Here is a 72,089-nt window from a genome sequence, read left to right as displayed (position 1 = left end):
TTAATCTTCCTATACAGCCAAAAGCCTCATTAAGTGTTTTTTTAAGAAGCGGGAGTATTCAGACACATTCAGATTAAACATTCTTATATTTTCTGTGCTTATGGTGGCATAATATTAAGATTCATTAGTAGATAATCTCAAATTTTGCATTCTATATGGTTGAAAATACATCTCCATTAGAGAAATAGGAAAATGAATCTTGAAATGATTAAGATATAAGGCAGTGAATTTGATATTAGTTTTGCTTAAAACTGGAAATTATTTTTACTGAAAGAAAAATTACCTTCACTACAACAGAAAAGGAACTATAAAAACCTTTAAGCTTATTTTATTTTTTTAAAATGTCCCTGTATTGGGTAAGAACAAATAAGAAATATATCCCTCTGAATAATATAAAAATGCTCATACAGGAAAAATACTAATGACTGATGGTGATTATGGAACAAGCAATGAGGTTTCCTAGTAGTTGTGGCTTGGTGTGAACTACAGACCTTCATCAGCCCAGATGGAGAATAGGGTGTATTCCAGAGGAGGGACACATTGCTTTCTCTTGGACCAGAAGAAAGGGCCTTTCTAAAGCAAACAGCTCCTTCTCCATCAGAGAACAGGCCCCACAGAGATGTTTCCATAGATATGATCTGGAAAACAATAGTGCTTCAGGAGATATCAGGGACAGAAGCAAGGATACCCTGCTATAACAGCTCTTAAGATGTCTTCTTGGCCACGTGCAAGATTATTATGTGGCAAAAGAGACATCCTGTTGTAAAGAGGGTTTTGGCCTTGCCCAGACCCACAGGAGTTCTTCCTCCTCAGAGAAACTAGTCCTTTAGGAAACTGTCAAATGTCCTTTAAGTAAGAATAGACTGAACTTGGTCGGTTACTGTGTGTGTGCATGTAACTTTCACAAAGTGGAGGAGTTGCAAACATAAACCTTTGTCTTGCTCGTCAACTGCTCACCCTTAAAAATAGAATTAACTGCACTGGCCTAAAAGACAGCTGTTTCTTGTTGTAATTTAGCTGCCAAGATAGGTTCTGAAGCTCTCTGTTTCTTACCTCTTATTCAGAATGTGTCTTAGAGGTCCCAAACACAGACTTCTTCAGAATGTATTTTATTAGCTAAATTTTAGTAAGAAGAAACTGTTTTTCTGTAATCTACTGTACCTAATTGTGTTTTCAGGCTGAATGGCTATAAATTAGAGGCAATGATATCTCTGAATTGTCTGTCTCTCCTCTTTGTACTGCTTCAAAGAATCAGAAGACACAGCCTCCATTAAGTAGTAGAATTAAATTTAGGACAACACACTATTTTTTTTTTCAAAATTATCTAAATATGTATTTAATTTTATTAGCAAGAAGATTGGCGAGGCTTGATAGGAAGGTCTTTCCATATAACGAAGAACTTTCAGTTTATACAGAATATGCTTATCATAAAGACCCAAGCTTCAGTGATCTTTTCCCCAAATCTTTGGGGCAATCGCTTAGTGTAAATGTTGTCCATAAACCTGGAACTTATTTAACGCTGCTTATTGAGCCTGTCACTCACAGTCTTCAAGTTAGAGAATCTCTCACATGGAGTAGAATCCATTTATTGATTCTATTCATTGAGTAAGACTTGCACTCAATTGCAGTGATGGTGTCGAGCCACCTAGTGTAGCACAGGTAGAGTATGTTGCTTCAGTGTCTTTAAGGTTCATAAAACATCTACGCTGGTTATCAAGTGATATATTATTTGGCAGTAGTTTTGGTTGGGCTTAACTTCTTACTTTAAATGTAGATGAGATTGATGCTATAATACAGCCACGTACTTTCACATTCTGGGAAACATGAGATTACTTTTAACCAAAAGGTCAAAGAAAGTTGCATGTTGAGTTTTACAAAATCAGCTGACATTATGAGGTGGAGACAGGTGAACACATGGAGTGTGGTAGTTTCAATGAGAAAGGTCCCCATACACTCATATAGTTTAATCCTTGATCCACCAGCTAGTAGACCTGTTTGGGATGGTTCGGATGGTATTGCCTTGTTGGAGGAGCTGTGTCACTGGGGCGAGCTTGCAGGTTTCAAAAGTCTATGCCATGTCTAGTGTCTCTCTCTTCCTCACGTTTCTGGATCAAGATGTAAGCTCTCTAATACTGTTTCAGCAGCAAGCCTGCCTGTCTGTGGCCGTGCTCTCCACCACAATGGCTATGGACACACCTTATGAAATTGTAAGCTCCACTAAACACTTTCTTCTATAAAATGCCTTGGTCATGGTGTCTTACCATAGCAATAAAGTAACTAAGATAAGGAATTATTTTTGTTCTATTTTTAAAAGCCTCTTCTGCTCATCCTTTCAAACAGTAAGTTGAACCCACTGTATTTGTACTACGGATTCTCTTTTGTCCTGTTTTCTAACATAATAGCTGCCTCAAAATCAGCACAGATTCATTTGTATACAAAATAACACATAATAAGGCACAATTTTTATCCTATCAATATTCGTTGTTAATTAATACAAATTTATGATTAATAAAAATTGTGTTCAATTTTTTTTTGCCAGTGCAAATATTGGATACTACTTGGATTAATTTTCTTGTATTGCAGGTTAAAAATTATCCAACTTCTTTGTCACTTACAAATGTGTTATTTTTTTAAAAATTTTAAAAAATTAATTTATTTATTTTACATCCAAATAGTTACCCCATCCCTTGTATCCTCCCATTCCTTCCTCCCTCCCACTTTACCTCTACTCCCCTCCCCTATGACTCTGACTGAGGGGGGCCTCCTCCCTCTGTATATGCTCATAGAGTATCAAGTCTCTTCTTGGTAGCCTGCTATCCTTCCTCTGAGTGCCACCAGGCCTCCCCATCCAGGGGACATGGTCAAATATGGGGCACCACAGTTTGTGTGAAAGTCAGTCTCCACTCTCCGCTCAACTGTGGAGAATGTCCTGTCCATTGGCTTGATCTGGGTCAGGGTTCGATGTTTACCACACGTATATTCCTTGGCTGGTGTCATAGTTTGAGCAGGAACCCTGGGCCCGGATTCGCCAGTCATAATGTTCTTCTTGTAGGTTTCTAGGACCCTCTGGATCCTTCTATTTCCCCATTCTTCCATACTTCTCTGGCCTAAGGCCTCAACAGGATGTTCTCCCCTCTGTCCTACTTTCCTGGTAAGTGAAGACTTTCATGGGACATGCCCCTTGGGCTAGTTTCCAGATATAAGTGAGTATATACCATTTGAGCCTTTCTGCTTTCTGGGTTAACTCACTCATTATGATCATTTGTAGTTCAATCCATTTGTCCAGAAATTCTTTGTTTTTAATAGCTGAGTAGTATTCCATAGTGTAAATGTACCACAATTTCTTTATCCACTCTTCTACTGAGGGACAGTTATGCTGTTTCAATGTTCTGGCTATTGTGAATAAGGCTGCTATGATTATGGTAGAGCATATGTCCCTGTTGTATGCTGGAGCTTCTTCTGAGTATAATCCAAGGAGTGGAATAGCTGGATCACCACCAAACCAAATAACCCAATTGAGAAATGGGGCTCAGTACTAAACAGAGACTTCACAACAGAGGAATATCAAATGGCTGAGAGAAACTTAAAGAAATGTTCAACGTCATTAATCATCAGAGAAATGCAAATCAAAACAACTCTGAGATTCCATCTTACACCCATCAGAATGGCTAAGATCAAAAACTCAAGTGACACCACATGCTGGCGAGGATGTGGAGAAACACTCCTTCATTGCTAATGGGAAGGCAAACTAGTACAGCCACTTTGGAAATCTATCTGGTGCTATCTAAGAGAAATGGGAATAGGGCTTCCTCAAGACAAATCATATCATTGTTAGTGTAAATACTGTAGCCACAGACGTTCCTACCTACAGATATAAAACTTTGTGTAACGAATGTCTACACAGGAGAATTGCATAGACTGCCATAGGGCAAGTTTATTCTAATACTGATAGACATAGTCAAATAGTATATTGTAACTATTGATTTTTATTTGCATAGAGAATGTTTAATAATGTTTTTCATTTACATATCTTAGATAAAGTAAATATTCCTTAGATTATGATGGGTCTCTGTCCTGATAAAGATAAACATTTCATAGATTGAAAGTATTATCTTGCACACTTTCTTCTTGGAGTCATTTCCCAGTTTAGTATGTAAACATAGTAGAAAACATAGGCTTCTCTAAATTAAGGAGAAAGAGATCAAAGTATGAAGAGATAGAGTTCATGGGGATGATATGGCCTTAAAATTTATGCTTCTCTCAAAACTAAAGAGAAGAAGAATAAATATAAGGATTAGATTTGATTTTTTTAATTAAATCTGAGTGTACCAGGAGAAAATAAAGCAAAGGAAAATATTTGAAAGATAAAAAGTAGAGGGGGGGCAGTCCATAGATCTAGAATTTAATACTTCAATAAAATATCTTTTAGAAAGGAATGTAAGATAAAAACTGAGGGAATGTATCAATGGTGGACTGGCATAAAAATCTAAGAAAAAAATCTATGTGCAACTACAAAGTATGATTACGCCCACAAAATAGAAGAGGAGAAATAGATTAATTGTATTATTTTAAGATTCAGATTCTTATCATGGCCCAAGTTCAAGGCATCTCTAGTATGTTTCTTATGCATTTTGTACATCTTAGTGCGACCACTACACAAATGAAGGTAGTAAACTACTTTTGAGTATAAAAGAAGTAGTAGAGTGGCAAAGAAGTATTCAGATTAAATGAAGCCTAGAGAAGAGGGCCAATGGTAATACTAGGAATCCAGAAAGACAGAGTAGCATATTTTATCTCAATCAAGGAGATGAGATGGAATTGAGAAGTATGAATAAAAATTGTGACAAAATAGGGAACCAGTTGTAATTCTTTCTGATAGCATTGAACATTTTAATGCCACCCAGACAAATAGCACAGAATGTAAAATCCTTGGCATAATCGTGACAAATTATGTCCTGGGACACTGGCAGATATTTAAAAACTGCTTGGGAATTAATAAAAACGAAGAGCTATGCCATGTTTGTGGATTTAAAATGCAACTTTGTAATGCTATCAACTTTTAAAATTAATTTGCAAATCCGAAGCAATGCCATCAAACCCATAAGATTCCTTTATTTCATTAAGAAGTAGACTATTTTTGAAACTTATATGGAAACGTACATTACACTCTTTGAATTGATCAGTGTTGAAGAACTAACATCACCTGATGTCACATTTCTTAGTTTGTAACCAAAACAGTGATATATAAGTGAAAAGGAAAAAATTTTGAACCAATTGAATTTGTAGTGCACCATATAAATCCCACCTCCAACGATGTATTAAAGTGACAACAGAAACACAACCTGGAGAGAAGACTCACTCAGGAAACTGTGAAACAAATAGGAAGGTTGGAGATTGATCCCCAGAACTAAAATTCATACACACACACACACACACACACAGAGAGAGAGAGAGAGAGAGAGAGAGAGAGAGAGAGAGAGAGAGAGAGAGAGAGAGCGAGGAGGGGAGGAGAGGAGAGAGAGAGAGAGAGAGAGAGAGAGAGCGCCGGGGATGGTGTAATGCCCTTACAATCTCAGCAGGATATAGTCTGAGACAGGTGGATTGCTGGGGCTCACTGACCAGCCAGGCTACAGTCCAGATCAATAAAAGATGCTTTCTCAATAACAAGGAGGATGATATCTGAGGAATGAAATATGAAATTAGTTGAACTTTGGCTTTCATACATATCTGCATGCATATTTATCTGCAGCATGACTTCCACATGCACCTACACACACACACACACACACACACACACACACACACACACACACACACACACACACCAAATAAACCAATGTTTTTCAGTAATGTGGAACTTGAATCAAGATTATTCACCAGTGGCTACAATTCTCAACATATTTAAAGATAATATTACACCTGATCTCTTCCTGACAAAAAGGAAGTTATAAATAAATAGCAATAATATGTTAAGAAAGTTCTTGAACATTTGAAAAAAATCTCCTAGCTAACTCATGCCATAAAAAAATCAATCACAAAGGCAATTGAAGAATATTTTGGGATATTTGACCATAGCAACATTATATTGTTGAAAGTAGATAGAAATATGTAGCTTTAGAGGCTATAGTAAAAGAGAAAGCTCAAAAATCAATTATCCAAGCATTCACATTAAGAATCTTTGCACATCCATAGGTATTTATCTGAGAAATTAAAATCACATAACATTTTGGGTGCAGACACTCATAGTAGGTTTGTTAATAATAAATATAATAATTGAAATTCAGAAGTATCCCAATTATTGTTTAACTGATGACATAAGAAATTCTTTATATTCATAAATGAACCTAGAATGGTAGAATAAATAGCATATGCTCAATAGCATCAATACTGAAAAACACATGAACAGTGAAAGACTGACTTAATTTATATAACACCGTAAACAGGAAAGCCTTATTTTGCAGGATACTAGAAGAATAATTGTGTCCTATATTTTGAAATAGGGAGGAAATGACTGAAAACAGAAACACACTTTCCTTTATAATGAAAATAATTTTGGAGGTATTTGCCCAGAAGAGGTATAGCTGAATCTGGAGGTAGAATTATTCCCAATTTTCTCAGAAAGCACCAGATTGATTTGCAAAGTGGTTGTACAAGTTTGCCTTCGGGCCAGCAATGGAGGAGTGTTCCCCTTTCTCCACGTCCTTGCCAGCAGGTGCTGTCACTTGAGTTTTTTATCTTAGCCATTCTGCATGGAACTGAGTCCTTTTATTTATTTTTGTAATTAATTTATTCAAATTACATCTAAATTGTTTTCCCTCACTTGTATCTTCCTGTTCCTCCTCCCTCCTGCTTTCACCCTACTCCCCTCCCCTAAGTCTGTGACCTAAGGGAATCTCCTTCCATACCATATGGTCACAGACTATCGAGTTTCATCTTGGTAGCTTGCTCATCCTTTCTCTGAGTGTCACCAGGCGTCCCCACCAAGGGAAAGTGGTCAAATATGGGGCACCAGAGTTCATGCTAGAGTCAGTCCCCATTATCCACACAACTGTGGAGAATGACCTGACCATTGGCTAGATCTGAATATGGGTTCAATGTTTACTGCTTGTATTGTCCTTGGTTGATGTAGAAGTTTGAGCAGATCCTCCTAAGTCCAGACCTACTCCTTATGAGGCTAGGACCTTCTGGATCCTTCTATTTCCACATTCTCTCATTTTTCTCTCACCTAGAGTCCCAAAAGGAAGTCCTCACATCTATCTCAATATCCTGGTATGTGAAGATTTTCATGGGACATCCTTTTTGGGCTAGTGTCCAATTATAAGTGAGTATATACCATGTGAATCTTTCTGAATCTGGGTTAACTCACTCAGTATTATCATATCTCGTTCTATCCATTTGTCCACACATTTTGGGATTTCCTTGTTTTTAATAGTTGAGTAGTATTCCATAGTGTAAATGTACCACAGTTTCTTTATTCATTCTTCCACTGAGGGACATTTAGGTTGTATCCAGGTTCTGGCTATTACAAATAAGGCTGCTATGAACATGGTTGAGCATATGTCCTTGTTGTGTGGAGGAACATCTTCTAGGTATATTCCAAGGAGTGGAATAGCTGGGTCTTGAGGTAGCCCTATTCCCAGTTTTCTGAGAAAGTGCCAGATAGATTTCCAAAGTGGTTGTACAAGTTTGCATTCACACCAGTAATGAAGGAGTGTTCCCCTTTCTCCACATCCTCACCCGCATGTGCTGTCACTTGAGCTTATGATCTTAGCCATTCTGATGAGTGTAAGATGGAATCTCACTGTTGTTTTGATTTGCATTTCAATGATGACTAAGGATGTTGAGCATTTCTTTAAGTGTTTCTCAGGCATTTGGTATTCTTCTGTTGAGAATTCTCTGTTTAGTTCTGAGCCCCATTTCTCAACTGGGTTATTTGGTTTGGTGACATTACATTTCTTGAGTTCTTTATATATTTTGGATATTAGACATTTGTCAGTGTAGGGCTGGTGAAGATCTTTTCCCAGTCTGTAGGCTGTTGCTTTGTTCTCTTGACAGTGTCTCCTGTCTTACAGAAGCTTCTCAGCCTCATGAGGTCCCATTTATTAATTGTTGACCTTAAAGCCTGGGCCGTTGAAGTTCTGTTCAGGAAGTTGTCTCCTGTGCCAATGTGTTCCAGGTCTTCCCCACTTTTTCTTCTAACATATTTAAGGTTTTATGTTGAGGTCTTTAACCCACTTGGACTTGAGTTTTGTGCATGGTGACAAATACGGGTCTAATTGCATTTTTCTACATGTAGACATCCAGTTAGACCAGCACCATTTGTTGAAGATGCTATCCTTTTCCCATTGAATAGAGTTTGCTTCTGTCAAAAATCAAGTGTTCATATGTGTGTGGATTCATTTCTGGGTATTTGATTTGATTCCACTGATCAACCAGCCTATTGCTGTGCCAGTACCATGCTGTTTTAATTACTGTTGCTCAGAGTCATTATAATTTGCATTTATCTGATGACTAATGATGTTGAGCATTTCTTTAGGTGTTTCTCAGTGATTTGAGATTCTTTTGTTGAGATTATCTGTTTAGCTCTTTACCCCATTTTAATTGAATTATTTGGTTTGTTGGTGTTTAATTTCTCGAGTTCTTTATATATTTTGGATATTAGCCCTCTGTCAGATGTAGTGTTGGTGAAGATCTTTTTCCATTTTGTAGGCTGCCATTTTGTCCTTGGACAGTGTCCTTTGCCTTATAGACACTTTTAAGTTTCATGAGGTCCCATTTATTAATTCTTTATCATAGTGCCTAAGCTATTGGTGTTCTATTCAGGAAGTTGTTTCCTGTGCCAATGAGTTTAAGGCTCTTATCCACTTTCTCTTTTATTATATTTAGTGTTTCTGGTTTATGTTGAGGTCCTTGATCCACTTGGACTATAATTTTTTTTCAGGGTGATAAATATGGATCTATTAATGTCTTTTATGTGCAGACATCTAGTGAGACCAGCATCATTTGTTGAAGCCAACTAACCTAGGCTCAGGGAGGCTTACAGAGACTAATTCACCATCCAAGGACCATATACAGACTTGAGCTAGGGCCCCTACACATATGGTAACAATGGACAGCTCTGTCCTTATGTGGGTCCCATAGAAAAGGGAGACGGGGCTGCCTGTCTCTGACATGGATTCTGCTGCCTGTTTTTTGATCACGACCCCCTGGCAGGGGCTGCCTTGCCAGGCCACAGGGGAAGAAGATGCACTCAGTCTTGATGTGACTTGAAGTGATAGCGTGGGTTGGTGAGGGAGGGCTCCCCTTATTTAAGGGGTGGGAGAAGGGAATATGTGGAAAAGGGAGTAAGGGTCTGACCAGGAGGAGAGGAGGGATGGTGCTATGATTGGGATGTAAAGTAAATGAATAATCATAATAAAAATTTTAAAAAGACACATGCCTTTACCGGGATGTTGATTACTTGGGTGTCTACATTTGTTGGCACTGTATGTTTAAGTGTATACTTTTCACTATATATATATATATATATATATATATATATATATATATATATATATGCTCAAAAATAATTTCAAGATGAAAATGTTATATTGAAGTTTATTACAAAAATGAGATGATAATCAGTGACTAATATATCCATACCTGATAAATATAAAATTCACAAATTTACCAGGTGATACAGATGAATGAACCCAACTCTGTGTACAATACTATACTCACTAAAAAGACTCTGCTTTCCCAGTAAAGGGAGCATCAAGACAAGAATACCCTCTACAAGTGAGTTTTTAAATACAAAATTGAAGAGTCTGGCCAACTTTGTAATTAGGAGAAAAGTTTGATAATTAAAATGGATGATACAAACTGTCATTATTTACAGGTCATGTGTCCATATAATAAAAATCCTCTAAAGTTAATCAGCAACCCAATTATTCCTACTAATTAGGGAATTCAACAAATTTGCTGCACACAATGGCTTAAACAAGTTAGCTGTGTTCCTCTATAGCAGGGTTCAGCCAGCTAATGCCTGCTAGCCAAACCCAGCTGTCAAACGCTTTCCTAAATAAACTTTTATTGGAACATAGCCATGCCCAACTGTTGATTTATTGTCTCGGGGCTTTTTTTTCATCACCATGACAGAATTGAATGGTTATGATACACTGACTAGCCCACAAAGCCTAAATTATTCACTATCTGAAAAAAAGAATCAAATGGAAAAATATGAGAAATATTATACAATTTTAAGAGGTTTAGAAAAATCTTATATTTTTTTATGTCATAAACCTATAAATTATCCTAAACCAAAACAAACCCTTCATTCATTGTGATATTTTTGATAAAGTTTGTAAAAGGGAGACCTATATTGATAGATTAGTCAAGTTAGCATGTTATATCCAAATCTAAATTACATTTATTAATAAACTCAGTAAAATACAGTTAAATATTTGAGAAACTTGGCAAATTATTCCTAAAATGTATAAAAAAGCATATCAACCCATTATACAAAGGTAGAAATTGCAACCTTCCTAATCGAAGCTATTTAATAAGTGTAATCTAGGAGTTGATGTGTAGCAAATAGATTCAAAGAACAAGACTCAGAGATGCAATTACAGATGGAAAAACGATTGACAAATGGAGTCTATGAGTGTATACTTGGATTATGAAGTGAGAGTGAAAATACTTACTACCTGTAAAAAGAGTCATGGGTTTCTAATTACCAATACATACAAAAATGGAATTTGGTTAATCATTGCAATGTGAATAAGGGACTTAGCAGAGCAGGAAAAATTACATTGCCCTCTGGGACATGAATAGAGATAATCTTCAGATTTTCCTAAATAAATATCAAAGAAAAATATGGACAGATCTGGCTACTTGAAATTAATTGTGATGTATAGAGCACTTAGTATATAGCGCACACATGCAATTTCTAAAACAAAAGAACACAAGATCAGTTCAAAGCAGCAGCTATGTGTATATAATGTACAGACTGGAAAATCTAAATGAAACATGTATAATTTTACAGAAACTCAAACTCAGTAATTGGGTGATTAAAATAAAGGTAATTTGCAGCCTCAATATAAGCAAAACTGTAAAAATTAAACTAAATTTGTAGAGACCATGGGGAGACAGGAACACTAAATCTCTTCTGCTAAGATCATGGCTCTTCTACACACTTAGCTGCAGATCTTGTGAAATCACATCCCTCTGGCCTGTCAATATTTCTGTACTGAATCTATGTATACACTTTCTCTAAGTGCAGGCATCATGACTGTAGAGGATGTATTTGTCACCACCCACATTCAGCACGACCTTGAAGAACTTAATGAACTTACTGCATTTGTTTTCATTTTTCTGGGCCTGTTAACCCTGGGTTTCTGGTATGTTTACATACATAATTGTGTATTATCTATATTGTCACATTTCTTTCTTGCTTAGTTTGTTTACATAATTTCTGGGTGTGACTCAGGAACCTCTTTCTTGTAATTATCTCTATACAAATATGTTTCATGGGTTCATAAAAGAACTTAGATGTTGGCATTCATTGGACATTATAGCTAGGTATTGGAGTCACTGTAATTTAGGAATAAAACTGTATTGCAGAATGCATGTTTTAGTAATAATTCTGTAATTAGAAGCCAGTACCTAACAATATTTATTCAAATGCATGTATATAAAAATTCTACTCGGAGGGAGGGATAAAACAAAAGACAGAGTATAGGTATTTGTATAAAATTTTAAAAGTCATATAAAACACTTTATTTTTTTAAAAAAATACATATATTTAAAGATATTTTCAACATAGAGTAATAGGTAATTAGCCAGATGTAGAACATGAATAAAAAAATAAAGATTGTGAGTCAAGATAAATGAAGGTTTTAGGAGTGGGTCTGGTATTACCTTGATGGGTGTGTTAAATAAGCAAGTCCATTGCATAAATAGAAAAATGAAGCATTCCATTAGATTTATGACTTGTAACTAATGATAGAGAATAGGATAAGTTTCACACTTTGTTGAAGGAGGAATAGAAAACAAAGAAGAACGAGAGAGAATATCAAAGTACACTTAAAGCTTAGGCATTGCCAACTAACACACACTAAGCACGGCTGACTGTGTACTTCAATGTTTTCTGAAGTTATTTTAGTATCTCTTTAGTAAAAGTTATATGAAATAATTCCATCCATTCTGACTAGTTTTGTTGCTTGCATTCAGTTCAGATGGATCATCATCATAATTTCTAATATGATCTAAGAATATATACTTTTTTTCAAATTGCAGTAAATATACTTTGCTAAGTAATTCTTCCTAGATGGAATTATATTACTTACCTTGGTAATGGAGAGTTTCTGGAAGGGTGTAAATGAGTTGTTAACATGGCACTTCATTGCCACAATAATTTAGAGCCACTAGCTAGCTTGATGTGTCTGCAATAAATGTTTTATTATTTAGGAAAAATTCACTATACAAGTTGCCATGTGCCATGCTCATTCGTGCTGTAAATCAACAAAGATCAGCAGCCTGAATAGAAAAATGAAAAGCTTATTTAGAAAGTGACACAAGCTTTCAGATGAGCAGGGATGGTTGAAGTTAACTGGGTTCATTTTTCTTTGTTTGTCAGGCTTGCCACTTGATTTTCAGTGCTAAAGATAGGAGATAGCTTGCTTTATGAAATTATGTCCAGGGAAGCCATGCTTACATTTACATAGATAGAGTCATAATAAAGTGGAGTATAAAAAAGCCATGCTGCAGCAGCAGTGGCCCCAAATATATGAAGTGTGGGATGGAGTTCACTAGCTTCCTGTCTACAGATTTGATTGCTAGCCCACTGTGGAGAAGAAAGGCTCATGTTGGAGACAATAGTGTTCAGAAATTTCCAGAAATTATTCAAAATTTCCAGACAATACTATAAAGCACAATATACGTCAGCATTTATAAAATGCCTAGGAATGCAAAACCGAATGCAAGGAGATAAAAGCCCCATTTATCTGTTTTGTGGATCACAGGAAAACTTTCACACCGTCCTTACAGCATGCTGAGGCCAGGGAAGAGGTTAGCACACTGCAATGGTCATCCTCACTGTGAGAACTGCCCCAGACTTGCCATGGCACTTAGAATGCCGGTGTTTAGTACAGATGAGGTGCTTGTATTGCAGCAGTGAGGGTGAATGGTCTCCCAGCTGTTGTCTCCCTCTTGTCATTGAAGACAGCATTGTGGGATGCCAATGCCAGCTTTTTCTGTGCAAAAGGGAGCAATAAGAGAGATACTCATCTGTCTCAGCTTTACCTTCATAATAATATTATAAATGTTATAATATGTAATAATTATAGTGTGATATATAACATATAATAACATTATATAATACACAGTAAGTGTTATCTATAATATAATGAATATCGATTAGTCACCATTACACCCTTAATTCTCATGTTAAGTAATTTTAATTCTGTACCATGTAATAAGCAATGGCCCCCCTATTTTCCCCCATATAATAATTAATTATTCTTTTATATTTAAAGTTTGTCTGTGAATTAGAAAAATTCTAACCACCATTTGAGGCCAACACTTCATTAGCGTAGCCTTATCCTGATTTAAGGTCCTGTAACCCGGTTGAAAAGAAAGTTATTTTCTTATTTATTTATTAATAATTGTTAAAATAGGAAATCACAGAAAGAGATCCTTTGTGCCAAAAGTCAATTATAGCTGAATGTAGCTAGCTGAAGAAGATGCTTCTGAGAAAAGACCAAATAAGAGGTGAGGTCACAGGATTTTCAGCCCAGGGAATAACCTAAGAGGTTCTGGTGAGGTGTGTGAGGTCCCCGTGAGGGGTGGGAGCTTCTCAAGAAAACACCAATGAAAATTCAGAAAGCAGAAGTAGGCCTGATTTTGTGTCTTTTGGTGACAGGTGGAGAAAGCAGAGTTTAACAAAAGTTAACAAATAAATACATCCATGTACGTAGTTATTGTTCTTGAGAGGAACAGAACTGATATAATGAATCTATCATCTATCTATCTATCTATCTACCTATCTATCTATCTTCATGTTTGTGTGTAAGTGTGTGTATGTGTGTGTGTGTGTGTGTGTGTGTAGGGGTTTCTGAGATTTATTACAATGACTTTCAGGCTATGGTTCAGCTGGTCAGACAATTGCTCTCTACCAATGAAATCAAGAATCCAGCAGCTATTCTGTCTATGAGGTTGGATTTCTCAGCTGATCTTCAATATATACTGGATCCTGAATATGCTAACATTAGTTAGTGAAGGAGAGATTTTGCCAGTGAGAGCAAATTCCATATATTACATAGGCTGTCGCCAGAAAGTGTGATTCACATTAAAGGTAGATCTTCCCATTTCCAATGATCTGGACTTATGGTCGATCTTTCCACTTCCAATGATTTAACTAAGGAAAGTCCCTCACAAGTGTACCCAACCTCTTCTGTTTTAGTCAATTCCAGACATAGCCAAGTTGACAACCAAGAATATACATAACACTATGTAACCTAGGATTATCTAGAATATTTCCATCATGCTGAAAGAGTTCTGTGCCTCTCAAAAACAGCAGGTTACTTAAATACACTATTTTCCTTTCTATCAGCATAGAAATGTATGATAATTGTGCATGATTTTGAACTTTATGCTAGGGGAAACACATATAAAGTTTCATATGCAGCTTTATTTAATGAGATGCTTTTGAGATTCATAACTGCGCTTGGAAACAGCAGTAATTCATTCCATAAAAATATCGTATGACACATTTTTACCTTTTATTCCTCAGGATTTTATTGCATATATATATATATATTATTATGCATGAATTTTAAAAACTATTTATAGCAAGAAGAACCACAAAACAATCAGGAATTATATAAATGTTACATTCATTGTGCTTTGGCTAATTGTATTTGGCAATCTTGCAGAAAATATCTTTTCTATCTTGGTGAGTCTAAAATTCTGAATGAAAATAAATATCTGTCATATCTCATCTCTATCAACTTAAAACATTTATCTAGACCTAAAAATATCTTAACTCCTAAACAACTAAGCTTCATTGTAAAACTAAACTATCTGGTCTTCAACTCCATCAGAGACTTGAGAAAGAATAAAACTTAATTATCTGAGTGAACTTGAAATGCAGAATAGCAGCTTCCAAAATGAAAAAGTGACAGAGACAGTTTGTGGCCTGAACAGTTACCCAAAACTCTATAACATTGGAGCATCTTCTTCAGCCTTCACCCAATATATCTGACAGACATATCTGTGAGGCAGGAACTATTGAGGACTTGATTACCCTGTCTTTGCAGGGTCTGGACATTGACTCTGCCTGCATCCAAGCTTGCCCATTTTTAGGGAGAATTATGTCTGTGGCAGAAATGAGGATATTTTACCCAGTGACTGGGTAGCTGCATTTGAAGCCATCTCCACAGGGAGGTTCTTTGATGCTCATCATCCTCTTTGAGGTAGGCTGAGTGTTGCCAGTAGTTAACCTGTCTTGTTGTTAAAGAATCTTTAAAACAATATAAACATCTTTAAATGCAATATTCTGTAGGCATCTGAGGCTTTTGAAGACTTTATCTATTTTACCTTGTATATCTATAGGATCATATCTATCTGTTAAACCTAAGATGTATATTCTTATGATAAAAATAGACTAGTAATTGAATTGGTCAAATAACAATTAACTTGTATTACTTAATTGCCCTAAGTGGCCTGCAATAGCACTTTCAAGGTATGGGAAGTAACCTCTGTATTATAATTGTGTTATATGGTTTTGATACCTTATATTTAGAGTAGAAATATAGATAAAGTGTGTAGAGAATAATCTTAAATTTGAATTCTATACCAATGTATCAAAATTAAACTTACTTTGTCTCAATATACAAAATTTTGTGCTAATGAATTAAAAATAACCTTGGTAGTACCAAATAAAGCCTTAGGTTTAGGAGTAGATTCAATAATCTACTTTTTGTCTTATCACCCTATGTATTTCTACATCCCCCCTTCTTTTTTTTCAACCCCTACCTCTATATCTACAAAAGAAAGTTAAAGGAAAAGAGAGATATCCTTGAGTCCAACCTTGTTTTCTCTCTGAATAAGGCCAATAGTAACTTATAACCAACTCACAGTGAAAAATAAGCATCTGTAGGCCAAGAAAGCAATCAAAAACTGACCCATTCCCCTTAGGGGAAATGGGGCATTGTTTTCTTAAGGTTTCTTCTGGGTGATTTGGGGCAAATAGTACCTTTGTAGAGGTCCAAATAAAATTGGATAAAATGGTTAAACAAGCCCGGAATAGCATTTGTGGTCCAGTTTCTAATTGAGAAATTCCAGGCTTAATATGAGTCCTGACTGACTTTCACATGAACTCTGGTGCCCCATATTTGACCATGTCCCCTTGATGGGGAGGCCTGGTGAAACTCAGAGGAAGGATAGCAGGCTACCAAGAAGAGACTTAATACTTTATGAACATACACAGTGGGAGGAGGTCCCCCTCAGTCACAGTCATAGAGGAGAGCAGTAAGGAGAAAGCGGGAGGGAGGGAGAAATGGGAGGATACAAGGGATGGGATAATTATTGAGATGTAATATGAATGAATTAATAAAAAAATGAGTCCTGAGATGAATTATCGAATTGCTTCTAATAGTGGCTATCTATTAATGGAAAGTCCAAGAAAGTAGCTGTTTCATCCATCCATGAAACTCTGACAAAAATATGTTAAAGAAGAAACATCTTGTTTTACGTCACTGTGCAAGAAACAATCAGTCATCCATGGCGAAACAGTCATGGCATCATGAACTTAAAGAGCTGGTCATATTTTATCCACAATTAGGGAACAGTGAGGGCCAATTCCTGCAGGTCTTTTGATAGCTTTCTCCATGTTGTACAGTCCAGGATTCCTGTCCGAGAGTGATCCCCAACTCTAACAATTAAAATGTATCTTCTTATATTATTTAACATACATAATCAAAATCCCCGGAAGCTCAACTCCTAGGTGATTCTAGACTTTTTCACTTTGGCAGTCAATACTAACCCTCATATCTACAAAATAGAGGCAAACAGTAAAGTGATTTCACTGGGGTTCATTCTTACCTTCCTTGGATAAACCAGTGTATGTTCTCCTATTATCTCAGTCAGATATAATGACTGCCTATCAACTTGCTAAAGAAAATAACAACTACTCTAGAAAGCTGAATTATAAATATGTTTGAAATTAATATAAGTCCTGGACTCTCATCACTGTATAATATTTATTATGCTCAATATCTTGAACCTTACAAACTATCTACAGTTGTAAGTGTTCGCAGTTATAAATTTCCATTGTATAAACCTAACAAGGTGGTCATGTGATGCATCAGTTATACTAGCGGATGTAGCCCCAAGGTGAAATCACTGAACCCCAAAAGAGCAGTACTATGCATAATGCCTAAAAATGTCAGATTAACCCAGATACCTTTGGTGGGATAAATAAAATCTGGCTCATATATGCATATTTCATATATGAGGGTTAGTATTAGTTGCCAATGTGACAGAGTCTAGAGTCACCTAGGAGATTAGCCTCTGGGCATGCTTGTTGGGTGTTATTTTGATTATATATATTAATTGATATAAGAAAACCCATAACATATACACATATATGTGTACACACATATAAATATGCAAAAAGACTAGGCCTCTGTCATTTGCAGCAATACAGTTGGATCATCATCTTAAATGAAAGAGTTACAGAGTGCCATTTATTTGCAGAAACCCAAGCATGGAATTTTGTGGGGTTTTCCCTTTATTATTACTATTATAATTTATTCAGATTACATCCTGACTATTCCCATTCCCTTTCTTGTATCTTCCTGTTGCCACCTTTCCTCCCTCTTTCACCCTATTCCCCTCCCCTAGACTTGTTACAGAAAGGGACCTTCTCCCCCACCAAATGACTATGGCCTATCAAGTCTCATCTGGATAGCCTGTTTCTCCTTCCTCTGTGTGCCACTGGGCTACCTCACCAAGGGGGAAGTGATCAAATCAGGGGCACCAGAGTTCATGTCAGAGGCAGTCCCCACTCTCCTCACGACTTTGGAAAATAAGCTGTCCATTGGCTAGATCTGAACAGCAATTTTGTAATTGTGATGAATAGAAACTGAAGAGGGTGTAGGGGGAAAGTTGAGGTGGAAAAAAATAGGATAGCATTGCGACTCTAAGTTAAAATAATTTATGACTAGAGGAGTAAGAAATTGACTTTATATGAAAAAGACTCATATTTGATGAGATATTGGTGCCTAGTGTTCTGTATGGTAATGGCTGTAATAAAATAGGCCAATAAAGCAACTTAAGAAGAGGGCTGGTGAATGTCCTGTCCATTGGCTAGATCTGGGTAGGGGTTCGAAGTTTACTGCATGTATTGTCCTTGGCTGGTGCAGTAATTTGAGCAGGACATTCTCCATAGTTGAGTGGAGAGTGGGGACTGACTTTCACACAAACTCTGGTGCCCCATATTTGAACATGTCCCCTGGATGGAGAGGCCTGGCAGCACTCAGAGGAATGATAGCAGGCTACCAAGAAGAGACTCGATACCCTATGAGCATATACAGGGGGAGGAGGTCCCCCTCAGTCACAGTCATAGGGGAGGGGAGAAAGGGGAAAATGGGAGGGAGGGAGGAATGGGAGGATACAAGGGACGGGATAACAATTGAGATATAATATGAATAAATTAATAAAATATATTTTAAAAAAGAAGGGGCTGGTTTTGGCTCATGATTGAAGAGTTTATTATGGTTGGAAATCAGGTGCAAGGGTTACAGGCAGTTGGTCACATTGCATTCATTATCAGGAGCAGAGAGAGATAAATGCTAGTGTCCAGTATTTCACATTTTATATGGGCCAGGCTCAGGATTCAAATCCAGGGAATGGTGCCACTCACTTTTAGGATGCGCCTTCCCAACTTAATTTTAAAAAAAGATTTATTTACGGAGCTAGAAATGATCATAATGAGTTAGTTAACCCAGAAGCAGAAAGACTTACATGGTATATGCTCACTTATAATTGAGGGCACTAGCCCAAAAGGCACATCCTACAAAAGTCTTCACTTACCAGGAGATTGGGATAGAAGTGAGGACATCTTACTGAGACTCTAGGTAAGAGAAATATAGGGGATGGGGAAATAGAAGGACCCAGAGGGTTCCAGAAACCTACAAGAACATCTTGATGGGTGGATCAGGGCCTAGGGGTTTTGCTCAAACTATTGCACTAAGCAAGGACAATAGAAGTAGTAAACATCGAACCCCTACTCTGATCTAGCCAATGGACAGGACATTATCCACAGTTATGTGGAGAGCGGGGACTGAATCTGGCATGAACTCTGGTGCCCCATATTTGACCACCTCCCCTTGGTGGGGAGGCCTGATGGCACTCAAAGAAAGAATAAACAGGCTACCAAGATGAGACTTGATAGCCTATGACCATATAGTAGGGGAGGAGGTCCCCCTCGGTATTAGACCTAGGGAAGGGGAATAGGGTGAAATCGGGAGGGAGGGAGGGAGGAATGGGAGGATACAAGTGATGGGATAACAATTGAGTTATAATATGAATAAATTAATAAAATGAAATTTTAAAAAAGGATTTATCATATCTACACAGTGTTTTGTCTGCGTGTGTAGCCACCATGTGGTTTCTGGGATTTGAACTCAGGAAGGACCTTTGGAAGAGCAGCCAGTGCTCTTAACCTTTGAGCCATCTCTCCAGGCCCCGTGACTCAATTTTTAAACCAGTCAACATGATTTCTTACAGGTGTGCCTAGAGATTTGTCCTGGCAAAATTATAATTAATAGTAAACCACCACACCCTGATGCAATTACTTCATGTTACATACAAATAATGAGTTACTATAATGCACCCCCACAAATGTATACAAATATTCTGTCTTATTAAAAGAGAGAGAGAGAGAGAGAGAGAGAGAGAGAGAGAGAGAGAGAGAGAGAGAGAGAGAGAGAGAGAGAGAGACCTCAGATTAGCTTTGATGAGGGATGAAGGAAATTATACTATTAAATCACATTATGTGAGAAAAAACATCCTTCAACCGTAAAGGACTTGATCTTTACTGGACTCCACTTGTCATTTTTTTGCAATAGGAAATGATGTTAGAGATGGGGAGATGGAGAGGGAGAGGGAAAGAAGGAGGGATGGAGGGAAGGAGAGAGATTTTGGTGTGGGACCCAAGGAAACATTCTATCACTATCAGGCAACATAAAGTCTGTGATCATTTTGAAATATGTTAAACATAGAACACGGAACCTTGGGTCTGTTTATGCAGGGAGTACCATTGGAGAAAATGCTGGCATGACCTGGTGGCCCGCCTACCTGGCACATCGAGTCTCTAAATAAAAAGCACGTTACACCATGCTCCCGATTATTGCCAGAAATTAGTAGACTGAATTCTGAAGCAGCCTGAGTAGCTGATATGGTGAGTCTGCAGTCTTTAAGTGCTCCCTCCACATAGAGGCCCTGGTGGTATGAGTGCTCACTGTCCACTCCAAGGTAATGTGCTAGCCAGTCACAGTCGATAGGATAGGCTTCCACTATATAAGTATTTGTTCCCATACAATAGAGCGAGTTCGTCTCCGTGCCATTTACAGACCCAGAGGTATTGTGGTCTGGTTAGGGGGTGTCAGGGAATGAGTACAGAGTACGTGTTCAAAACTTTTATAGTCGATACCTTGGAAAGACCCCAAACCAAATTGACACTTTTTGAATGTTGCACTTAGAGAATTCCAAATGTATTTGAAATATTTGTGGACCTTGAAACCTAACTGTTACCTCACACTGGTTATATTCAATGTCACATTTAGGCTTCTTTGGTTTTCAGTAGTTCACTCCTTTGTCTAGGTTAACCTAGCTGCTGCCAGTACTTTTTTGGGGGGAACAAAAAAAAAAAGCCAAAATAAACAAACAAACAAACAAAATGTGTTTTTGATGCATAGTGGGCATTATTATCAAAAGTTGGAAATTATTTCTTCTAAACAGAGTAAACAGGACCCTGGAAAACTCAAATGGACAAAGAAGTTAATTCTTATTGGGAAAAAGAAAAGGTAATGCTCTCTGTCTCTACTTTAATGGTAGAAGAAATAGTCTTCCTGGCACAAATGTTTTGTGAAAATAAAGTTGAGTGCTAAAGCACAGAAGAGAATACTGGCAGGTATGGTTTATGAACCATGACCAACCTTGTCCCTGTGCATTTTAGCACCTCTTCCCAAGGTGGCCCAACGTTCATGCTGCCCTAGTTTAATCTGAAATTAACCTTCATGGTGCCATTTCCTGTGTGGCACCTGACTCTGAGATGTGTCCTTGTCACACGGAGATTTGGTTCACTAGTTCATGGTGTTCATTTGGACAAGTTAGCACTAATGTGTCTGTGCCTTGGTATCTTCAACTGTGAAGTTGAAATGACCCTGTTAACAGCATGCTTCCCTGAGGTACTGTGATAGACAGCTGATACAATTATTGTGGAGCATTCTACCTGATGCAAAAACAGGAGATTTTATGAGAAAGTTATATGACCTCTCCCTGGCGTTGCATAATGGTTCAGAGAGTTTGTGTATTGCTTTATGAAAACATTTATTTAGACAGTGCCTTGACAACCTTAAACAACCAGTGTTTTACAGTATAAAATATTAAGACTGCTTTTATTACTTTTGCTACCATCCATTATTATTATTTTTCTTACTGCTGGAAAAGAGTGGACAGAATAGGACTTTTAAAATATAATGAAGCAGCTGAGCCGTAATATATTATTATGGTCCTCTCATTAGCTCAACTGTCCTAAAGTCTTTACAGGTGCTTATGATAGATGTGGGAATAATATCAAAGAATTTTCTTTGCCACAAAAGAATAAGGGACAATTAAATCCACACTACAAAATTGATTTCAGCTGGAGACACCTTACTTAGCTCAGTTAGACTCCAATAACCCTGCTGAAGCAGCAACAGGATTCTATTGTCCAAAGTATAATATGTCTTTGATTAACTAGAAAACAACTAAAATCAAAACTTCAATTAAGTAGATTTCTTCCTTGTAAAGTGGAGTAAATGCATAATTTAAAAAGAAATGGAATAAAGAAAGTGGGAAATTAATCAATAAGGAAAGAAATCCAAATTCTAGAGGCCCTGGACGGACATAAGTATCAAGTGATGATGACAATGGTGAGGATGAATTACAGATAAATTGGGACTTGGAGAACCTACACTCTGTGAGATGCTGTGGCGGATACTTTATAGAAAATACCTTAGTTCTTACACAAACATCTTTACATCACAGTGTGGATTCTATAGATGAGAACTGGGAGATATGATGTGATTAAAGCTCCTTTGTGGACATTGGTGAGCTGTCAGCTGGATAATCATCTAGACTCGCCCCTGTCTAGCTTGAGGTCACGCATTTGCCCCTGTCTAGCCTGAGCTCATGCATTTGCCACAGCAAAAGTACCACATTGTTTTTGGGGCACCATTGATTGGGAAGTTTATGGCAGTTACAATTTTTTTTTTTTGTATTATTCAGAGAAATGGAACAGAATTGATGAGTTTTCTGTGAGGTTTATTCCGGACACTTTAATGAGATGTTCTATGACATTGTAAGAGCTGTCCATGATTTAGTGGACATAAATATGGTTAATTATGGGAAGAAGTGATGAAAGATGCTTCACAAGGTCAGCCTGTTATTGAAACAATTCTCTCTTCCCATTCTTGCAAGCAAGGTTTATGCTCAAAGTTCTGAACCTGTGCACTTTGGAAAAAAATTTTTAATTAAGATGGTGAATAAAATACATTTCTCTTTTAATTAATTAAACACTTTTTTATTTTTTACATATACATTTATAGATTTACACATATATACAATAAACTACCTATAGCAACAAGAACCATGACACAATCAGGAATTATATAAATGTTATATTCTTAGTGTTTTGACTATTTGTATTTGACAGTCTTGAAGAAAACATCTTTCCTATCTTGGTGCGTCTAAAATGCTGAATGTAAATCAGTCTCCATCACATCTTGTCATTATCAACTTAAAACATCTATCTAGACCTAAAAACATCTTAATCCCTAAACAATTAAGCTTCATTGTAAAACTAAGATAACTGGTCTCCAATTCTATAAGCAACTTGGGAAGGAATAAACTTGATTACCTGAGTATGCCTGGAATGCAGGTTAATAGTTTTCCAAATGAGAAGTTGACAGAGACAGTTTGCTACCTGAATAGTCACCCAAAACTCTCTATAATGTTGGAGCATCTTCTTCAGCCTTCTGGCCCAATATATCTGACAGACATATTTGTGAGGCAGGAAGTATTGAGGACTTACTTACCCTGTCTTGGCAGAGTTTGGCTGTTGACTGCCTGCATCCAAGCTTGCCCGTTTTTTAGCAAGAATTCTATCTGTGGTAGAAACGAGGAGTTCTTATACATTAAAAAAAGAAAGAAAGAAAGAAAGAAAGAAAGCTATGTAGCTACCGAAGAAAAGAATTTCTGTCAGAACTTAAACAAAAATAATGTTTCTAGCGAATAAAGGGATAAATAAACTGGATAGCAGTGTACCTCAGCCGTTCTGACTAACAGGTTCTGTTGAGCCAACTTGACATTTCTATGATATTAAAAATGATCCTGGCTTGTGTTTAAAAATTAGTAGTAAACATTGGCAGATATCACTGGTTAGAGGGTTTTTGAGGAGAAATAAAAATATATTAATAAATAGTCTAAAGTATTTTAAGTAAGTATGTGGTTTTTTTCTATTTGTTTGCTTGTTTAAATTATCTATCAGGAGGCTGGTAAGACAGCTCAGCTGGGTAAAGGCATTTGCTGCCAAACCTGAAAACCTGAGTTGATTTTCTGGACCTATATGGTGGAAGTAAACTCATTCAAGTTGCTCATCTTTTGTGTTCACATGTGTGCATGTATACACGCACACACACTGTAAATTAAAGGGTGATTTTAAATTAAAGAGAATACTTGTAGTCACATAAAAATGAAAATAAATTTTGTTAATTTAAACAATGATTTGATGAGTTTTGAAAAATATATGAAGCCATATATCTTCATATAGAGATAGGGAACATTTAAAATTTCCCCAGAAATTATTTCATGTCATATGTAGATTTCTTTTGCACATCTCATGCCACTGTGACACAATCATCTGCTTTCCTTTAATGCATTTTTTCTAGAAGTCTATGTTGTATATCAGCTTGTTTCAACCTTAGCTTAATGCTTGACAGATTTGCCTATATTTTCCATGTGCATATGTGTTCATTTCTCTTCTGTTTGCTAGGTAAGGTTTTACTGCATGGGTACACATGATTTAGTACTCATTCTGCAATTGAGGCAATTGAATAATTTCTGGAATGTAGCTGTTATGTATAATGTTGCTGGAACATTGTAAGTATGTATCTCGGAACTGATGCATCTTTTCATTTATCTTCAATAAAATATCTATTAGTTAAGTTTTCTGGAATAATCTTGATACTCCAAAGAACATTTGTATTTTGTTAATGTATTTGCTTATGATCTTTTGAGGCAGGGTGTTGCTGTGAGACCATGCTGGCTGAAACTCTTAACCCTCCTCCCCCAGAGCCTTCAATGCTTGTATTAGAGGCATGAATCACTTCTTCTGACTCAAATACTATTTTTAAACCAATACCTTGCTGAACATTTCTCCTGGGGTATTCATGCTTGATCTTGGTCCCTTCTGCAAGATTTCAAACTACCTCTAGTGCTCTGTGAACACCCCGTCTGTTTGGTGCACGCACCCCTATAGCTGTTCTTTAAGCTTTCGGATGATCCCACCTTTATACCCAGCCCTGTGTCCAGCTCGAAGTTGAAAGTTGTTCCAAAGCGATCACAAGTGCCTCCTTCCTTCCTCGTGTTCTAATTTGCTAATTTACATGGCTTAGTTTCATGAACTTGGATCTCTTTATTTTCAAGTCACTTAGATGGCTGTGTTCTGCCTGGAAACAAGCCGGAGGCAAGCGATGGGTGCAAATGTGGGGCTAACATTGTTTAGTGTCTCTAAAACAATCTCACGTCCTTTCTCTGTTACTTCTTATGTTGCCTGTTTTTAATCAGCATTGATAATAGTGTAGAAAAATGAGTTGGAAAATAAAAATTCCGTGTCTATCAAATAAATACATATGGAGAAATGAGCAAAAGTCACTAATTTATTTCTGAGTCTAATGTTGAGTATTGACTGCTTTGTAGATAAAAGAATTCCAAAAGTATTATGCTTAGCAATGAAACAAGAGTGCCATCATTAATTTAAAAATTAATGATTTATATGAACATTAGTAACAGCTTATAATGTATACATAACAACGCCATGAATTTTATACATTTTATCTCAGCTTAGGCTCATTAAAACTCTAGACTCAGTGACGTCAGGGTTTCCATTTTGCAGATGTGAAAAGTGAGGTCTGAAAACAAGTGAATTGACCTAAGACAGACAGTTGAAACAGTGAAGCTAGTGAGTGAGTTCGATCCGTAAGTGCTTCCTAAACATTCACTTGTTCCAGGCACCAGGTAGAGTTAAATATACAAAGATTAAGAAATGATTGCTGTCCATTGAGTAGATCAGAGTAGGGGTTCAATGTTTACTACTTGTATTGTCCTTGGTTAGTGCAATAGTTTGAGCAGAACCCCCTGGGCCCTGATCCACCTATCAAGATGCCCATATTTAACCACCTCCCCTTGGTGGGGAGGCCTAATGGCACACAAAGAAAGAATAAGCAGGCTACCAAGAGGAGTCTTCCTCAGTCTTAGACATGGGGGCGCAGGAATAGGGTGAAAGAGGGAGGAAGGGAAGAACTGGAGGATACAAGTGATGAGATAACAATTGAGTTGTAATTTGAATAAATTAATAAAATTAAAATAAAAAAAAAACATGAGAAAAAAAAAAAAAAAAAAAAAAGAAATGAAATGATTGCTGCGATCCCAAAATCAAGATCAAAGGTGTGTTGAGAAGTTCACAGAAAGAGAAATGTAGGCCTTGGGGAGCACAATGTTCTGAAGAGTTCCCAGAGGAATCAACACTTAAGATAACTCAGGGAACATGAGGTAAGAACATGGGGTAAGAAAACGGAAATCATGAGCTTCTCACCATCATGCCTGGTGACCAGAGTTCCAACTTCCACACGGTTGAAGGAGAGAGCAGACTGCTGAAAGTTGTCCTCTGACCTCTACGTTCTTACCTTAGAAAGTACACTCATGTGCATGTGCACATACACACACGCAGACACACACATGCACACACACACACACACACACACACACACACAGAAACATAAATATAATAATTTTTTAAATGGAAAAAAAGTCTCCAGACCTGAAGTCCGTGAGTGTGCACTGTGCTTTCCCAGCTCGCCCGTGGTGTGTCTGACCTGTTTCGCTGTGTCTCCTGACATTCCCAACCCAATACCTCCATTTATAAAGCTGCGATTCCTTGTCTGTCTGCTCCTAGCAAAAAAGTACTGTTGACATGATATGGAACCCAGTGCCCAGATGACAACTCCGCAATGCACATGGCCTTGGGATCTCCACCTACGAAGATAACCCTTATTTTTGCCAAGGTCTAATGCAGGTTTGAAGAATTTTACAGTCGAAGTTTAGAAATATCCTTAAGTTCTCATTTGATTCCAGACACTGGGTGAAGTGCTACAGGGAAGCCAGATATAAATAAAGAACACAGCCTTTTCATAGACCACTGGGTACACAGAGAGAGGATATAAAAGTCCAGTATTGCAAGACACCGAATCTTTAAAACACAAAAAAACAAAACCAAAACAAAAAACCCCACAGTATTCCAGGGGAAGACTAGAATAGCAAGAGGTTTACATTGGAGGAAACTTCTGTTTATTTTTACCTTAACAATCTTTGTACATGTATGGTGTACAAGCACACATGAGTGCGTGTTTGTATGAGTGTTGGTGCCCACACGCCAACACACTCATGTGGAGGTCACGTTGAAAACCTCAGCTGTTGCTCCTTGTCTTCTAGCTTGTCGAGTGATGGACCTATTGCTCTCCACTGCTTAGGCTAGGGTAGCCCAGCCTAGAGCTCCTGGCTGGGCCCCCCTCTCCATTTCCACACCATGTCTTGCTTTAGCAACACTAGGACTGCAGCTTTATGTTGCCGTGTGGAGCTTTTCGTGGGTCCTGAGGAGCTGAGTTCACGTCCTCACTTGTGTACAGCAAGCTCTTCAACCACTAAGCCATGCTCCCAGCCTGAGGAGGAGACTTTCACAGGCTTTGAAGAATGGTCATTTGATATTCAGAGAAATGGAGAGAACGTGTGTATGTCTGTTAAAGAACCTATGGAGTATAGGTTACAAATGGAAAAGTAGAGAAAATGTGGCCGAAATAGACATATTTCATAACCCTCAATGTAGCTCAGGCTAGACTTGAACTTCCAGCCATCCTCCTGTCCCCTCTTTTCAAGTATGAAAACGTACAGGAGGGAGCCACTCAGCAACATCCCAAATCTCTTTGAGGACGTCCATAGTAAAGAACTGTTGTTTCATGTTCCAGGCTCACTCAGGTTCACCAACACATTCTAGAATTTATTCTTTCTCTAGATATTATTAGAAAATACTGTTGATTTAGACGAACAAAATCATTTAGAATTTTGGGCAATTATACTCCAAATGAAGATAAAATGTTTCAGTGTGTGATATCATTTAAGACATGTTGGATGATCTTTTCAAATATTAAGAGTGCCCTTTTTATAATTTTCCCCCCTTAATTGTGTGCTGTTTATAAGATGCAGATTATCTTCATTAGTAGCAATGGCACACACACACACACACACACACACACACACACACACTAAAGCTGACAGAATGAATGCATATGAGTGTGTGTCATGGATGTATGTGTGTCTGATAAAGTAAGAGTCAACTCAGAAATTCAACACAATGCAAAGAACATTTTACTCTGAAAAGTATTTTATACCCATTGTACCCTTGAGTACTGCTATTGTTGTCACAGGCAATTACTGAACAATATTAGTTCAGTCTGTTCTTGAGAGAATAAACATTAAATGTTCCCTCAAAGTCTTGTCCAATTATTGATTAGTAGATTAAAAACAAGGACATCATCTCTTGCAACACATATGCACACACTAAAGTTTTTTTTCCAGAGGTTAAGGAGCGGGGAGGGAATGACACATATAACAACCAAAAGACAGGTTGCCTTCAAAAAGTGATTCATGACATTGGAGAATGTATAATTGATGTGTGTGGTTGTCTGGATGGTAAAATAACAATGGCATCCATTAGAGATGAGAGCTCTTACATCTCAGGCAGGGAGTCGGTGTGTGCTTTATAGGTCATCTGGGTTCCATTTGGAGCTACAGGTTGCTATTCCTTCTCCATACTTGAAAGCATTTAATGGGTTATTATAAAAGGAGAAAGATGGTATGCAATAATGGTTTAAATTGAGGCTCTGCATGTGTATCACCACTGTGTGACTCCTAAATGAGAGCTTCATTTTTAAAATTCTCATCTGGCATGCCTGAAAGTTTCCCAGCTCTTAGAGAAATCAAAACAATGAATTCAACAGTAGCGAGAAAGGTGGGGAGCACTGGGGAGAAATGGACTTTCTTCCTCCTCCTCCTCCTCCTCCTCCTCCTCCTCCTCCTCTCTCTCTCTCTCTCTCTCTCTCTCTCTCTCTCTCTCTCTCTCTCTCTCTCTCTCTTTTTCTCTCTCTCTCACACACATATGCATACATCATACATGACTATAAATTGTGAAAAGCTATCATAAATGAAATGGTAGCTACAACTAAACTTCACATGTGTGCTAACTGTATGCCTGGGCCATGTTTTTAAAGGACACATTGATTCAGAAAGTGGAGTATTAAAAAACAAAGCTTAACCAGAAAACAAGCCAGGAGGGGGGAGATGTCTGAGTAGTCATGGTGAGTGAAAATCAAATCAAACACCAAGTTGCCTGGAAATCCTGTCTGCCTTCTGAAATTGAGCTAAGCTGCAGGGTGGCAACTCCTTTCTGCATTGTTAGCCATGAGCATCAAAGTTTATTTCGTCTTTTAATGAGTAGTATTTGAGAAATGTAATGGAAGATAATTTTACTGAATTTCCCTGAGGAAAAGCCTTAGTTCTCTCATGCAGTCAGCCCTAGATATACCAGCAAAATATGCATAGCACATACACCCATGCAAGGATTTTTCTAGCTAAGACAGAATGTACTGGCCTCTAAAAGATAAAGATGGTGCATCAGGTAAGACTAACTCTATTGAAGTGCTCGACACAGTGATGCATGTGTCCAAATGAATCTCTAAAGGTATTATTGAAAGATCTGGAATTTTAAGGACAGTTTCAACCTCCTTGGTTTAGAAATAGACAGTGGGGGGAGATTTTGATGAGTGTGTCCTATAATTAATAATTTATTTAGATTACATATCAACTGGGCTTTGTCCAACATATCATCCCTTAAATTGTGGTGTTGAATTTAGCAAATATGGATTAATAACTTTGGGCTTACAGTAAAAACACAGGCAAGTTCTAAAACGTTTATTTATGTACCTTTGCTAGGTAGAGTCTGTGAAAAATATTGCACTCCATAGAAATGTGTCTATTTTATCTGTATAGAAAGTACTTAGCAGTAGTACAAATTCACCACCCTTATTGAGATGTATCCCAAGTGGAAGAATCTAGGAGATGTTTCTTTTTAAAAGATATTACAAAATATCATGCATCATATAACATCCTCAGCAGGTTCTGAGGTACTACTTATTACTGAATGTATTAATACATCTGAGATAAATACATGAATATTCAATCCAAGCAGGTAAAAATGTACAGCTAAAAGATAAAAAAAAAAAAAAAAAAAAAAAAAAAAAAAAAAAAAGCAGCCTGAACTGACAGCACATGCTGGAGAGGATGTGGAGAAAGGGGAACACTTCTCTGTTGCTAGTGGGAATACAAACTTGTACAACCACTTTAGAAATCAATTTGGCACTGTCTCAGAAAATTGGGATTAGCTCTACCTCAAGGCCCAGCTATACCACTCCTTGGCATATACCCAAAATATGCTCCATCATATGACAACGACACTTGCTCAACTATGTTCATAGCAGCTTTATTTGTAAAAGCTAGAAACTGGAAACAACCTAGATGTCTTTCAACTGAAGAATGGATTTTTTAAAATGCAGTACATTTGTACAATGAAATAGTACTCAGCTATTAAGAACAAAGATACCATGTAATTTCCACACAAATGAATGGAACTAGAAAAGATCATCCCCAGTGAGGTAGCCCAGGCCCAGAAAGACACACATGATATGTACTCACTTAAAAGAGGATTTCAGCCCTATGGTATAGGATAGCATATTATAGTGCACAGACCCAAAGAAGATAAGTAACAAGGAGGACCCAAGGGAGGAAGCTTAAACCTCACTCAGAATGGGAAATAGATTAGACAGAGAAAGTAGTTAAACTGAGGGAACAAAGTAAGAGAGGGAACACAAAGTGATATAAGGGTGGAGCTTAGACCTTGGGAGAGCAGGAGCAGGTGGACAGAAGGCCTGCAGAGAAAAAACAACTATGGATGGGAGCATCTCTGTAACAAGCTGGAGACCTAAGCCAGGATAGGCTCCTGGGAGGATATGATGAGAACTGTAACAGAGATTCCTACTAGCGGGACTGAAGATACTGAAGAGGACTTGGCCTAACTAGACAAGACTCCTAGTAGGAGGAGGGAAACACCAACCCACCCACAAAAAAAAAAAAAAATTCATCTAAGTTTGCCATACCTACAAGATAAACAGGGATAAAGATAGAACAAATAGAGCAGAGAATGAGGGAATTGCCAACCAATGCCTGGCTCAACACAAGACCCACCCCATAGAAGGGAGCCCCTGACACTATCAACACCATTTTGCTATACTTGCAGGCAGGAGACAATCAGAGTTGCCTTTTCAGGGGCTCCACCCACCAGCAGTTTGAAACAGATGCTAAGACTCATAGCCAAACCTTGAGCAATGCATAGGGAGTATTGGAAGAAAGTGGGGAGAAAGAGAAAGGAACCTGGAGGTGACAGGAGCGCCACAAGAAGACCAACAGAGAGCCAACTAACAAGGGCCCAAGAGGGGTCTGCTGAGACTGAAGTACCAACAAAGGACCATGCATGGACCAGACCTAGGCCCTCTATGCAGATGTAGCTAATGGGCAACTCATATTTCATGTGGGTGCCCTAGTAATGGGAGCAGGGGCTGTCTCTAGCATGAACTCTGTTGCCAGCTTCTTGATCAATTCGCCCTGGGGAGACTGCCTTGCCAGGTCACAAGGGAAGAGGACACACTCATTCCTGATGGGACTTGATGAGGTGGGGTGGGTGGGAATGAGGGCTCCCATTTTCTCAGGAATAGGTGAGGGGAGTTGGGGCAGGGCGGGACTGGGAGGGGAGAAGTGATGGGGCTACAACCAGGATGTAAAGTAAATTATCACAGGTGTGGCTGATCGATGCAGGACAACTCCTTTGGAGAAATCTGATTTTCCCTCTCCTAGCAAGTATAAGTGTAAAGTAAGGTTTTAATGGCAACATAATAGAGGTGAATTTACTTAAAATCTTGGTTTTAAAGTCGTGGAAGATTCAGGCTTGGTTTCAATAAGATGTCTAAGTTTATTTAGCGTGCATGTATACACATACATATACAAAAATGCACACATATATGTACACATACCAAATTTTCTAATTGATGCATAATAGAATTTCCAGTACTTAAATGAAGTCAGTGCTCTCAAATTTGAGATTTCAAAATAAATGACATTGATGAATTCACATGTTCTTGAAATAAGTGTATTTTCCTGATAACAAAACCTATAAAATGTTTAGTACTTTGTATTGGTGTGTGTGTGTGTGTGTGTGTATGTGTGTGTGTGTGTGTGTGTGTGTGTGTGTGTGCGCATACATGTAGAAGTCAGAGGACAACTTGCCTAGACGTTCTCTCCTTCTACCATGTAGGTCCTAGGAGTTGAACTCATGTTGTTAGGTTTGACAATAAGGACCTTTACCTACTGAGCCATCTCAGCAGCCCAGACTGGCATTTTTTTTATATTAGTAGATGTCTCAGTTCATGTCTTTAGAACTCATCTGAAGGGGATGTGTGTACTGAGAGAAGATATATTTATTCCACAAGGTGGCATCTGATGGTCTCATTATTTCACTTCTCTAGCCCTAAAGAAAATCATTTCTAACAATTTTACTCCCATCCCATATCAATGTGGAATGCACTTTAACATGAGTCCTCAGGACTCAGGTCCTCCCCAGCCCTGTGTGTTGACTACGCACACAGAGGAAGTAGAATGAATGTTCCTCTTATCTGGATGCTCATGGGACTGTACTGCTACCCTCTCATGACTCAGTGGCTGTGTGCACCAGGCATGGAGTGAAAGAAAACTGAATTTTGTGTAATTTTCAATACCCTTTTCTCCATTCTAGAGATAGGCTGAGCTGCAGGAAACCCTGCATATGTCTCCTTTGGCAGTACCAAGTGGATGCGAAATACAACAGAAATTCCCTTTTTAGTTTTGTTCTGGCTGCTTGAATTTAAAGCCTGACTTGTTCCTCCAATTCTCCTAGTCAGCTTTAATGCAGAAACACGGATTTGTGGAATTACGGCAGGTGAATGCGCAGAAAGAAGTGATGTCCAGAGCACTCTCAGGAGGGCTCTGCTGGAGGAGGAGGCTCTGCTGTGTGCAGTCACAATAGCTGCTATTCTAAACATCTTCTTTATTGATGGCACAGATGGTATCAACCATCAAGAGGACAGTATCTACTTCTTAAAGCAGCCTGCTCTTTAATTTCTACTGTCCTGGAATGCAGAACAATAGATGGAATGACAAGAATAATTAAGCGATAAAGCACAGTTAAAATACTGCATAATGCTGTCCACATTGGTCAGCCACCTGCAACTCATTTCTTACTGTCTCTCAGAATCACTACTTTACTATTAACATTTACTGGGGCTGGGTGATGCAGATGATCTCATGTGTTCATTATTTCTTAACCAAGAATTAGGTTGTGAGTAATGTTTCATGAATTAAAGTTGAGTAAAGTTCCTAAGACTAAGAGTAATTTGTAAGTAAACATTTTACATATATATATATATATATATATATATATATATATATATATTACAAAATCAGTAAAACATATATGTGTGTGTGTGTGTGTGTGTGTGTGAGAGAGAGAGAGAGAGAGAGAGAGAGAGAGAGAGAGAGAGAGAGAGAGAGAGAGGGAGAAGATCATGAGTCAAATTATCATTAATTACATTTAGCCAGAAGAATGATGTTTTCACATATTTAGGAACAGAAGATCCAGTCATCATCAATACAGATATAGGTATATATGTGTATATGTATATATGTATATTTCTCTGTGTGTAGTATTGTTTATTATCAACAATAAAATGGACGGTTTAGAAAACTTGTAACTAACCAGCCAGTCATGAAGACATATGCTTGCCATCCTAGCACTTGAGAGGCTAACGCTTGATGTTCACAGCAAATCTGAGGCCAGCCACACTACATGGTGAGGTCAAGGCTAGCAACACAACATAAGAAGTTCAAGGCCAGGTTTGTTCACTCAGTGAGATACACTCTAAAAACGAACAACAGAACAATAGCAAAACCCTTGTAATCATTGAAAATTATGTTCATGCAATTGCAGCTGTCTTTCTGTCAAAAAACCAAACCAAACAAACAAACAAAAAACCAAAACAAAACAAAACAAAAAACAAACAAGCAAACAAACAAAGTGATTCTCCTATGTCTCCTATGTGTCCAACACCAGAATCAGATTTGGATATGAATTTACCGAAAGAAAAATATTGATCTTTTTTCATATGAAGATAATACTAAAAATTTGCCCCAGCGGGTTTGGCACGCAGTGTTTCATGATTGCAAGACATAGCACTGTGATAAACTATAGAGCTCAGATTATTGTGATTCCAGGAAATTTTCTCATGTGATTTCTTGGCCCACAAATTTTCAGACAAGCACAATGGAAGTGAAACTCTGCCAGCTGCTCTCAGCCTCCTGTGTGGTGACCACTGAATATGGACTGGCTGGATCGAGCAGACTCAACAGTTCTGTGCATACTAAAGGCATGCCTGTCCTTGTCTGCGTTCTCATGTCTGAATCCTGTACCAGACTACCTCAGGCTTGTCACCTGTCACCATCTTTACAGTGCTCAACGAATACAGACTGACTTTCAGATTAACCAGAGCTACACATAGACCCGCAAAGTACATCAAAGGCAGCGTGCAACAAGCATTATTGCCTAGAATGAGCCAGCTCTACTGGAAAGGATGCTCTTCAGCTCTACCTAGGCATGAAGCAGGACTCGGAGCTACAGTTCTGAATCATTGTCTCTGCAGCCGTCAAGCCATCTGCCAGTCAGAAGGCATGGCCACTAATCCTCCTGTAGCTCATCCTTGGACTGGGTTCACCGGAGCTGTTACACACACTAGAAGTAATCTTTTGTTGTTTTATGCTCTCAACATCTCTATCACATTTTGTCTGAATATGTGTACATATGTAAATATAACAAATATGGACACATTCCTATATAATGGAATTTAGAAAGTCAGAAGAAATCACCTTTTATTCAGAAGTTGTTGAGGTACTCTACACACAGTACATCTAAGTCTAAATAGTTATATGCTTTTTTTTTTTTTTTAAATGAAAGAATATTCACCTTACACTAGGGGTTTCTAAAATACTAATACCAGTTTGGGGAAGTAGACAACCACAGTCTACGCTGACCAAAAAAAGTTACTATATTGGTTTCGAGCTCCTTTGGGGACGAGCACTCCACTTCCCCAGTTTTTGCTTGGGGATGGGCAATAATCTTGTTTGTGATTTAATAAAAAACTGCCCTCAATTCGAAGCTTCGAGGATGTAATCATGCATCTCACCTGAATCACTCATTAGTTTTTCACCTGAGAGCCTCAGGACCTGCAATTCTCGGGGTGAAAGAGCTGCTGCTTTCTGAACACATTCTGCCCCCCTCCCCTCAGCCAGAGAGCTTGGAGCTTTATCAACCCAGTCTGACTGTAAGGGTGAATTTCCTATAAGATGTATTGCAAGATTTATTCTTCTGGCTTGGATATGCCCTTATCCCCTGTCTGCTTCTTACTACCTACTCTGCCCTCTCTTCTCTACGCCACCCCACCCCCGCCCCAGAATCCTCACTATCGAAGCTATATTTGAAGAAATATAGGAAGGCAGATAAAAACAAAAGCCCCTGTAAATTCAACAATAGATGATTCTCTGTCTCACACTCGGTAGTTTCAACAGATGAAAACCAGTACCTTTATGGACACTTCATTCTTTTTATCATGAGGAGAGATTTGCACCTGTCTGGCTCTGAGATGCGAAAATACCTGTGAGCTTTTGCAAACCTTGCCAGACAGATGAAGCAACGCTTGCTCCCCTCCCCCCCCCCACCAGCCCCCACCATCAACACCAGAAAGCCTCCTTGGCTGGTAAAAAGCCAAAGGAGGTTTGTTTTAAATAAATCCAAGGGGGATTTCAAAGGGTAGCAGTGATAGGTCTATTACTTAATGACATTTTCCTTCCTGATTTTTCAACACTAATGCCAAAATGGAAAGGTTCTTCACTAAGAACGATTGCGTGATGATTTCTGTTTCCTGGCATAATGGTGAACTGAGACTGGAAAGTGAAGCTAGGAGGAAGGGATAGAAACGCATGCAGGGTTTTCCACAGCAGCCATGTTGCAGTCAGAACTCACTCCCAGGGCCTCTGATTCTGTGTTCTATCTCAATAACAGTGCTTGTTTGTGGGTACTCTGTTTGTGACTGCTTGTCTTCATTGTGTCTTTGTTCTCCACAACACGGAGCACCTCCTAGGAGCAGGATCACTCTCTAACTGCAATGAATAATGCTGTTTAATAATTAGATTTAATTGTTTTCCAGGGAGCTTAAAAAGTCCAGTTTCCCATTTGTGTTTTCCTAAGCTCATATGTCTTAAGTAAACTAGTTACTTTCTCCTGCAGACTTAACCATGCTCAAAGCACTGTCCTGTAATTCTCACGCAATACTCAGAAGAATTTGCTGAAGCTCTTATTAACATCTCTTTTATAGGTTGCAGGGAGCTAAGGTTCAGAGAAGCTAAATGGTTTGTCTGAGATTAGGGAGTGAAGTTATGATGCAATTGAAACCATAAATAAATCTGCTGATATCCAGTATAAAACTCTGAATTCCACAGCACAACCAGAAAGCAAGATGGGGTAAGCGGGAAGGAGAAATTGTCAGTATAGCTATTTTACCAGCATGGGAATAAATAAAGACATTGTTATAATGATAGGCCCATCTCCCAATGTCATGAATGCATTTCTGAAAATATGTCTGAATGCTGATGACCTCAAATTGCAGAAGAGAGTTTTGTACTGCAGGCCGGTGTGCTGTTTCTGGAGATCCATAGAATGCACTGTGCACAAAGATGCAAATATAAAATGCCTCTTTGGGTTTTAAGCAGCTAGACAGACAGATAAAATCTTTAATGGTTTCTGCGGGCAAGACCTTCTAGTGGACCCCTACTGAATACTCCAGACAAAGGGTACTGGAAAACTTGGAGATTGGTTCAGTTTTCCAAGTCTTTTTATTTGGGAGACTCCTTTCCTGAGGCACATGTAAACTTTTCGAATGCAGATGTTTAAAATCCCTTGATCATCCCTTCATATATTCATCTGCCTTTATCCATGTCCCCTGTTGCCTACAGAGAAACCCAAGGGTAAAAATGAGTTCTGGTGTACTGGAGCACCACAGTGGCAACAGCTGAGACTGTTCAGTGTATGCAAGCTCATTGGGCTTGGCTACCCACCACCCTTTAGAACGATGGCACTTGTGAACCCAGCTGTGCCATCTGAGATAGCAAAAAAAAAAAAAAAAAAAAAAAAAGTTCCAATTGAAAGTTTAGTGTCACAGCCACACCCTCAATATGATATGATGCCACTGAGTTAAGTTCCAGATGCATACACCAAGAGTACAGTCAAGTTTGCATTGGACGCTCATTGAAAGCAATTCATCTCTGACCTTTGTGGCTACAAGGCAAGGTTACATATGGATTATATATTAAATACTCAAATATTTAAAAGCCAAAACCAGTGCAGCAATTTGCATAAATTTTACCTTTCACTCTGGACAAAATACATTCAAAATGACAATTAAAAATTATGTTACATCATGACACAGACGTACATAACTGAGAATAATACCATTCACTTAATTTTGCAAAATATTGCTGGGGCACCATGTGGGATGGCTGTAAACATCTTGATCACTCATGTGCTTTTCTAGAACCATGAATGGGAAGAAAATAGAACAGACTCTTGAAACTTCTTGGAAACAATGTTATGTAATGCAGAGATAAGCCTATTTATAAGACTGACAAATTCTGCTCTTTATTGGGAACTGTGTCTTGAATGTCAAAGGAATCTTACATTCCTTAAAAAGTTTGAATCCTCTGTGTTGAGATGCACAGACTCCACCAAAGGGGAGGGCCTACAACTCATGTTTCTCTTGTCAGTTTAACACACACTTCAGGAAAAGGAAGATATATCAGGATAGAGATTTATTCATTAAGAATTTTTAAATACTTATTTTTGACAGTTGTATTTCTTTGTGCATACCTAGGACATACAAATAGGTGTCTTTATATACATGGTAAAAATGACTGTCACATTGATCAGTTAACATGGTGTTACCATGTTGCAGAGTAACCTCTTTGTGTGTATGGCAAGAATGCCTAAAATCTATTCGATTAGCAAATTTTAAATATGCAATGGAGTGACTGTTAATTATAAATCTCCCATCACACATCGTTTCTCTAGAATTACTTTCCTTTGTAACTGCCAATGTGTGCCTTTTGTAGAGAAGAACCCAAGTGAATCAACCTAGCAATTCCCAAACATACTTTAACTTCAGATGACCTTGGAGATTCCAACAGTGTAGTATGGAGATTCTATAACTGTGGGATTTAAAATTATTTAAAGATGATTCTGAGAGATTTATGCTGATACAGTGATGGATAGCAACATCCATGCTTACACCACACATCCAGAGTCTCTCAGTAACAGCCTCTTTACAAAAACACAGTACGCAACAAGGAATGGGTGTTCACAAAAGTTGGTGGAATTCATGTGTCTGAAGTGCTGTATGAATCTGATGGGATGTGAGGTTATGAATTATTTATGCTTCACCTTTTCCCCAGTGATTAATGAAAATTAGTTGCAAAGTCTTGTTTACAGTTCTTGTTTATAGTAAGTTTCATCTTTGCATGTCTGAGATAGAGCTGGACATTTGCCACTCAGAATTCTACTTATATACTGTCCTCTTATTACTTCTGAATCTTAGATACTTTTTCTTTGATGTTTTCTGCATATATAAATTTATATTTCCATTGTGCTTCCACATACTCTTTAAGATATTTTATGATAATCTTATAGGTAGTTATTGTTTGAACTTTTGATCATGCAGATAATAGAAAATAGAAACGTTGCATTGTGAGTAATCTCACTCCTCATGGGTAATTTCTGCTGCACTAACACAGATCATTCCAAATTCCTTTCTGTCAAATATCCATCTCACAACCATATTTATATTTAAGGGACCGTAGTATGCATACTATAAATGATCTTTACTGAATAGGATCAAGTTGATTTGTTTCAGTTAACTTGACACACACTAGAGTTACCCAGGAAGAGAGAATCTTAGCTGAGAAATTGTCTTCAGTGGATTGGACTGTGGGCATGCCTATAGGGCATCTTTTAAAATTAATGTAATTGGATGAGTACACACTGTGAGTAGCATCACTCTTGGGCAGAGAGCTTAGGCTTTATAAGTCAGGTAGCAGAATGAAGCCTCGATGATGATGATGATGATGATGATGATGATGATGATGATGATGATGATAGGAATCATTTCATTGACTTTTTTGGGGGCAAGGGCTGGCTGTATTTGGATCTATTCTAAGTCTCTGGGCTATCCAGCCTCTGGGTCCTTGCCTTCCAGGCAGTGTCAGGGGTGGCTCCCTTTAATAGTGTTAGTTGGCCACTTCTATAAATCCTGAACCACCTTTACCATGTGACATTTTACAGGCAGGACAAATTGTAGGTTGAAGGTATTGTGGATGGGTTGGTGTCCCACCCCTCCTCCAATGAGTGTCTTGCCTAGTCACAAGAATTGGCCTATTCAGGCTCCATGTCCTCCCTTAGGAGGAGTCTTAGGTGAGGTCACCCTCATTGATTCTTGGGACTTCCTCCTGCACTAGGTTTCTACCTTACCCCTGAATTGCCTTCACTTTTCTCTAGGGCCCTCTGCATATATGTTTATGGTTGTATAGATTGGTCTTCTTATGGGACTCCTAACAGGGGGAGTGGGAGCTATCTCTGACACTTTCTCCTGCTTTGGGGGCCCTTTTCTTCCTAGTGGGTTGCCTCATCCAGCCTTGATATGAGGAGAGGGGCCTAACCTTATAGAAACTTGATGTGCCATATTTGGTTGATATCCATGGGAGACCTGTGGAGGAAGAATGGATCTCTGGAAGAGAGGTGGGATCAGGGACTGGGAGGAGAGGAGGGAGGGAAACTGCAGTAGGTCAGGATGTAATATACAAAAAAAGAAGAAGGGAAGGGAAGGAAGGAAAGAAGGAAAAAGAGAAAAAATAGACGGAGAAAGAAATGTAGCTTAACAACCCAAGAAAACAAGTGCTCAAATGTTCAGCATCTTGCATTAGAAGAATGCATTTTTGAGTGGCTATACAGTTGATTTTTAAATAGTTGCACGGGTGTGGTGGCATACACCTTTAATCATCAGCAGCCAGGAAGCAGTGAGGCGGATTTCTAAGTTCAAGGCCAGCCTGGTCTACAGAGTGAGTTCCAGGACAGCCAGGACTACACAGAGGAACCCTAACTCAATTATTCAATCAATCAGTCAATCTCAAATAGTCACTTAAATTAACCACAAAAACTGTAAATATTTGCAAGTGGAGAGACAGCATCAAGTGCTTAGTTTTCTTTCTATTGTTGTAACAAACCACTTACCAAAAGCAGTTTGGGAGGCAAGTGTTAGTTTGTCTTGCAGGTTATAATCCATAATCATGGGAAGCCAAGGCAGGAATAAAGCTCTCTGAAGTTTATTGAGCTCGCACAAACTGCATCTTTTGTTTACCTGGTACAGTGCTGTGATAAAATACCCAACAACAGCAACTTAAGAAAGGGGGAGGCTACAACTCTGGGGGACATAGGCATGAGGACAGTAGAACACGGCAGCAGGAATAGGTGATGCGTGTTCATGCTGTCTCCAAAGACCAGAAGTAGACAGTGAAAAATGTTTGGGCTCAGTTTGCTTTCTCCTTTGTATACAGTGCAGTTATAGCATGGTACTGCCCACATTTAAGGTGGATCTTTCCGCTCCAATCTCTCACAGAATTCTCGAAGGCATTTTCTTTAGTGTTTCTAGATGCTATCAAGCTGATGGAATTAACCATCGTATCCAGCCACCCAATCAAGTCTCTTAGACGTCCACATTCCCTTGGATATCAGCAGCCACTGAAATGTTCTTTGCAGGTGCATGGTTGAATTTTCTTTGGGTGTCATTTACATTTCCCACTAATATAGAAACTGAAATGAGCTTTCTGGTAAAAGTTTAGAGGCAAAAGTTCGCAGAAGAGTAAACACAAATGTATATTGAAATCTTGTTTTAAGGGAACAAATTTATTACTCATCTGATTGATTTAAAAAATAATGTTAAGACTGAGGTCATTTAATCACTGATGACATGCCCACTTGTTCTGGTAGGTCAAGGACTGTCAGAATATTCCCACGTCTTAGGTAGTGGGCACAATGTTCCCTGTTCTCATTGGTCAAACTTAAGGGTACCCATATGTCAGGAGTAATCCAATCCAAAACACAGATTCCAAGATTGAATGCCAAGACAAGAAAGCTTAAGTTGACTCTGAGCTAGACAGTATTTTGTCACAGAGGATATTAACAAGAAGTGTCACCTAAACTATCTAGTATTCTTGTTCCATTATTTACTGCTCATTCTGACTCATGCACATCAATTAACCTAACTGAGCCTTAATTAACATCAGAATAGTAAAATTTAACTTGATGTGGCATATGGTAATATTGCATTGGATTATGTACTTAAAATGTTTAAAACAATGCCATTGTTATACTTTTATTCAATGAGCATATGTTATCTTCTGAAATTCAGGACCCATTACAAATCCTAAAGTCACTTATGTGCCTAGTGCTTTCTCTGATATCCTTATTAGAGACAGTAGTCAGACCATCCATTACTGTGGACAGGTACTTGAGATGCCAATTGAAAGAAGGGTGGGAGTTTTTTGGCTCCCAGTTTTAAGGTGTCATTCCTTGGTTAATTGATGCTTTGTTTTCTGGGCTGTGATAAGGCAGAGAATTTTGGTACATGATTATGAAGGAACAAAGTTGTTTCTTTCATCGTGTCCAAGAAGCAGGGATAGAAAGAAAACAAGACACAGCTTCAAGGACAAGTTCCAAGTGACCTCTTCTTGCAACCAAGCTCGCATTTCCACCACTTGGAAACAGATTGTGCAGATTTTGAATCTACTGATGGAGTCAGAGCTCTCATGGTCCAATCACCAAGTAAAAGTTCCACCTCTGTCCTCTGCTTGAACAGAGGTTAAACCTTTGATTCCATGAGTATTCTGAGGGGCTATTTCATTCCCAAGTCACAGATGTAGAACAGGGAAATTAGTATGCATGTTAAACCTTTCATGATATTTCCTCTCCAACTTTCTTGCATGAGAAGTGCTTTGTGGCCTCATTACAAGAAGCATAGTAGTTTTTTTTTAATAGATGCACGACTAAAGTAAAGATGTGTAAGCAAGAAATTTCAGTCATTAATCCCCTATAAGTAATATGCTATCTTTAATTTATCATGAATAAAATGAAGTTCGTGAAATGTTATTTCAACACTGAACAGACAAAGAGCTTTTAGGAAGATCCCACTTAAGTCACCGTTCTATTTTCTGAGCATTCTGTTCAAACATATGTAAGACATATTTCAGCCCTGAGCTGAAATAAGATTAATGCACACTGGATTCGAACACTTTTAAATATGTCAGCTTCCATACTTATGCTGGCATAAGGTAGACTCAAATCTAATAAAATAATATAGGATGGTGTTAGAAATGAATGATTCTACATAAGATAGTTACAATGAGCCACTCTGGCTTGTCCTCTAACAAATCAAGGGACGTTCTTTAATCAGCTGTGTGCTTTGTTGCTGTCTTTGGAGCCATGGTTTCAGCTTCTCCTGCTTTCTACACTTGACATTTCCATAGCTTATTCATCTTGGAGGTTCTGCTGAGTCAGATCCCTTCTCAGCAGTCCTTGCCGTCAGTCATTGACATGTCTGAAGAAAAGCTGACTGGGTAGAAGGTAAAAATGCTTCTTTTCGATGGTTAGATCTCACCACATGGGATGGGGATAGAAATCAATTCAAATATGTGCACAAAACCAACTGGAAATGAAGGACGTCAATGTTGGCGTGGAGACAGGAAACTTAATGGTGTTAAAAGAAGGAGTATTTTAAAATTGAGGTTCAGCTTTAAAAATAAAGAAGAATGAAAAAAAAATCCCTTAGATAAAGGCAGGGGAAAACTAGGAAACAAAAACCCATATACACAATGTTGTAAAGTAGAATGGTAGGATCTTTAGGGATTTCAAGGCTTGTAATTTCATTTACAAGGCCTTTTCTTTGCAGTGTAGAAATAAAACCGAAGGAATACTTGGTTAAATCAAAAGAGCACAAAAAGGTTATAACCTGCTGATCGATAGAAAAGTAGTTTTCCATAAAACAGGTTTTCTATTGACTTGAGCTGGTGACGTCATTCTCATTAATCTGTAAGCAGGAAGCACTCACTGTGTGGCAACCCGCACTCATCGTAGCTTTTGTCTCATGGTTGGACACTCTTGGCCTGTGAGTAAGAATCGAACTATGAAATATCTCATTCTCATTTGCCATGAAAATTCAAGAGGAAGACAGCTGTCCAACAAAGTCTCAGAGTCATGTGAGAGCATGCTGTAGTAATTATAGAATAAATTAATTGTCTTCGATTTGCTCTTAGTTAATTCCCATTCAGGTGTCCTATTAATCTGGCTCTTTTTCAGCTTCAACTTTGAAAAATGGGAGGGGTTTTTATAATAATTCACTGGACAGTATGTTTGTGCTCAGTGTAAAAAAAAAACAGATTTTCACATACAAAATCTGTCCATGTTTGGTTATGTCGGCCAGCAACTGTTACTACATAATAGAGGAAAACTATAACAATTGGTAATATGGACATTCATTAAAATAAAAATATAATTATTTTTAAAGGAAAAACACTAAAATGCCATACACTTGACATTTACCTACTCAAATGTAATGAATATTAATGTAAAGATTTCTCTGTATTGCTACTTCCCTGGTGGAGTTAGGAGCAAAAAGCGACAGAAAGAAAAACATTCCTTAAGTTTGGTGTCTACAGGTTCAAATACTGTACACTTTGCTTTTCAAAAGGCAACTGAGAATTTGTTGAACATTCCTTTCCAATCTGGGAAACTCCATGCTATAAAGTTTCTTTCGATAGAGTGGACTAGCTGCCAGAGTCTCCTCTATGGAGTGTGGCCACAGGTGCTACTAACCATGTTGTATGGAGCCAGTGTATAGAATTGGCAATGCATATGCATTTACACATTTAACAACATAGTTTTTCTTTTTGACCAAACGTATCATTACCTGGAAGCTGTTGGAGGGTGTTGTCTGAGCAGTTATTCGACGTGACTTCAGATCCTAACCGAATAGCTTGATGTAATGTTTTGTGATGCTGTGACGCCCTCTGTGCATGCCATCTCCAGGGCTTTCCCGTTAAACCCCATGTGTGCTACTAAATATTCTGCAAGTGCAAATAGTTCACAAAAGTTTTGGTCACATGGTTATTTGTATGCTTTTTTATCTTAATCTTTTGGTGACAGAGTTTTGTTTTTTTGTTTTTGTTTTTGTTTGTTTGTTTGTTTTTTTCCCACTGTGAAGCTGATCTAGACCATTGCAAAAAGCTTTCTTAGGAGTTTAAGTGGAATGACCCTGTTAGGAGCACGTGGCTGCCACTCCAGAAAGTTCAGTGTGAAGCACTTATTTATGGACTCACGCACATAGCCTAAGTTGTAGAGCTCCTGACATATGTGACTGAGGCTGGTCCCTGCAATGAATTGCATGTCCATAAATTGTAAAAATTGTGAAATTTGTTTTGGTTATCTTTGTCATGATACTCAACTTGTATAAATTCATAGTCTTTCAATATGCATGACTGCTTAAAGGAAAACCTTTCTCCTTTTCTCTGCTAGGCAAGATGGCTTTCTGTTAATGCATGGGTTCTTTTGGGGTGTTGGAGGAAGCAAAATCCACTAATGGCCTTAATAAGTCATTAAAAGAACGAAGCTCCTTTTATGAGCATTTTCAAGCTTTTCAGAGTTGTTATTTCAGTGGTTTCCTGGACCTTATGTTTAATGGCTTTGTGTGTGTGTGTGTGTTTCTGTGTGTGTGTGTGTGTGTGCATGCGTGCACACATGTACATGCATTCACTGGATCTGTGTATGCCTGTGTGTGTCTCTTGTATGTTTGTGGGCACACATGTGTGTAGAAAACAGACATTGTCCTCAGGTACTTCCCTCAAGCTTTTTCTACCTTGTATTCCTAAGTGGAGTCTCTCAGGTTAGGCTAGAACTTGCCAACTCTGTATGTCTCCTTGCCTGCTTATGGCAGGTTCCTGCCTTTGCAGGAAGAGCACAGCAATTTCAAGTGGGCAGCTACACCCACCCAACAATTACTTAGTTTAGGGATCAGCAATTAGTTTCTCCCATTTCATCAACACGAGCTTTACCCATGGAGCCAAGACCCCAGTTCAGTGTTTGCTTTTCATTGTGTTCGTTATAGTTCAGTGCTTGAGAGGCATCAGTTCAGAAATGTGAGAAACGATGAACTTTGTGTACGGAGTTATCTATATCTCAGGATATCACATTAATAAGTAGAGATAATTTAAGAAATCCCTGACTCTGTACTGGAGATTAGTAATCAAATTTTGTCCCACTAGTGATGCCTGATAAAGGAGTTAAAAGCTGTTGAAGTATTGAACCAAGTCAAAGAATCTGGACTTTCCCCAACGCCTTAATAGCATTGTGCTAGGACTTGATGTTTTGTGACAGTGACAAGGAAGTTTTTGCCTTTAAAAAACTTTAATATGCTGTTTTCTTCACTCTAATCCCCTCTGCTTTTGTATTAGCTTGGCACCATTGCATTCGTCAGTGAACATCCTGCTTTGGAAGCTTATTCTTCAACCCTCAGGACAGAGATGATGCTCTGTCTGGTCTTCCTATCTCACACTGCCAAGACTGTCATTATTTATTTACGGAAGTGCTCCCCATGTGTGGACTGAAAACTCCTTGAGGACAGCACTGATGCATTATTTGTGAGCCTCACCTGGAACAGAGCAGGCCCTCCAATATCTGCCCATTGAGCAAAATCTCTTAGTGCTTAGAAAACAAAATCTCTTCTCTCTCTCTCTCTCTCTCTCTCTCTCTCTCTCTCTCTCTCTCTCTCTCTCTCTCCTTATTCTTATGAATGTAGCCTGCCCAATTTTGGTTCAGAAATATTTCTGCTTAGAAGCGTCAGAACTGTTGGAAACAGGAATGAGAATATTTTTCAACAAAGGGTGTGACTCCTGTTTCCTTGTATTTCTCTGGCTGATAGTGTTTGTTTTACTGATCCATGCTCTTCTTCTGTTCCACCTTTACATGAGCTGTTAAGAGAGGTACTTTCTTCACCAGTGGCAGGAACTTCTAAGCCTGTATTAGAGCTATCTGCCTCACCCACTCTGTCCCTTGCCAGCCTTTCCCTTCTTTAGTCTAGCCACTGTTCAGAATGCCTGTGAGCATTGCAAAGAGCCCTATATATGAGAAATGAAACTTTTCATAGCCCCTTTGCTGTATGTGTCTCAAGGCCCTACCCATGTTTTCAGCAAGATTCTCTCCTGATGTGTGCACAACAGCCTCCCACTAGATTACTGTGAATTTCAGGGCAAAAGCCCCACTAAACACATGTATTATTCCGCTCCCCCCTTTTTCCTTGTCATTTTCTTGATTTCTGCTAGTCAAGTTTAGGAGATTAGTTCAAGGTAAGGAAGTGGAGTGTAACAAGTCTTGTCTCTCACACAGGGTCACACAGATGATCACGTGCTCATGGTTGCAGTCACAGGGTCACATGCCACACATTCTAATTTGCAATTGCAGGTATCCACAATCATCTTTCTTTACATGTGGTTGCCATAGATATATAACCATTTTTGTTCTTGGATTTATTAGCTTTATAAACTAACATGTGTTGAGTTAAAAATCCTCACATTCAGGTGTCATATTAAAATAAATAAGCAGATGATCATTCTTTTCTAATTCTTTTGGTTTCAAGGAAACATATTTTGAATAATTTAATCCTGGAAGTATATTTTTTCCTGAAGCAAAGCTTCTTCCTAAATTAAGACTTTTTTTTTTTATATTCAGTTGGTTGAATGTGATTCAAGTATCTTCTGTATTAGTTGAATAGATACTTTATGCTGGACTCTGTCTTGCATGTGACCATTATTTACATAACTAGTAGAAACTGAAGTCTTGTGGTGTGGAAGTTTAAAAATTCTATGAATTCATTTCCACTTTTATCTCCACAATGTCTTTTTTTTTTTTTCTACCCAACTCTCTGATACATAGAGTGTACAGTGTTAGTCTCAAAAATACACCGTTTCCTTAAGAGGGCAAGTTTCTACACATAATGATTTCTGTGGCTTGAATTAGGTTTGCATAAGATCCAGACTCCAGTGAAACTTCAAGGAAGAAAATATAGCCAGGATTCTGGATTTGGCAGCTCCAAACTGAGGAGCTACCAGCCTGTCTGGTCTTAAATCAGAAGAGAGTTAGGCGGGCTGTGAAGTCTGATCAAGACCTGATACACAGAAATTGCTCTGAGTTTTCTAAGTAGAAACTGAATAACCAGCAGCAGAGAGCAGTATGGAGCCATTTTTAAAGCAGGGAAGAGAGAGCCAAGGGCTGGGGGAGGGGAAAGAAAAACTCTAAACACTGGCCAAGGCCTTGATTACATATTCTCTTTATCTATGCTTCTTTTTCCTATAAAGATAACAGGTCCATGCTTTGGATAAAAATTCACATAGCTCTTCCTTTTGCTCTTCTTGCTTTGTTTTATATTTTTAAGTGGGGTGTGTGTGTGTGTGTATGTGTGTGTGTGTGTGTGTGTGTGTGTCTGCCTATCTGTGTACACACCCACACTCATTTTTTTTAAACCAGTTCACGATCGTGTCTAGAGCGACTGGATGCAAAACTAAGTTGTGTTTGCAGCGGGTTAGTCCCAAGAAGGATATGTTAATCTACATTTCCTATGCAGTGTAGATACCCGCAGCTTTCACGTTCTTAGACAAGCTTACAGAATCTATCTACACCCTGATTTTCTCTAATGCTTTCTCTTCAATTCCCCTTAGTAACTCTGAGCTAGACGATGTTATTATATTGTTGATCTCAGTTTGGTTGATTTTTCTATCCAATTTAAATCAGGATCAAAAGCAGTGTTTGAAGAATAAGCAGTGTGCGAACACAGAATGCACCCTCTCTGGCCCTGTCATATTGTCTTCGGATGAGTGTACTTTCATTTAATTAAATATTCTTTTTTCTATATAAACAGAAACCTTTGCTTATGCCAGTGCCCTGCTTGCAAATAACACAACCTGCCCCTCTTGTTCCCCCAGCATCGGAACCATGAAATGCCAACCTTTGAGTCATGCTAGCCTTGGGCATCCAACAGAGGTGATCTTTTGCAAAAGACAGAGAGGCTTTGCTTCTCTCTCTGTCCGGATGACTATATGAGGATGCGTGCAGACCAGGAAGGCCTGTGGCAAAGGAAGAGGAGGTTCTGAGACTGCAGATGGAATGCTTTCTGTAACAGAGCCCTCCTATCTGCAGTGTTTTTCCTCTCTTGATTGCTAAGCATTTCTGGCAAGGCATAGGGTCAGGAGAGTCGGGCTGCTTTTCTGTTTCCACTATGGATTCTTAAATAGCAGCCTGAAATTCTCAGAAATGGGAGTGAATTAAAAGGTTATCCTACTCCTTAAGGCCACCTCGCCGACCACGTAAGTTCTGGACAGGTTTTTCTAAGACGTGAGATTTTTAGAACAAAACTAGACCATCTCCTAAGGCACACCGACCTAGCTGTTAAAGAAAGATGCCTTGGTATTTATTTATTTATTTTATCAAGAAGGTTAAACTCATAGGATTATATGAAAAACATTCATTTTAACCCTGCTAACCTGTAAAGATTTCATTCTGCTTCATTTATCTTCTCTCTTACCCTATGCTAAACCATCCCTGGCTTCGATGAAAGAATCATGTCTCCATTCATTTCCTATCTTGCTGAATTGCCTTCACATTTCCTATCATCTGCGCATAATCCTATTCTCTCCATTATTGTCTTAATACTAAGAACAGCGCAAGATAATGGATAGGCACTGTAATAACAGTGTGGCCTGGAGGAGCCCCTCCAGGGAAATATCTTTGATGCTGGTGGAATATTAATGCATCCTAGGTCCATGAGCCTCCTCTTTCACTTCATCTTCTGTTTTCTAAACTACATAATGACTTTCATATACATGACAAAAGCATTAGAACAGAAAGGGCCTTGCTGATGAGCAGCAGGGCTGTGTGTGATATTAAGGAGTCCTATTCTTACCTCTTTGTACAGTTTTTGACCACCATCTGAGACGGCATGCAGGTAATTTCTGATCTGAATAGATACTAGCAAAGAAAGGCATAATCATATTGTGTTAATGCAAATGCCTATCAAAGGCACTGCATGAAAATAAATTAAAATATAATTCTTCAATAACGCATGTGTCTATAGGATGGTTTTGGACAGATTGAAAACAAACACCTTGATATCACTTAGACAAGGGAATGGATTGTTTTCAAGGAGGTTAATCAGTGGCAGATTATGAATGAGACAGTAAATCAAAGCCACCTACATCGTACCTTGTGGTTTGGGTTATGGTTGCAATTTGTTGTACATAATTTTTCAATAAAAGGGAAAGAATTGATTTTTTTCTCCTAAGCATAAATACTTCAGCCTACGAAAATTCAGTAGCAAAAAAAAAAGAAAAGAATGATGCTGGGAAAGTGACCGGGTGGCATCTGGCCAAATCATTTGGTTGTTTGGGGTGAGGTAAGAAACCTTTAATACCTACAAGAAACACAACTTTTCAAACCCCCATGTTCCCTCCCTTTTCTATTTTATTTATCTTTTTTTCTTTTTTTTTGTGTGTGCTAGTGGCCAGTGTATTATCTGCAAAAATGTTCACTGTAAGCTGAGATCCTCATGAAAAGATGTGTATCCAGGGCATCTCGAAAAGCAGAGATAGAAAAATGCCCCAGACATTTCCCTTAGTTTGAAAGCATGCATCACATGGCTTCTATTTCTATACAAAACAAAACAATAACAACAAAAAAACAAAACCCAAGAAAATCATGGAGGCTTTTAAAAAATTTTGTATAGTAAGAGCTGATATCTAAAATTCAGCCTATTGAAAATACTATTTATAGTAAGTTTATAAAAGGCCACTGAGGAAGGTTGTAAGGGCTTTATTTGTTTATTTTTTGTTGGTCTTAGTTTGGGTTCTTTGTCTTGAGTCATCCCAGGTTTATTAAGTACTGTTCTGTCCCAGGGACAACGTTGGGGAACTGATTGTAAAGAGGATTAATATAGGTATGTTTTCCCAGACATGAAAAAGCTCACGGTCTTATAGCTAATGGACAAATTTGTGTTTATTTCTTAGTTAAAGTAACAACATTATGTGTGTTGAAAGGATGGCTCAGGGGTTAAGAGAGTTTAATGTTCTTAGAGGACCTGAGTTAAGTTCCCAGCATCGAAGTCAAACGGTTCACAAATACTTGTCATCTAGTTCCAGGGTAAATGCACTTCTGGCCTTTTAGAGTATCTTTACTAAAGTAAAAAGCACCCACATATGTGCACACACACATGCACACACACAGAGAGAGAGAGACAGACAGACAGACAGACAGACACACACACACACACATGCACACACACACACACACACACACACACACAGAGAGAGAGAGAGAGAGAGAGAGAGAGAGAGAGAGAGATATTAATGCTAAGGAAAGAAGTACAAGAAGTACATTATGTACAGGAACTCTGCCAGTTAAGGGGAAAACAAATAATGTTATTGAGATGAGGCTCTTGCTTCAAGAACATCCCTAGCCAGTAAACTATACCTGCATGCACCTGTGGTCAAGTGTGACTTTGTGAAAAGAGGAACAGATAAGGTTTGCAAAGGTCCAGAGAAAAGATTAGTTCAGACCTAAGGAGTTGATCTTGCATGGAGCGTAGCTTCAGAAACTAGTGATATGGAAATATTGGTGGAATACATGACCTTAGACAGATCTGCAGAATCAAACTCAATGGTGAAATTAGTGGGGAAGTGGAAGTGAAGAAAACACTGCACAAAAAGACTTGAAATTCATGTTCCTGAAATTGACATAAGTGGATAAGGAAGAAAAGGCATTTGAGGATCACCCTGTTTCATGTCAGATGGTAGCTCACTGACTACTGCACTGGTCTCTTTTCAGTCAGGAAAAAAGGAAATGGCTGAAGGATGCGTTCTACTGGAATGGATAGTTGAGCATTGTCCTGAAGCACCCAAAGAATAGAGACCTGAGCTGCTGTAACCACTTAGGAAGCATCCAAATGAAACAAAACAAAACAACAAAGACTAAAAGCTCAAATACAGAAATCTAGTGAAAAAGTCCAAGCAATGATGTCTACACTGCAACAACCAAGTTACATGCTTCCTTCATTTTTTCATGTGTGTTCGTATGCACATCTATCTGAAGTGAAAATACACATGGTAGGAACATGCATCTGTGCCTGGGGAGGTCAGAGGTCAATCTTGACTGTGGTTCCTCCTCCATTTGGATGGTTTTTGCTTTGCTTCTTTGTTTATTTGTGTGCCTCTGTTTTTTTTTTAAGACATAGTCCATAACTGGAGACCGGGAGGCTTACCTGGTTGTTTAGGCAATCAGGGATCTACCAGACTCCAACTTGGAATTATACATGGGTGCTCCCACACCTGGCTTTTTTATATAGATTTTGGGACTTGAACTCAGGTCCTTGTGTGTGCAAGGCAAGCACTTTATAACCTAAGTCATATTCCCAGCCCTTTCTTTTTGTTTAATAATAATAATAATAATAATAATAATAATAATAATAATAATAACAACAACAACAACAACAACAACAACAACAACAATAATAATAATGAATGACATAAAGCTCAGACAGGAGTTTAGGACAAAAGTATCAAAAGAGTTGTCTCTGTGAGGCCATGCTGTTATTCAGGATCACAGGTAGCACAGAGACCATTGTGTTATACTGAACAAGACAGACTCAGAAATACACAGACCACATGTTTTCTCTTATGGGTGGAAAAGAAAACATACAACAATGAAGTAAAAGTGAAAAAGAGACTCTTTGGGAAGAGGATGAGGACAGTAGGAGGGAGAGGTAAGAAAGTAAGGGTACTAGGGTTTGAAAATTATCAACTCATGTTGATACTTGTATGAAATAAACACTATGAAACAAATTATTCTGAAAAATTATTATACACTAACAAAAGCAAAACTAAACAAATAGTTACACAATTTCTGTGTCAGCTGCTCTGGCAAGTGTGAACATCAGGATTGTATGGAGGGCGACGGAATCCGCTGAGAGTGTACTAGTGTATTTTTTTTTTCTCCTGACTAGCTTGTAAATCTCTTGGCAAAGGGGAGAGCCTTTCCTTGTTTCTTGTCCCAGGAGTGTTGGTTTTTAGAAAAGCGGTGTCTTAATTCAATTTACAGAGCTTCATCACAAAGCTAGCTTGGAAGCCTTGAGAAGGGTTCTGTCTGCAGAGAGTTGACCAGAGTTAATGTGAATTTCTCAGCTCCATGGAGCAAACTCGCTCCTCTGGTAACCTATCCTACTGCTCTGCTACCATTATGCTAACTGATCACATCACTCTCGGACCATTGGAACTTCATGGGAAAGTAATGCAGCAACCACCATGTGATACAGCTAGCAACACTGAGGAGGTTAATCATGAGCCAAGACAGGGAGGGTTCTTTGAAACCATCTGTAAGGAAGAAAGATATTTCAACACACAACTTCAGGCAACTGAACTCAAGAAGCCTGAGTTCAACCCTTTAAAAGCCATTAAGGACAATATTATTGTGTTCATGTGATATTTTTCCTGCAGAATTCCTGCCTTGTAACTTAGGCAAATATCACTTGTAAAGTGAGTGGTAATGAAACTAAATGCATAAGACTGTAGTACTTTTGACATGGTTTGATGGAAAATTGTCCAAAGAAATTCCTTTCAATACTTTCACTTTGGGATAGCTTTTGTCTCTCGTTTCCCGATTTCTGAGGGATAAAGTATGACTGCTCCTTTTTAGGTGAAAAGTCACCCAACTCATTTTGCCTTTTCCTTTCTCTCTCTTTACTTAAACCCGAAGGAGTAAAAGTGTGGCCAAGATTCAGATTCTGCACCCAGAATATCTATTATCTATCTATCTATCTATCTATCTATCTATCTATCTATCTATCTATCTACCCATCTATCATCTATTTATCTATCATCTATCTGTCAATCTACCATCTGTCTCTCTGTCTCTCTATTCCTGTCTGTGTCTCTGCCTCTGCCTCTCTTGTTCTGTGGTAAGCCTCCTTTTCCACAGAACAAACGGCTTTGGAAGAGGTGAAGTAGACACTCATTGATGTTCATGTGACATTCTCACAAGGACCCTATCAAGCAGAGGCTAGTATCATTATCTCTCTTTGGACAGGAGGAATCAGAGTAAAGTGAAGTGGAGTAGCTTGTCCAATTTGCACATTGGAAGGGACTGAATTTGTATGATCTGATAGCTATGAGACAATGTGCACTTCAAAGTGAGTCAATATGTTCACACCAGGACCCCATTCAAAGGTCACGGTCTAAAGTGCAAAAGTAGTGGACTAGAGTGTACATAGGGGGAAATGACAGGGGTAACCACTTAGGTCATTTGGCTCCACATCATTTGAAGAACAATGTGTCAGAACTTACTCCTGGGAAGACACAACACACACACACACACACACACACACACACACACACACACACACACACACACACACACACACACACACACTTCTACCCAGTTCAGAAAGGAAACCAAAGTCAACCAACAGGAATATGGGTCCAGAGTTGTTTACAGGAGCAAGAATAACTCAAAGCAGCTACACCACGGAAAAGTGGGTCCCAACATGAGGAACAATGCAGAAGCTGCAGTCCTGGAGATCTCTGCACAGTGTTGGCTGGTGATGAGAAGGCATGAGATTTGAGTGCTATCCTCTAGGCAGCTTGTCTTGCTTGAGTCCCCGCCACCAACTGCTGTTTACTCCTTTTATATAAAGAGTGCAAAAAATCCTATAAATCCAGGGCATAGCCTTGGAGAGCTGGAGAATCTCACTTATTTCTGCTATCCCAAGCACGGAGGAACAGTGACTGACATTTTGTGTACCTCCTGAGTCTCCTGAGTTCCCCTCTCCCTCCTGGGAGGAGTGCTACAAATAGGAGGAAACTGCTATACAATAATGTCTAGAATGGGCCAATAGGATTTGTGCCTTTCTTCGAACCCTAGAAGGATTTAGAGGGAGGCACAACATAAGAGAAAGGACTAAGCCTATAGGCAAGAAAGATCTCTAGGAGGTGACCTACAGTACTTAGTAGAATAAAGGATTTTCAAACTATTGAAGCTTAAATGAACTCAAACAAGAGATGTAAGGGACTCCCCTAGGAAATAGCTATGAGAAACCAGAGCACTCAAGTCTCATGCCTTCTGGGAATGTCAATTTCAGTCAAATGGTTAAATAAATATAATTCCATAGGTAGATGCATTGTAATGTGAGCATGAAAATATAAGTAAAGTTGCATCCTTGAGACTAATGTTTTGATGAGAAGTTGAGGTGAGAGTGACTTGGAGAATGTGCTAATTTATGGAGAGTTTAACAAAAGTTATTGGCACAATGATGCTTGTCAGAATCTCTCAAAGGGGGAGTGATAGCATCCTGTATTAGGATGCTGAAAAATAGGATTTTGTGCTAAGACATGAAGATATCCAAAAGTCTTAATATCTATGTGTGCCTTGGGTCTCAGGTGGCCTGTAGTGAATTGGAATTGAAGAGAAGTTTTGGAAGATAAAGATAGAAGGGACTGAGGCAGGGCATGGTGGAGTATGTAAAAGCCTTCTAAGTAAAGTTTAAGGTCACCTGATGAGAAGAGGTAGGATTTTAATTAATTTGCCATTTATAATGAATCAATCTCATCTAGAAAGATAGTTCAGTCCATAAAATGATTGCCATAGAAACCCAAGGACCTTAGTTCAACCCCTAGATTCCTAGAAAACAGCTGGGTCCTAAAGAGTTCATGAACTAAAAGCCTCAGGGTAGCTGGGAAACTCCCTACAGGAGAAGTTGACAACATATACAAGCTGTGGGGAGCTAGGAAGCTCTTGACAAGGTCAGCACACCTGCCTCCACTGGTATGCATAGTTTTGAGACTGAGGATAGCAGAACTGCAGAAGGAATCTTCCACCCTAAACATTCCTTTCTCTGTCTTATAAAAACTCTCTAGGCCCTGAGTCTTGGTGCACCAGCTCTACTCATTTCTGGAAGATGATTTCCCTTCATCGTTCAATACAGGGCAGTCTGCTTCTGTTGAGGTTGGTCTCCCTCTCTTTTACTTTTGTCTTCCAGACTCTTTTACTGTTATACTCTTTGAGTTTTACTTTCCCAACCAACAGGAACTAAGGCTTGCTCACCCCAGATGGGGAATCACGTAAGAATCTGAGTGCTGAGAAAAGAGACCACTAGATCCACGGGGCTTGATGACATATCTTAGCGATCCTCGGGCTGGTCGGATACCTTGTCTCGCAAAAAAAAAAAAAAAAAGGTGTGTAGTGTCTCAGTATCTCAGGAAGAATGGTACACACACACACACACACACACACACACACACACACACACACACACACACCCAGCTCTACACATATAAACACAAACACATTCCTGTGCACACATACTAATAGCATGCATGCACACACATGTATGTTTACACAACAAGATACTGCTAATACGTACGTACATACGTGTGCACACATACACACAATTTAGTTCTTTGTAGAGAAATCATGTAAAAGCAAAGGAATTTGCATAGGATTGAACTGCTAAAAGTGTGGCCCTACACCATAGCTTATTTTTCATGTAGTCAAAATGTTCACTGTCTCCTGAAATTAGACTACTGTTCCTCTATGGTCTCTTCTTACTTTAAGATTTGTGATTTTACATTTCCTTTTATGCCTTAAATTCTTTTCCACTCCTAAAAGGGCCATGCATCAAATTTGTATTCCCGTTTTAAAAAAATAATTGTGGGGCTGGAGAGGTAGCTCAACAGGTAGCATTCATAAACACTTAGGTTCCATGTTTAGCACCACACAAACTGTGTGTAGTGGCCCATACCTGTAACCCCAGCAAGGGGGAGGGAGTGTCAGGAGGGTCTGTAGTTCATGGTGGCAACCTGGGTTAACACAGGACACTGTCTCACTGTCTAAACCGATCAAAACTCAGTACACAAATAAATAGTTAAGGAGGGGGGCGGTTTGAGAGAGATAGCCTGGTTGTTAAGAGCACATACTTCGCCTACAGGGGATCTGACTTCTCTCATCAGTACCCAAGTCAAGCACCTCCCAACCACCTTGAACTGCAGCTCCAGGAGTTCTTACACTCTCCTTCTGGTCTCTACAGCACCTGCATTCATGTGCACATATCTAAACACAGGTGTGCACTCATAACTAAAGACTAAAAGTATGTCTTAGAAATATAGCATAGGAGCAGATCAACAAAAGGAATTCTTTAAGGATAAGTTTGGTTTATTGTATGCTATAACCCAGTTTCCATACAAATAATTTTTAAAAACTTGAAAAATTCTTTACTAGCATGCAATTCAATGGCAGGCAAATCCATAGAAACAATTATTGCATGTCCTTACGCATCATGAGATTGATCCTTTTTGTACCTAATTGTTAAAAAATAAAAAGAAGCCAAACTGTTTGGAGACACTGTGTACCTCTAAGTACATTTTAACTCAACTGAAAGTACTTTCAGAAATATTAGTGAAGCACTAAAACAATTACATAATCTCTGATTTGTTCAGTTGTTTTGTCACAAAAAAATATACTTACATAATTTAAATTTATTTTTTGAAAATTGCACTCATATATACAATGTACCTTGATTACATTATTCCCTGCCTCCTTCCCTCCAACTCACCCTGCGCCCCCAACAGCTGATCTCCTTCCTAACTTCATGTCTGGGTTTTTGTTTCTTTCCTTTTATAACCCAATGAGTTCAATTAGTGGTGTCTGTGTACATGGGGTTGTAGAGTCATCCACTGGGGCCTGGGCAACATGTAGCAGTAGGGAGCTACTCCCCTAAAGAAAATGACCCTTCCACCAGCAGCATCAACTGTTACTGGAGCTTCAACTGTTTGCAGTCTTGAGAGTGCCTTTCCTATCCATGCTGGAATTTTTATCTGATTTGTTCTTAGAGTCAGGTGCAGGTAACTTCTGCTGCTGCAAATTCTAGTCCTCAATTCCACGTTTACTAACTTCTGTGATAGGATATATAAGTGCCTATAACAAATTATAGATATTCAGTGTACATAAAATGCAATGTGGTCTTGGAAACTATTTGCTAGTAGTGTATTAAGTTTTGTGCTTTCAATTATTTTCATGATTTTTAAATGTTTGGAACAATGCTGTAAGTCAGGAATAGCCGCTAAGTATCAACAGTTTCCTTTGAAGAGAAGTTATGGATATCAGTCAGGGGCAGAGCAGATGGCAGTCCTTTGTTCATCCTAGCTTGATGTCTGGTTTGGTGGCCAAAGCTGTCTTATGTTTAGGACTGATAAAAATCAAATTAAATCAAATCCAAGCAGTACAGTGTGGAAGGAGGAACGCAGACAGAGACCTGTGGTCTACCATGCTTGGCACAGGCAGGCCACAGACACCATTTGCTGCCACACTATGTAGCATGGATGGAGGATATCACCCAGGGGCCACCAGCCATGTGCCCAGCCTATAGCCATAGCCAATTTTCTGCCCTTAGGTGGTAGGAGAGGAGAGTGCCCTCTGCCCCTTTACCACATGTAGCAAGTAGGAGAACTGGCTCAAGGACACTGGATACAGAACACTAGGAGGTTAGCATGCCCTCCTCTGCCGTGATATAGCCTGGGCTAAGAGGATATGACCTTTTTTTTCCCCTTAGCCCTTACCACCTCAGGCAGTCAGGAGAGCTGGCCTTGGGGTCATAAGAGCACGTAAGCTGGTCCTGCCGCTCAAAGTCTGTAGCACTTGGAAGAGTAGGCCCTGCACCTCATCTGGACAGCACAATTAGAGCTGGTTCTAGTGGATGTGGCATAGGTGAGCTGGCCCCACCACTCATCTGGTGTGAAGTGGCATGAGCATGAGAGGAATGCACTCCCATCCCTGCCCCCCCCCCCCAACATCTGCAGTAGCTAATAGTGCTGGCCCTGGGGTCATGAGAGTAGGAGAGCTATCTCTGCCCCCTCACTGGCTATAGCACTGAAAAGAGAAGACGCTATACCTCTCCTGGGCAACACAGTGTAGCTGGCTCTGATGGTGAAGGCACTGGTAGGCCAGACCCAAGGGTGTGAGAGCAAGAGAGCTGTCTCAGCCAGTCATAACCTGCAGCACTTGAGAGAGTAGGACCTACTTCTCACCTTGACTGGGCAGCACATTAGAGCTGGCTCTGAAGGCTGAGATGCAGGTAAGCTGGCTCCGAGGGCATGAGAGTGAGAGAGATGACCCTGCCTACTACAGATGGTGGCATTGGGTGGCCTAGCCTGAGCAGTGTTGGAGAGCTTGTCCTAGTGGTGCACATATGAGAGAGCTGGCATGCTAAAGAGCTCTGCTACTACCCAGGCCCATTTCCAGAGCTCTCAGTTAGCCCAGCACAAAATCTATATCATCTGTGAATGGTTAGGGCACTTGAAGGGGTCAATCCTGCTGATCCAAGGCTGCAGAATCTCCATGACACAGGGTAGTAATGAGATGGCCCAGTGGTGTCCTGGCCAGGATTCAATATTCATGATGTCAGAGAAGCCAGAGATTTTCGGCCCCTCTGATGATTTGCAAATGAACATTTACAACAGAAGATGTGTGGACAGAGGGATATACTGTGGGACACACTGTGACATACTACAGTTTCCACAGTGAGATTTTTTTTATGCTTTGTTTTTTGTTGTTTACGTGTGTGCGTGTGTGTATGTGTGTGTGTGTGTGTGTGTGTGTGCGTGTGCGTCTTAATTTCATGGAGGGTAAAAGTGCAATGGGCACATATGAGGGGATTGGAAGGTGACAGTGGGACTGGGGTGTGTGAAATGAAACTCGTAAAGAATTATTAAGAAGTTTTAAAGAAAGATTTAAAAGAGAAGTAAGCCTTGAGTGTTACAGGTGTGCTTTGTCAGCGATTTGTATGTTTTTAGCTGAACACAAAGACTGAATTTTATGTACTCTTATCTTCTGGTTGAAGAAAAATAACTCTTATGTAAATATATCTATTCACAAGTATCCTTGCATGCATAAGTACACATGCGTATTCAAATACAGTATGATTTCTCCATGACTGCAGTACTGTTTTCTAGCAATGTGCAGGGAAGCAAGGATTTTTGTGTAGGTGGGTATCAGACGAACACAATGTGATTCAGGCTTGGATGCCGGCAGAGTCGATAGGCATACTCTGCCAAGACAGGGTAAGCAAGTGCTCAATAGTTCCTGCCTAACAAATATGTCTGCCAGATATATTGAGCCTGAAGGCTGAAGATGATGCTCCAGCATCATCAAGAGTTTTGGGTGACTGCTTAGGTATTAAACTGTCTCTGTCATCTTCTCATTTTGGAACCTGCTAACCTGCACTCCCTGTTTCCTCAGGTAATTAATTTTGTTCCTTCTAAAGTCTGTGATGGGGCTGTTTAGGAATTAAGGTGTTTTTTGTTCTAGATAGATGTTTTAAGTTGATAGAGGATGAGATATGATAGATTTTCATTTATATTCAGAATTCTAGACTCAACAAGATAGGAAAGATGTTTTCTCCAAGGCTGCCAAATGCAAATGGCCAAAACACTATGAATATAACATTTATATAATTCTTGATTGTTTCGTGGTTCTTCTTGCCATAGGTAGTTTATTGTATATATGTGAAATAATATAGATGCATATGCAAAATATTTAATAAAATGTAAAAAAAGAGAAAAAAATAAAAAAGGAGTTATGGATCTTTACTATTACATGATATATAAGCCCTTACTAAATTCTTCACAGTGTAAATGTGTGAATTTACAAGAATGTAGGCATAAGGTTATTGTGTAGTTTAAATGCTGATTTCTGTATCCCCCATGTCTGGTTGCAAGCTTTTTTTCTGAGAATTTACTGTATAAATGTCGTGTAAACTCTGCTCCCTCATATGTCAATTAAGTAGTTTACAGCCAATTGATCAGCAGGGGAGAGAATTGGGCTGGACTTCCTGCCAGCTAGAGGAGGAGGAGTTAGGAGATGAAGTAGGGGATCTAGCCAGGGGATTTCAGGCATGTGTAGAGGTCCAAGGAAGATCAGGAAGAAGGAGCTGGAGCCAAGGAATGCTAGAAAGTGCAAACATCACTGGGATGTTTGCTGGGAGTGAGACAAAATAGCATAGAGGGTTCAGAGCCAACTTAAACTGTTCAAGATTGTGTTGTGAAGCATTGTGTTACAAAAGAGTCTCAATTATTTGTGTGATAGCCAGGTTAGGAAATACACTAAGAGAACCACTGTTTTATAAAAATGGCTTCAACACAAGAACTATATCCACACATTTTAATTGCATCCTTTCCAGAGCAAGAAGCTTGCTTATGATCCTGTGCTTCTTACCAGTGGGTTCCTGGTTGAGATGCCTAGGCAACAGTAGTAAATACACAAGGAAGAAGGAAGTCCCATTCTTCCTGGGAAAGGGTAGGTCAGTTAGTCCTCACAGACATCTCTTTTTTTTTTTATTAATTTATTCTTGTTACATCTCAATGGTTATCCCATCCCTTGTATCCTCTCATTCTTCCCTCCCTCCCATTTCCCCCTTATTCCCCTCCCCTATGACTGTTCCTGAGGGGGATCACCTCCCCCTGTGTATGCTCATAGGGTATCAAGTCTCTTCTCGGTAACCTGCTGTCCTTCCTCTGAGTGCCACCAGGTCTCCCCCTCCAGGGGACATGGTCAAATGTGAGGCACCGGAGTACATGAGAAATTCATATCCCACTCTCCACTCAAGTGCGGAGACTGTTCTGACCATTGTCTAGATCTGGGTAGGGGTTTAAAGTTTACCGCCTGTATTGTCCTTGGCTGGTGCCTTAGTTTGAGTGGGACCCCTGGGCCCAAATCTGCCTATCATAATGTTCTACTTGTAGGTTTCTAGGATCATCTGGATCCTTCTACTTTGCCATTCTCCCATGCTTCTCTCATCTAGAGTCCCAATATGATGTCCTCCCCTCTGTCCCAGTTTCCTGGTAAGTGAAGGCTTTCATGGGACATGCCCCTTGGGCTAGTATGCAGATATAAGTGAGTATATACCATTTGAGTCTTTCTGCTTCTGGGTTAATTCACTCATTATGATCATTTCTAGCTTAATCCATTTATCCACAAATTTTGGGAATTCCTTGTTTTTAATAGCTGAGTAGTATTCCATAGTGTATATGTACCACAGTTTTTTTTATCCATTCTTCTACTGAGGGACCCACCAACCCTACATCTGACAAAGGTCTAATATCCAAAATATATAAAGAACTCAAGAAATTAAACACCACCAAACCAAATAACCCAATTGAGAAATGGGGCTTGGAACTAAACAGAGAATTCTCAACAGAGGAATATCAAATGGCTGAGAAACCTTAAAGAAATGCTCAACCTCCTTAGTCATCAGGGAAATGCAAATCCAAACAACTGTGAGATTCCATCTTACACCCATCAGAATGGCTAAGATAAAAAATCCAAGCGACACCACATGCTGGCGAGGATGTGGGGAGAGAGGAACACTCCTTCATTGTTGGTGGGAATGCAAACTAGTACAGCCACTTTGGAAATCTATCTGGTGCTGTCTCAGAAAACTGGGAATAGGGCTTCCTCAAGACCCAGCTATTCCACTCCTTGGAATATACCCAGAAGGTGCTCTAGCACACAACAACAAAATTTGCTCAACTATGTTCAGAGACATCTCTTAAGCCAGAGAGTTTATTATAAAGGGTGAATTCTTTATTCTAGTAGTGACAGAAGTTGAATAAAAGCCAATGAAAAGTTTAATTCATTTCATTGCTGCATTTTTAATATAGATAAAGCACAGAACGATGTGACAAGTTCATTCTACAGAAACTTGTACATAAGCCAGGGAAGAGAATGCTGAACACATAAAAGCTGTAGATATGAGTTAAACAGAGTGGGCATGACATATGTAAAGGCTGGCAATTCTTTAGAGGTTTGTTCGTGGGGAACAAGAGAGTAAAAGGCATCCCTTATGTACTGGCCATTTTAAGGCTGGAAAGGTCTGAACATTTTTTAAAACAGATGGAAGATAGTAGGTAGGTGTTAGAAAAAAATAATTAGGAGTGAATCCTGACATAGTGGCATTCACCTATGATCTCAGCACTCAGAAAGGCAGAGGCAGGCGGATCTCCGTGAGTTGGAGGCCAGCCAGATCTACAAAGTGAGACAGAACAGCCAAGACTCCACAAAAATTCCTGTCTCAAAAAGCAAACAAACAAACAAAAATTAGGAGTGAATGGAAGCATTCCAAAACTGAAAAGGGCTTGGATTCATAACATCTTGCCACAAAAGAACATTTTCTTCTGAGAGAAGATAGAAAGACAGACACACAAGCATCTCATTTTGTCCAGTGAAGACTGACCCACCCTAACACACAGATAACATGAATCTCTGACTTGACAATAAATGAAACTGGCCATTCATTACACATGTTCCTTTGTGATTTGATGCCAAAACAGTACTACTTATACAGATATGAGAGGTGACATTCTAGATTAGAGCCTCACAGAAAACATGCCCCTGGGTTTGTCTATCAAGAGTTACAGAAAGGCTTGCCTAAGGATGAAAGGTCCACCCTGAACGTACAGCACCATGCAGTGAGCTGTACCAATGCACAATCACACACACTCACATCTCTCTGCTTCCTAACTGAAGCTGTAATGTGATCAGGCACGTCACCTGCTGTGGCGCAGCCTTCTCTACTCCGTTGGGCTATATTCTCAAATCTCACGCCAAAATAAATCTTTCCATTCTCAAGTTGCTTTTGTCAGGCATCTTGTTACATCAAAGGGGGAAGTTATTACTACTGTGTATTCCATAAACCTGGAAAATAAAATATTCCCATGTTGTATTATACTATAGCATAGTGTGCTATATTGTATTTTTATAGAGACATAACCTTATTTGCTTAACTTTAAAAATGAATCCAATCATTGTAGAGAGTTGCAACACTACCAGATATGTCTTGGCTGCAGCAGATTCACTTGGGGAGGGACCAAGAATCAGCGGTTAGCAGCTTTATTTTCACATTTTATGGTCATCACCTTTTCTTTCCTCAGTCAATCCACAGATCTTTTGCTGTGTTCATACGAACTTTTCAGTATATGCGATTTTTAAACTTCTTCTTGCTTACACCTGAAGTTCCTGGTATGGTAGATAGCCCCTCCTTCCTGAGTCTGTGCCACTCCCATCCACAGTGAGGTCCCTTACAACATACAGATAAAGAATTCATTACACTGGGTGCAAGAAGGAAGCTAATTGTGAAGTATACTCTTTTTTTTTTTTCCACTTCTAAACATACACCTACTATTGCTGGAATTAGCAAGAAGATGGCTTTCAATCAATTCCAGCTAAGTAGTAACATGGCTTTGAAAGTTCGCCACCTTTCTGCAGCTGTCTTAACATCTCTCTCTGCTATTTCTGTAAGTAGGTCACATATTAATTCATTTTACTTTCAGATGCACAAAAATTATGCATGAACAAATCCTCTAGGTTTTAGGTAATGTAACATAACAACTAGAAGGGGGTGCATTTTGACCTCATGATGAAGTGTTTCTCTTCAAATAAGCCCTTCCACCATCCCATTTTACAGAGCTGCTAAAAGGAACTCTGGAGTAGAGAATATTCAAGTAAGCCAATGGTCCTTTATTGGCCTCCACTATTTTTCCAATGAGTACAGTCCACTGAGTAGTGTTTTCAAAATATCTAGTCTACCACCAACCTGTGCTAGATAATGGAAAATATATCTGGGCTACTTAAAATCCAGCTGGGAAGTCTACTGAATAATTCAAAGAGGAATGTAACCAAATACTTGGTGAGTGACACAAGAATCATGGATTTTCTTTGAGTTTAGTGATTTTGATTTCCTTTCTACCCCCCAGGAGAAGGGAAGAAAGTAAAGTGAGAGCCAAGAAAATCTTTCCAGTGTCACACCTAATTAGGGGTGGCTGGAGAACCAGATCCCATTGATTTTAACGCTTTGTAAAATGCTTCTCAAATGCAAACAAAAGAAATACAAACATTGTCTGAATTAGCTGGAAAAATATGTGTGTATATGTATATGTGTATGTATGTGTATATGGAGAGAGAGAGAGAGAGAGAGAGAGAGAGAGAGAGAGAGAGAGAGAGAGAGAGAGAGAGAGAGAGCGTTCATACCAAGTCCCTGTATTTCATATTCTAGTCTAGAAGTGGTATTTCATTCCTAAGTACTTTCTAAATTTCCATGACTGCATGACTCAAAATCTTGGCAATTAATACATTTGTCATATGTTGCTCATGGTTGAGGTAACATGGGTAGCACTTGAAGTCTTGTTTTTGTTCCTGAATAGGAAGAAAATGATCAAGAGAGCAGTACTGTTGTTGTCAAGTGTTTTTACTGTCGTCTTAAAAACTTAGTTCTGTGTGTCTGTTGCTCCCAGCTTTTGGAAGGCTGATCTTTCATTATCTTTGTGTTGAGGACATCTGCCCCCCTTTTATTTTATCTTATTTATATATGACATGTTCAACTTCAGAATAATCAGATAATTCTCTGATGACAGTCTTACGCTACTTGGTATTTGGCCTGAAATGTTCAAATAGGAATATAAGCTCCAAATTATTTTAGTGTAAAATGTTCTCTATTGAAAATGTCAACAACCATATATCAAATCAAAAAAATGTATGCCTGGCATGTTGTTATGTGACCAATAGCTGCCCTTAAAGAAGAAATTCTAATATATGTTATGCCTCCTTTTGTAAACAGGAGGCTGTGGTAAAGCACCAATGTTTACCTTAAATATCTTCATTACATTTATGTGTTTTATGTGTGTCTGTGTCTAGGTGCAATTCTGTTTTGTGTGTTGAAGTCAGAGGACATGTTACTGGAGTCAGTTCTCTTCCCTCCATGAGGGTCCCAGAGATCAATCAAGCTGTCAGCCTTGAAAGCAAGTGCCTTTACTCAAGAAGCCATCTCCTCCACTCTGATAGTTTCATTTGAACCTTAACTGTTGGACTGGGATTCATTTAGCATAATACATAAACATTTGAATTTATTATTGTCTGTTTTGTCAAATGATATTTAAGGATCCTCTCTATAAAGTCTTTTACTTCCAGTTTTATTCTGAGCTATGAATAATATCTAGAATATAAATGTGGATATATTCATAAGCATTATATGTGTGAGTGTCTATATTGTTCGTAAAAGGTTTCCATGAGAATCTTCTCATGGAACATTTTATAGACTTATGGCTTCATTTAAATGGATCCAGGAATATTTCCTCATGAAACAGCTAGTACGTAAATGAACATTTTCCCTTACCTCTTTCAGCTTTTCCTGAAGTATAATACACATGTGCAGTTTTCAAAAGTTCTTGAGGATAATTTGAAAATGAAGGTATAGAACAGCCCTTGGAAGAGCTCCAATCTTTCATGGTGATGTCAGGCCATTGCCACTCCTTTTGTTCACACAGCTCAAGTGGATTCTCAATCAGAATCTGTTGCATTTGACGTATTTGACTTTGTGTATGTTTGCATGAGGTTATATGCATGGGAGCACAGGTACATGCAGAGGCCAGAGGCAGTAGGTCACCCTGAAGCTGCAGTTGTAGGCAGCTGTGATGGCATGATATCAATACTGAGAACAGAACTCTGACCCAGGGCAGTAAGGGTTCTTAGCTGCTGAGCCATCTCTCCAGCCCTCTGAGAAATGTTCAAGAAATCAGTCTATGCCTTTTCATTCCTTCTTCTTCTAAATATGAGACAAAACCTGCCTCTTGCCACACTGCTTTACTATCCTGAATATTGGCTTTGTTCCCAACTCTGTGACTTGTGTTGTCCTTTGAAGCCATCCACCAGTTTAATTTGGTGTCATTCCCTCCAGTTTAAGACCTTGGTTGAGAGCATGCAACTGCAAAAGCCAGGAGGGTGAAATACTGTAATCAGTCTTGCCTCTCATGATTATGTTTGTTTTTCTCACACGAGACAGAAATACAGTCATGCCAGATGTTGTGTATCATAGCCAAATTTTTTGGAAGCATTTGACATTTGAAGCCAGTGAGTTCTATGTGTAGTTCACTCCTGGGTTCCCTAAAGGCCTTGAGATTATGGCATTTTTAAATTTTACTTTGTCCATGCTCTGTAGTTTAGAACTAAAATGTCTCCAAACTACTAACGGCAGCTTCCTCTCTAGCTAGTGGTGTTGTTGGATGGCAACAAAAGTTTAAGAAGTAAAGCTTAGTAGGAAGAAATTAGGTCACCTTTGAAGGGAACCCTGATACCCTTTCTTTTCCCTGTGTCTCACTTTGCTCCTTCACTGGGATAGCCACCCCTTCTCTGCCATGTGGCCTCATCTTGATGTACTGCCTTTCCATAGCACAAAGAGCATTGGATCAAGCCACAGAGGATGGAAACTTCTGGACTAGGAGCCCGAAGCAGGTTTTCCTCCTTTCACATTGATGGTTGTGGTGGTGGAAAGTGGGCATATCACATATTTGGCACAGACTGCAAAGTAATCAAAAAGCAGAACAGGTAGAGACATTCTCCACACACTATCGATCTAATTGCAGAATGGAAGGAAATATTTTACGAATCATTCTGATAATATCTGTGAAAGTAAGTACAGAAAGGTTGTCCAAGTACCCAAGGACATGAACCCAGCTGAAGAGAAAAGTCTAATTAAAGAACATCTTCATGGCCATCATATCTGGCTTCTTTTCTTCTATATTGTTGCACTTGAGAATATTTATGTCCAAGCTGTAATTTCTAATTCACACACTTAGATGACTCTTTAGTAATAGTGAGTTTTAAAATAATGACTCATTAAATTGTGCTGATATATCACAGTCCCAAGTTGGCTTATTTCATGGAAGTTCTGTCAGCAACTCTGATTCTGTTAAATTGTATGAGAAGAAGAAGGGGCTGAGGAACTGACTTCTTCAGCTCTGTGCATTAAGGCTGTTTTATTCCAACAATGGCATAAAAGTCAAGTCAAAATATTTCTATTTAGAGACAATTACAAAAATGCAGCGAGTCCATTGTCACTTGGAAAGGAAACTAGAATTCTGGAAGCTTTCTGACAGTGAGAAGTACAGAAGTTGTTCTCTGCAAAGCTAAACGTGCTAGTCGGCACAAACACCAGCTCTCATCACTTTGTTTGGTGCCCTGCTGCTGCAGGCGGCATCAGGTTCTCTTACTGACAAACACATGTGGGATTTGCCCTCAAGCCCTTCGGTACTGGTTATGCCTGTTGTCTTGCATGAAGAACACAGTGTAACTTCTCCTGTTTCCTCTGTAATGCTTTCTTACCTAAAATTAGACATTCCTCCCTCAGAGAAGTGCAAACACAGAACGATTCAAGTCTTTCTCTTTTGTTACCGTGGTCCAAGGAAGTTGTGCCACTCCATCGTACTATTTCTCTTTAGCTTTTCAGAAGAAAACTGGGCAGTGAGGTTTAACTTTAAAACCAAGAACTTCCTGCTTAATGTTTAAACATTTGCAACATTTGCACTAGTACCATACTATGTAGGAACCCTTGTCCATGCGGTTCATGTGATGTGGCTAGATTTCCATGTTAAGTTGTACTGAAATCAATGCAAACAGTTGGGAATTCTTTTTTTTTTTTTTAGTTGTTCCTAATGTGATCCCCAGTTAAATTATACTCAAATTTTATTCTATCAGAACTTGTTTTTTTTTTGGGGGGGGGGGTTTCTCTGTCTTGAAGTTATTTTTTCAATCTTTTTCTAAAACATTTTTTTTATTAATTTATTCTTGTTACATCTCAATGTTTATCCCATCCCTTGTATCCTCCCATTCCTCCCTCCCCCATTTTCCCATTATTCCCCTCCCCTATGACTGTTCCTGAGGGGGATTACGTCCCCCTATATATTCTCATAGAGTATCAAGTCTCTTCTTGGCTACTTGCTGTCCTTCCTCTGAGTGCCACCAGGTCTCCCCCTCCAGGGGACATGGTCAAATGTGAGGCACCAGAGTACCTGAGAAAGTCGTATCCCACTCTCCACTCAAGTGCGGAGAATATTCTGACCATTGGCTAGATCTGGGAAGGGGTTTAAAGTTTACCTCCTGTATTGTCCTTGGCTGGTGCCTTAGTTTGAGCGGGACCCCTGGGCCCATCATATTGTTCTACTTGTAGGTTTCTAGGACCCTCTGGATCCTTTTATTTTGCTATTCTCCCATGCGTCTCTCATTTAGAGTCCCAATAGGATGCCTTCCCCCTAATCGTTTTCTTTCTTAATTCTTTTCTGCTATGATAGACTAACCTTGATATCTTGTTACTGATTGCTTTCCCTTGCACACAGAAGATGTTGAATAAATGTGGATTTATCAAAACAAAAAACCCTACAGCTGTCAGATAATTATCAAGGCCCTACGCACATAGAACACATACATTAGCATCATAACAAAAGAAAGTAATTTGGCATAAAGTTAATCTGGCCCATTGGTTTAAAGTACAGGACAGCTCTTGAATTCAGTTGTGTTCTGCATTACATATTTTCAATAGACTCACTGGACCTGCTCAAATGGTCTCACCCATTTTCTTCTATTCTCATTAAACTTTGCATAATATATCTACATATGTATGTATGTATGTATGTATGTATGTAAGTATGTATGTAGGCATATATATACTAGATTGAGAAAAAGAGAGGATCATACTGTAGGACAAAACAGATGACCTTGCACCTAGAAAGTGAGTTACAAGACAAGCATTTTGTGTTCTCAAAGGCAAGTAATGTTGGGTGATTTTTCTCAGAGAGAAATCACCCTTAAATAAATCATATTAGTTGCTTTTAGGAGAATGATGTTCAGGTATTAAGTATCAATTTTTGATGCTTCAAATTGTAACTCCGAGTCATATTGTGAAATTAAATTTTGCTTTTGAGCATGTGAGAATGATTCATGCCAGTTTTAGTATTAGTTTGAGTCAAGAAATATCTACAATAATTTCTCATTTATAATATTAAAATATAATTTAATTATAAGCAATAAAAATATCCGTTCTTACAGGTTGTGTCACTGTCACCAAAGCATTACTTCCACAATATCTGCTTACACACTCCTTCTAGGCTAGTGACCATTTTTACTTTCTTTTTAAAATTTTTATAGTGCTCACATAATTATATAAAAATTCATTCAATTGGAACACAGACAATCTGATTACTAGTCTATAGTCTCCTGCTCAATAGAAAAAAATCTAAGAACAGATATATTTCTTTTTTTAATTTATCCTCAGAAAGAAACAAGAAGATTGGGTCTAAAATTCCTAAATTTTGTTTTGAAAATTAGCATGCATGGCTCAAGAGTATCCCTTCTCTCAATGTTCCAAAAATACAATCACCTCTTCTGCCATTTCCTCAGTCATCACTTATCAATTCAAACCACAGATGTAAGATTTTCATGAGTACTTATATCTCAAATATGCCCTCAGATCCCGTGGGCCAAATATTTCCTTTTCTCTCAAGTCCCTCACTTCAGTTCCTTCCAAAGGCAGAGGGTTGACTTTCGCTCAAACCGCTGCTTAACTCTTCTCCAGTGAATGTGATTAATCCATGTATTGTGATTGAACCAAATACGCTTCTTCTGGAAACAAATTTCTTTAAGTAAGCATTGTCTAAGGCTACTCTTCCTACTTAAACCAAGAACTTGCACTCTTTATTTTAAAACCTAATGTTCACATGCATCTGTGCAAACATCTACTTTTACTCTTCTCTGTGATGGGAACATATTCATAATCTCAAGGTAATTAAATTTTGGGATGGTAATATGTATATCTTAAATTTGGAAACTTCGAAATTGTAGATTACAGAATTGTCTTTTCCCCCCAGTAGCCATAGCATAATGACAAGAGTACTGGCTGTTTTGCAGGTGGCCAAGAGGAGCAACTTGTAAACCAAATCCCTGGACTGAGACCTTTCTTTGGTCACTAAGGAAGAAATTGGCTTAAGCCAATCATATAGTGTTCATTTTTAGTCAACTTTATGAAGATTTGACTTTTTAAATGCTTTTTTTTTTCATTTTATGTTTAAGCGTGATTTGCCTGCATGTGCTTGGGCATCATGTGTGTGTCTGTTACCAGCAGAGGCCAGAAGAGGGTATCAGATACCCTGGAACTGGAGTTACAGGTGGTTGTGAGCCATCAGCTGGTGCTGAGAACTGAACTTCTGCTTTCTATAAGAGCAGATGTTTTTAACCATGGAGGAATAGGTACAACTTTTTAAAAAGTAAAATATACTTCATTAATTGTACATTTTGTTGAATGTTGTCAAATACATCCTATGTATAACTACTACTACCATTACCAAGGTAAAGACAATTTTTTGCTACACCAAAAATATTCATTTGTGGCTCTACCCAGACAATTCCTTTCATCCTTCTTGGCCCAGGCATCTAGTATTCTCAGCCTCTTTTTAAATTTAAAGAATTCATCAAGCGTGGAATTATGCTGCATCCTTTCCTTATAGCTAGATTATTTTGGCCAATGATTTATACATTAACCACTTGGTTTGATCTAATTTTCTGAATCATCCTAAATGATGCAGTTTTTATTTACTTTGCTTTTCTTAAGACAACTAATATTGACATACTATTATATTTGCTCTTTTTCATCTTTTCTGTGATTTATCTGTTTTGATGCATGTCCATTTTTTCGTGAAGTTTTTTATTTTTTCTTGTAGAATTGCAGTAATTCACTACATATTTGGGTACAATTTCATTTTCACATCTATGTGGCATGCACATTTTCATTCACCTGTAGCACTTTTGTTATACTAAAATAGCAGCATGATTTAAATGTGATGAACTCGTTTTATAATACTTCTAAATCTTACTGACTTAAGGAGTGCATGACAGTTTCAAATTTTAATTTATTTTTACCATTTTCTTCTATACTCTATTATTCCAATGTCTTAACTACTTCTGTATATCATATGAAGTAAAGTTCAAAAAAGTTTTGGTAGATATGGATGGTCCCCTTTACTTTTTCCCTCTTCTTTCTTCTCCTCTCTTTCTACTTCTTCCTCCTTATTGCTCCCCCACACACAACTTGTTTTTTCTTTTCCTGTTTTGATTTCATCTTTGTTTTCAAATTGGATGTTTCTTTGTTCTAGTACCACTTATATCTAAAATCATGATTATGTAATATATTTAGTATGTAAATAATACAATCAGTTGACATTATATGTGTTTTTGTTTCTCTTAGTACATGCTGTTTTTTATCTCTGTGTTTAGGTTTGGCAATATTAACCTGTCTTGACTATTCGAACTGTAATAGTGAGTATTAAAGTCAGGGAGTAAGATCTCAAACTTTGAGGTAGGCTGGGTGTTGTCAGGAGTTAACCTGTCTCATTGTCAGTGAATCTTTAAAATAATAAAACATTTTTAAATGCCATATTCTGCATGTCTCTGAGGTTTTTGAAGACCTTATCTAACTATCCTACCTTATCTTTCTATAGAATCATATCTATCTGTTGCACCTAAGATGTATAGTCTCGTGATAAAGATAGCCTAGTAATTGATATGACCATTTGATCAACTAACAATTAATTTGTATAACTTATTTATCTGAAACAGTCTTCAATAGCACTTTCAAAGTATTGGAAGTAAACCTTGTATTATAATTGAGTTATATAGATGCAATACCTCATATTAGAGTAGAAATATTTATAATGTGTATGAAGAATAATCTTACTTTTGAATTATATACCACTGTATATAAAATTAAACTTACTTTGGATCTATATACAAAATTCTATTACAGTGAATTAAAAATAATCTTGTGAGTGACAATTGAGCCATTATGTTAAGGAGTAGATTCACTAATCTACCTTTTGTTCTATCCTCCCTTTATATTTCTATGTCCCCCTCATTCTTTCTTTTCAACCCCTATCTCCAAACCTAAGAATGTAAGATAAAGGAAAAGAGAGACATCCCTGAGTCCAACCCTTTTCTCTCTAAGTAAGACCAATAATAATTTATAACCAACTCCCACTGAAAATAACCCTCTACTGCCCAAGAAAGCAACCAAAACCTACCCAACTCCCTTTAAGGAAATGGGATGTCATTCTCTTAAGGTTTCTCCCAGCTGATTTGGGAGAAATAATACCTCTGTAGGGGCCCAAATAAAATTGGGAGAAAGGTTAAACAAGCTCGGAATAACATTTGTGGTCCAGTTTCTAAAAGTTGAGAAATTCCAGGTTTAATTAGAGTCCTGTGTGGAACAGTCTGA

The sequence above is a fragment of the Acomys russatus genome, chromosome 23 (genome assembly GCF_903995435.1).
Source record: "Acomys russatus chromosome 23, mAcoRus1.1, whole genome shotgun sequence".
Taxonomy (NCBI): Eukaryota; Metazoa; Chordata; class Mammalia; order Rodentia; family Muridae; genus Acomys; species Acomys russatus.
Note: the sequence above shows the minus strand (reverse complement) of the source record.